Genomic DNA, 72,089 nt, shown 5'->3' with positions numbered 1-72,089 from the left:
CAGAGCTCGCGGACCGGCAGCCAATCAGGAGCCGCGGCTGCCGGTCCGCGAGCTCTGATTGGCTCTCGAACCGGCGGCTGATTTTAAATACAACACGCCGCCGCTTTCACCCGACAGCCGCGCTCTCATCCGTCCACGGTAAGCAGCACGGAGGGGAGAGGGGAGGGGGGAGGGCATCTGTATACCTGGCACTGTGGGGGAATCTGTATACCTGGCACTGTGGGGGAATCTGTATACCTGGCACTGTGGGGGCATCTGTATATCTGGCACTGTGGGGGAATCTGTATACCTGGCACTGTGGGGGCATCTGTATATCTGGCACTGTGGGGGCATCTGTATACCTGGCACTGTGAGGGGCATTTGTATACCTGGCACTGTGGGGGCATCTGTATACCTGGCACTGTGGGGGCATCTGTATACCTTGAACTGTGGGGGCATCTGTATACCTGGCACTGTGGGGGGCATCTGTATACCTGGCACTGTGAGGGGCATTTGTATACCTGGCACTGTGGGGGCATCTGTATACCTGGCACTGTGGGGGTATCTGTATACCTGGCACTGTGAGGGGCATATGTATACCTGGCACTGTGGGGGCATCTGTATACCTGGCACTGTGGGGGCATCTGTATACCTGGCACTGTGAGGGGCATTTGTATACCTGGCACTGTGGGGGCATCTGTATACCTGGCACTGTGGGGGGCATTTGTATACCTGGCACTGTGGGGGCATCTGTATACCTGGCACTGTGGGGGCATCTGTATACCTGGCACTGTGAGGGGCATTTGTATACCTGGCACTGTGGGGACATCTGTATACCTGGCACTGTGGGGACATCTGTATACCGAACACTGTGGGGGGCATTTGTATACCTGGCACTGTGGGGGCATTTGTATACCTGGCACTGTGGGGGCAATTGTGGATCTGGCACCGCACTATTGGGGGCATATGTGTATCATGTCCCATTTTAACTGGCCACATCCATTTTTTTGGCGCGTGCGCGCCTCCGGCGCGCACACACAGTACCTCTAAGGTGCAGACCCACTGGGGGGCAGGGTCATTTTTTACGTTGAGAATTTTTGTATGGCCCCCGGAGGATTTTATAAATATCCAAATGGCCCTCGGTAGAAAAAAGGTTCCCCACCCCTGCTCTAGGACGTTAGAGAAATAATGCTTTTAAAAACTTCAAGGGCTGCAACGTGTAAAGTCACATAGACTTTCTTTGCTGCAACTTCATCACCCCCAGCGGCGCTGTATACTCCCGCGCCTTGGTTGCCGGGTAACTACAGCGGAGGCTCCGGTGTCTTTCCAATGTCAGTCACACACACGCCGCTGCCCTCCAGGATCGCCCGGATGCAGGTACAGAGGGAGGTAAGGGGTCTCTTTGGCCGCTCTTTATTGCGATTCGGCGCGGCCGTGGGAGGTGGGCCGTGTGCGCGCTGGCCTGGACACTGTTATTGGGCAGCCACTTCACTAGCAACCAGAGACATTGAGCACAGGTGTGTGGGTTTTTACTCTCTAAAAGCCCTGTTTTCAGAGCCCGCAGCGCCCGGTGGGGATGCCAGCAGCGGGAGAAGGCCTAACCTGTAGCCCCTCCCCCAGCCCCAGGGCACCATTTCTGTGAATGTTCCCGCCCTGGAGCTGCATATCTCTCCCTCACTCCCTGTCAGCAGCCTTCACACACGGAGCTGAGCTGTTCCTGGGACTGTTGGGGCAAATCCTCCTCTGTAAAGCCGCCTGATCGCCAGCGCTGTGCATTTTACAGGACACTTAAGTATTCTACCTGTCACTGGGACAGTGTTAGTTAAGAAAAAGTGTATACATTCAGGGTTGTGTGGTACAAACACCCTGTGATATACATCCAGTATCTACTGTGTTTTGTTATATCTATTGTTGACACATAAAGCCATACTGAGTATTACTTTGTATTGGTAGTCCAGTGCAGTTTTATGGTGCATAATTTCTGCATGGTACGCTTGTGACTATATATGGGTGTGTGCATGTAGCTGCTGCGTGACTGCCATATCGGGTATTTCACTCAGCTTGCTATTCCAATATTCCATAACCTGTGGGGGCTAAGTGTTTCAGGTTTTCTGTATAATATAGGATTTTTTTCACAAGATATACTTGCTGTGTATTTTTCCTTGTGATTTATAGTCACTCTATATATATCTCTTGGATTCCCGGTTTGTGCTGACACAGCCACACTTCACGGGGAGTTCTTGCTAGGTATATCGCTGCTAAGAATTGTACCAAGTTGCCCAATATTGTGCTTATTAATATGTCAGCTACAAGAGGCAACGGAGCTGGGGCTTCTCCCACATTGCGTGGTGGTGATGCCACAGACGTGCTGGAGCAAAATATGGCAGCAGAGAGTTCAGGTTCAGGGGGTTCCTTACCCCCCAGTGGGTTTGTAGCATAGGGGGCAACAAATTACCCACCTTGGGCTACCTTTTCCACGCTGTTAAACACGCTTGTAACTAAATTGGCACCCCCTTTGGGACCACCTGTGCCAATGCAGCAGTTTATGGTCCCTGCTATTAATCCGCCATGGGCAGATGAAATCTCCACTTAGTTACAGCAATTGAACCGGTCACTGACTAAATCTAAGTGTCACTCTCGCCCGCCTAAGACTAAGACATCTTCTAAACGGGCCATTACCTCCTCCCAATCCACTGCTGTCCCAGACACGTCCTCTGAGGAGAATGGTGCATATACTGATCCCACAGACACTGACTCAGATGTTTCTGATGGGGAAGGGAAGTCTTTGGTGGATGTCCCTGATCTGATTGAGGCAATTAGGCTCATTCTTCAGGTGTCTGATGATCCTGAGCCTGAGACTGTCTCTAAAAAGCCAGATAGATTTAAACGTAAGAAGGTGGTTAAACAAGTTTTACCTCATTCTCAACACCTGGCTGACATACGTCAGGAAACCTGGGAAAATCCGGGGACAAAATTCACACCAAATAAGCGGCTGTTGGCTCGCTATCCTCTCTCTGCGGAGCTATATAAAAATTGGGAAACTCCTCCGCCTGTCGATTCTCATGTGGCGCGCATGGTGGTTTCTTGTGCTCTGCCAGTAACTACCGTCACCTCTCTGAAAGAACCGACGGATAGACGTGAAGAGAGTTGTTTGAAAGTGATTTACACCCTAACGGGGGCTGTGCATAGGCCAACTATTGCAGTGACAGGGGCTGCTGAAGCTGTTGAGGCGTGGGCTCAGGAACTAGAGGCGGAGCTGCCCTCTAATGCTTCTGAGCATGCTCGACAATGTCTCTCATATATTACCACGGCTTCTCTATACCTTAAGGAGGCGGCCTCCGATGCAGGGGTGCTGGCGGCCAAGGCTGCTACTACGTCCGTCTTGGCCAGACGTATCCTTTGGTTTAGATCGTGGTCGGTGGATATGGATTCCAAGAAAACCCTGGAGGTGCTTCCTTTCAAGGGAGACATTTTCTTTGGAGAAGACCTCAAAAAGATTGTGGCTGATCTGGCTACTGCTAAAACAGCTTGCCTACCTAGTACGGTTCCTTCCACACAGAAGGCTAAAAGTACTTTCCCTCGGCCCTTTTCATCCTCCAGGTAAAGCAAAAGGTCAGGCGTACCCAAAGCAAGCTCGTGCTTCCAGACCTGCAAAGCCCAGACCGAAGTGAGCCTGGGCTGCCCGTCAGTCTGCTTCCAAAACTGACAAGCCTGCTGCATGATGGAGCGGGCCTCCCTCTGGGGGATCCCAGGGTGGGGGGCCGTCTCCTAGATTTTGCCCAGGAATGGTTGAAGACCACTTTAGATACCTGGGTAAGGGAAGTCGTCACTCGAGGTTACGCTGTACCCTTCAAGAATCATCTCCCTCATCGATTTTGCCTGGCAGATGTGCCTCTGGACCCGGCAAAAGCAAACACTCTGCACTCGGTGGCACATTCCCTCCTGACCACAGGAGTGGTAGTACAGGTGCCTCTGGCTCAGAGAGGCAAGGGGTTTTATTCACCGCTATTTCTAGTTCTGAAACCGAACGGGTCCTCGCGGCCCATTCTCAATCAGAAGTCCTTGAACAAGTATGTGCGGGTCATCAAGTTTCGTATGTAAACTCTGTGCTCTATTGTTCTGGCATTGGAGCCTGGGGACTATATGGTCTCCCTGGACATACAGGATGCCTACCTGCATATTCCCATTGCAGTGTCTCATCAGCAGTACCTGAGGTTTGCGGTGGTCAACCTTCATTACCAATTTCGGGTGTTACCCTTTGGTTTGACAATGGCTCCCCAAGTTTTCACCAAAGTCATGGTGGTCATGACGGCTTCACTTTGCCGTCAAGGGGTCAGGATCCTACCGTACCTAGACGATTTGCTGATCCTAGCAAATTCCCCAGAAGTTCTCCTGTGTCATCTAGATCTGACTGTCCAGGTCTTGGCAGCCCACGGGTGTCTTGTCAACTGGAAGAAATCACCCTGGTTCCTGCTCGGACCATGGTACACCTGGGAGCGTTATTGGACACTCACAACCAGCGGTTGTTCCTGTCTCAGGAGAAAAACCTGAAACTTTAGGACAGGATTCGATGCTTCCTATCTCATCCTCATCTGTCGATTCATTTGGCAATACAAGTGCTAGGTCTCATGGTGTCTGCTTTTGACATGGTGGAGTATGCTCAATTCCATTCTCGCCCTCTGCAGAAGTTGATTCTGTCCAAGTGGGATGGCCTGCCTCACCGGATCAGTTCTCACATGATCTCCTTGTCTCCGAAGGTCTGCCTGTCACTGAGCTGGTGGCTTCAGGACCAACGATTTGAGCGGGGGCCGTCCCTTCTGGATATCCAACTGGGTCCTGTTGATGACGGATGCCAGTCTGAGAGGTTGGGGCGCGGTGTTGGAACAACACTCTCTCCAGGGTCGGTGGACCGAGGAGGAGTCACTACTCCCGATAAACATTCTGGAATTGCGGGCAGTGTTCAATGCGTTGACAATGCCCCAGCATCTGATACAGAACAGACCTGTTCAAGTACAATTGGACAATGCCACCACCGTGGCATACATCAATCATCAAGGTGGCACTCGAAGCTGCATGGCAATGGGGGAAGTATTGCGGATTCTTCAATGGGCAGAGCGCCATCTGCCGCCCATATCAGCAGTGTTCATTCTGGGCGTTCTGAACTGGGAAGCGGACTATCTCCGTCATCAGGACGTACACGCCAGAGAGTGGAGCCTCCATCCAGAGGTGTTTCAACTTCTCGTGGACACGTGGGGCCTTCCAGATGTGGATCTGATGGCATCGAGACACAATCACAAGGTTTCGGTCTTCGGAGCAAGAACAAGGGATCCTCAAGCTGCATTCGTGGATGCTCTGGCAATTCCATGGAACTTTCAGCTGCCGTATGTGTTCCCTCCGGTGTCACTCCTGCCCAGATTAATACGGAAGTTCAAGCAAGAAGGAGGAAACCTGCTTCTGGTCGCTCCAGCGTGGCCCAGGTGGCACTGGTTCTCCAATCTACAGGACCTCTCGTTGGATTGTCCCCTTCTACTTCCACAGCGACCAGACCTCCTCATTCAGGGCCCTTGTGTTTACCAGGACTTGGCCCATCTGGCTTTAACGGCATGGCTCTAGAAACTTCTGTCCTGAGGGCCAAGGGTTTTTCTGAGGCGGTTGTTCAAACTATGTTGAAGACCTGTAAGCTGGCTTCTGCTCGGATCTACCATAGGGTCTGGAATGCTTACTTTACTTGGTGTGCGTCTCACAATCATGACGTTTTCAAGTTTAGTACGGCCAAACTATTGGCCTTTCTACAACAGGGCCTGGACTTAGGTCTGCGTATATGGCCTCCCATAAGGTTCACATCTCTGCCTTGTCGGTTTGGTTTCAGAGAAAGATTGCTGCCCTACTGATGTCCATACATTTACTCAGGGCATGTTGCGGATTCAGCCCCCTTATGTGCCACCTGTGGCCTCTTGGGATCTGTTGGTGGTTTTGGAGGCCCTGCAAGTGTCTCCGTTTGAGCCTCTTGCCTCTGTTGACCTTAAGTGGCTTTCCCTTAAGGTGCTGCTCTTGCTGGCTATTGCTTCAGCTAGAAGGGTCTCGGACTTGGGTGCCTTATCCTGTAAGTCTCCCCATCTGATTTTTCACCGTGACCGGGCGGTTCTTAGAATGTGGCCAGGTTATTTACCCAATGTGGTGCCTTCCTTCCACCTTAATCAGGAGATTGTGGTTCCGGCCTTTAATTCCCGAGTTGTCTACCAAAGAGCGGTCTTTGGGTGTAGTACGGGCTCTCCGTATCTATAGGAAGAGAACTTCCTCCATTTGGAAATCTGAATCTCTTTTCGTGCTGTTTGGTTTTCACAAACGTGGTTGGCCTGCTTCCAAGCAGACTCTGGCCAGATGGATTAGAATGGTGATTGCACATGCTTATGTACAGGCTGGTCATCCGGTTCCTGCCACCATCAAAGCCCATTCTACTCGGTCGGTTGGACCTTCTTGGGTGGCCCACCGTGGTGCGACTCTTGAACAATTGTGCAAGGCAGCTATGTGGTCCTCAGGGAACCCGTTCATTAGGTTCTATGCCTTCGATACTTCCGCCTCCCAGGATGCCTCCTTTGGACGCCGTGTTCTTGTGCCCGCTACGGTGCATCATCTCCCATAAGGAACTGCTTTAGGACATCCCCGATGTTAATCCTTGTGGAACCCAGTGTACCCGCAGCAGAAAACGAGATTTATGATAAGAACTTACCGTTGTTAAATCTTTCTGCGAGGTACACTGGGCTCCACAAGGCGCCCACCCTGACACACTTAGCTTCTTTGGGTTGGTATGGCATAGCCGCTGACACCCTGTCCTGTGGTGAGTGTGTGGTGTAATTGGCTACGAGTGATTGTCGTCTCTGGTACCTGCTACTACATTGGGCTGGTTAACGAAACTGAGCTCCTGTGCACGGAGGCGGGGGTTACAGAGGAGGCGGCGCTGTGCATCTTGGGAACAGTCAAAGCTTTGAGCCTGTTGGTGCCTCGGTGTCACGCTCGGTGTTAGTTGGGGTTCTGACAACTGACTTTTGGATGAAGGGACAGCTACCTGTGAAGAGAGTAAATGAGGTGGCTGAATGTAATTCCTCCTCATGGGGTGGAAGCCAAACTAAGTGTTAACGTTGGCCGGAGGGCATAAATAAAAGGAGGACTTTGTAGGAAGATAACTGTAGTTTTAATGAATAATCAGGCTGTACACAAATATTGCAGAAATTGAAGAAACTGGGAGAATTAGAGTCTATGGTTAAATGACTTGAAGAGTGAAGCTGAAGAACTCCGGTAAAGAAGAACTGAAGGCTGTGTTTTATGATTCAAAGACGAGGCTGAAGTACTTGGACTTTGAAGAAATGAAGACGTGGTTTGTGATTGAAATACGAGGCTGAAGAACTTGTACTTTGAAGAAATGAAGACGTCTGTGGGAACCGCCGTTAGCACCTGGAGCTCCTCTACGACCTGGGACCCCGTGAGCGCTTCCACGAGTGGCAACGGACTTAGACAGCAGGACTGCAGCAGCGCTTAGGTAACCGATGGATGAGAGCAACCAGGACCAGGGAACCAGAAGTAACCTTGGAGCACAGAGCTGGAGAACCTTTCACAAGGAGGTAACATGAAGCACTGGCACTCTCCCTCTGAGCCAGCCCCCTTTTGTAAGGGGAGAATACGCAGGATTGGCTGGACACAGATTGGGAACTTCATTGGTAATACTCTGGTCTCCAACATGGCTGCCCCCAGCACAGGAGACACACTTAGCTGTTAACACACAGCTTTAGCCAGCTTCGGTCTCTGACACACTATACTGTGTCACCACCAGAGGACCTCACCGCAGCGATCCCCGCTGCAGCGCCGGCTCTCCAGACCCTCGACCCCCAGCCCTTGGTAGCTGTACATCCATTTAGAAGGACCCGCCGCCAGCAGCTCCTTGCTGCTGCAGCCGCGCCAACCAGCGGGACGGTAACCCACGGGAGCATCCGCTGGAGGTAAGGCTCCGGAGCCTGACAGTACCCCCCCTTTTTAGTGTGGGCTCCGAACACCCTTGTGCTTTCATCGGATTCTTGGTATGAAAGGCCCGGACTAATCTTGGAGCGTGGACGTCCTCTTCAGAAACCGAGGACCTTTCCTCCGGTCCATATCCCTTCCAATCAATAAGATATTGGAGACGACCATATCTTTTAAGACAGTCAAGGATCCTATGCACTTCAAATTCTTCTCCCTGAGCAGCTTGCACCTTGTGAGGTCTAGGGAGCGCAACCCGAAAATGGTTAAGTATGAGAGGTTTCAGTAAGGAGATGTGAAATGCATTTGGGATCTTCAAGTACGGAGGCAACGTCACTTTGTATTAGAGATGAGCGCCTGAAATTTTTCGGGTTTTGTGTTTTGGTTTTGGGTTCGGTTCCGCGGCCGTGTTTTGGGTTCGACCGCGTTTTGGCAAAACCTCACCGAATTTTTTTTGTCGGTTTCGGGTGTGTTTTGGATTCGGGTGTTTTTTTCAAAAAACCCTAAAAAACAGCTTAAATCATAGAATTTGGGGGTCATTTTGATCCCATATTATTATTAACCTCAAAAACCATAATTTCCACTCATTTTCAGTCTATTCTGAATACCTCACACCTCACAATATTATTTTTAGTCCTAAAATTTGCACCGAGGTCGCTGGATGACTAAGCTAAGCGACCCTAGTGGCCGACACAAACACCTGGCCCATCTAGGAGTGGCACTGCAGTGTCACGCAGGATGTCCCTTCCAAAAAACCCTCCCCAAACAGCACATGACGCAAAGAAAAAAAGAGGCGCAATGAGGTAGCTGACTGTGTGAGTAAGATAAGCGACCCTAGTGGCCGACACAAACACCGGGCCCATTTAGGAGTGGCACTGCAGTGTCACGCAGGATGTCCCTTCCAAAAAACCCTCCCCAAACAGCACATGACGCAAAGAAAAAAAGAGGCGCAATGAGGTAGCTGACTGTGTGAGTAAGATAAGCGACCCTAGTGGCCGACACAAACACCGGGCCCATTTAGGAGTGGCACTGCAGTGTCACGCAGGATGTCCCTTCCAAAAAACCCTCCCCAAACAGCACATGACGCAAAGAAAAAAAGAGGCGCAATGAGGTAGCTGACTGTGTGAGTAAGATAAGCGACCCTAGTGGCCGACACAAACACCGGGCCCATTTAGGAGTGGCACTGCAGTGTCACGCAGGATGTCCCTTCCAAAAAACCCTCCCCAATCAGCACATGACGCAAAGAAAAAAAGAGGCGCAATGAGGTAGCTGTGTGAGTAAGATTAGCGACCCTAGTGGCCGACACAAACACCGGGCCCATTTAGGAGTGGCACTGCAGTGTCACGCAGGATGTCCCTTCCAAAAAACCCTCCCCAATCAGCACATGACGCAAAGAAAAATAAAAGAAAAAAGAGGTGCAAGATGGAATTGTCCTTGGGCCCTCCCACCCACCCTTATGTTGTATAAACAGGACATGCACACTTTAACCAACCCATCATTTCAGTGACAGGGTCTGCCACACGACTGTGACTGAAATGACGGGATGGTTTGGACCCCCACCAAAAAAGAAGCAATTAATCTCTCCTTGCACAAACTGGCTCTACAGAGGCAAGATGTCCACCTCATCATCATCCTCCGATATATCACCGTGTACATCCCCCTCCTCACAGATTATCAATTCGTCCCCACTGGAATCCACCATCTCAGCTCCCTGTGTACTTTGTGGAGGCAATTGCTGCTGGTCAATGTCTCCGCGGAGGAATTGATTATAATTCATTTTAATGAACATCATCTTCTCCACATTTTCTGGATGTAACCTCGTACGCCGATTGCTGACAAGGTGAGCGGCGGCACTAAACACTCTTTCGGAGTACACACTTGTGGGAGAGCAACTTAGGTAGAATAAAGCCAGTTTGTGCAAGGGCCTCCAAATTGCCTCTTTTTCCTGCCAGTATAAGTACGGACTGTGTGACGTGCCTACTTGGATGCGGTCACTCATATAATACTCCACCATTCTTTCAATGGGGAGAGAATCATATGCAGTGCCAGTAGACGACATGTCCGTATCCGTAATCGTTGTCAGGTCCTTCAGTCCGGACCAGATGTCAGCATCAGCAGTCGCTCCAGACTGCCCTGCATCACCGCCAGCGGGTGGGCTCGGAATTCTGAGCCTTTTCCTCGCACCCCCAGTTGCGGGAGAATGTGAAGGAGGAGATGTTGACAGGTCGCGTTCCGCTTGACTTGACAATTTTCTCACCAGCAGGTCTTTCAACCCCAGCAGACTTGTGTCTGCCGGAAAAAGAGATCCAAGGTAGGCTTTAAATCTAGGATCGAGCACGGTGGCCAAAATGTAGTGCTCTGATTTCAACAGATTGACCACCCGTGAATCCTTGTTAAGCGAATTAAGGGCTCCATCCACAAGTCCCACATGCCTAGCGGAATCGCTCCGTGTTAGCTCCTCCTTCAATGTCTCCAGCTTCTTCTGCAAAAGCCTGATGAGGGGAATGACCTGACTCAGGCTGGCAGTGTCTGAACTGACTTCACGTGTGGCAAGTTCAAAGGGCATCAGAACCTTGCACAACGTTGAAATCATTCTCCACTGCGCTTGAGACAGGTGCATTCCACCTCCTATATCGTGCTCAATTGTATAGGCTTGAATGGCCTTTTGCTGCTCCTCCAACCTCTGAAGCATATAGAGGGTTGAATTCCACCTCGTTACCACTTCTTGCTTCAGATGATGGCAGGGCAGGTTCAGTAGTTTTTGGTGGTGCTCCAGTCTTCTGTACGTGGTGCCTGTACGCCGAAAGTGTCCCGCAATTCTTCTGGCCACCGACAGCATCTCTTGCACGCCCCTGTCGTTTTTTAAAAAATTCTGCACCACCAAATTCAAGGTATGTGCAAAACATGGGACGTGCTGGAATTTGCCCATATTTAATGCACACACAATATTGCTGGCGTTGTCCGATGCCACAAATCCACAGGAGAGTCCAATTGGGGTAAGCCATTCCGCGATGATCTTCCTCAGTTGCCGTAAGAGGTTTTCAGCTGTGTGCGTATTCTGGAAAGCGGTGATACAAAGCGTAGCCTGCCTAGGAAAGAGTTGGCGTTTGCGAGATGCTGCTACTGGTGCCGCCGCTGCTGTTCTTGCGGCGGGAGTCCATACATCTACCCAGTGGGCTGTCACAGTCATATAGTCCTGACCCTGCCCTGCTCCACTTGTCCACATGTCCGTGGTTAAGTGGACATTGGGTCCAGCTGCATTTTTTAGGACACTGGTGAGTCTTTTTCTGAGGTCCGTGTACATTTTCGGTATCGCCTGCCTAGAGAAGTGGAACCTAGATGGTATTTGGTAACGGGGGCACACTGCCTCAATAAATTGTCTAGTTCCCTGTGAACTAACGGCGGATACCGGACGCACGTCTAACACCAACATAGTTGTCAAGGCCTCAGTTATCCGCTTTGCAGCAGGATGACTGCTGTGATATTTCATCTTCCTCGCAAAGGACTGTTGAACAGTCAATTGCTTACTGGAATTAGTACAAGTGGGATTACGACTTCCCCTCTGGGATGACCATCGACTCCCAGCAGCAACAACAGCAGCGCCAGCAGCAGTAGGCGTTACACGCAAGGATGCATCGGAGGAATCCCAGGCAGGAGAGGACTCGTCAGAATTGCCAGTGACATGGCCTGCAGGACTATTGGCATTCCTGGGGAAGGAGGAAATTGACACTGAGGGAGTTGGTGGGGTGGGTTGCGTGAGCTTGGTTACAAGAGGAAGGGATTTACTGGTCAGTGGACTGCTTCCGCTGTCACCCAAAGTTTTTGAACTTGTCACTGACTTATTATGAATGCGCTGCAGGTGACGTATAAGGGAGGATGTTCCGAGGTGGTTAACGTCCTTACCCCTACTTATTACAGCTTGACAAAGGGAACACACGGCTTGACACCTGTTGTCCGCATTTCTGTTGAAATACCTCCACACCGAAGAGCTGATTTTTTTGGTATTTTCACCTGGCATGTCAACGGCCATATTCCTCCCACGGACAACAGGTGTCTCCCCGGGTGCCTGACTTAAACAAACCACCTCACCATCAGAATCCTCCTGGTCAATTTCCTCCCCAGCGCCAGCAACACCCATATCCTCCTCATCCTGGTGTACTTCAACACTGACATCTTCAATCTGACTATCAGGAACTGGACTGCGGGTGCTCCTTCCAGCACTTGCAGGGGGCGTGCAAATGGTGGAAGGCGCATGCTCTTCACGTCCAGTGTTGGGAAGGTCAGGCATTGCAACCGACACAATTGGACTCTCCTTGTGGATTTGGGATTTCGAAGAATGCACAGTTCTTTGCTGTGCTTTTGCCAGCTTGAGTCTTTTCATTTTTCTAGCGAGAGGCTGATTGCTTCCATCCTCATGTGAAGCTGAACCACTAGCCATGAACATAGGCCAGGGCCTCAGCCGTTCCTTGCCACTCCGTGTGGTAAATGGCATATTGGCAAGTTTACGCTTCTCCTCCGACAATTTTATTTTAGGTTTTGGAGTCCTTTTTTTACTGATATTTGGTGTTTTGGATTTGACATGCTCTGTACTATGACATTGGGCATCGGCCTTGGCAGACGACGTTGCTGGCATTTCATCGTCTCGGCCATGACTAGTGGCAGCAGCTTCAGCACGAGGTGGAAGTGGATCTTGATCTTTCCCTAATTTTGGAACCTCAACATTTTTGTTCTCCATATTTTAATAGGCACAACTAAAAGGCACCTCAGGTAAACAATGGAGATGGATGGATACTAGTATACAATTATGGACGGACTGCCGAGTGCCGACACAGAGGTAGCCACAGCCGTGAACTACCGTACTGTACTGTGTCTGCTGCTAATATAGACTGGTTGATAAAGAGATGTCGTAGTATGTATGTATAAAGAAGAAAGAAAAAAAACCACGGTTAGGTGGTATACAATTATGGACGGACTGCCGAGTGCCGACACAGAGGTAGCCACAGCCGTGAACTACCGTACTGTACTGTGTCTGCTGCTAATATAGACTGGTTGATAAAGAGATGTCGTAGTATGTATGTATAAAGAAGAAAGAAAAAAAAACCACGGTTAGGTGGTATACAATTATGGACGGACTGCCGAGTGCCGACACAGAGGTAGCCACAGCCGTGAACTACCGTACTGTACTGTGTCTGCTGCTAATATAGACTGGTTGATAAAGAGATGTCGTAGTATGTATGTATAAAGAAGAAAGAAAAAAAAAACCACGGTTAGGTGGTATACAATTATGGACGGACTGCCGAGTGCCGACACAGAGGTAGCTACATCCGTGAACTACCGTACTGTGTCTGCTGCGACTGGATGATAAATAATGATATAAAAAATATATATATATCACTACTGCAGCCGGACAGGTATATATATTATATAATGACGGACCTGCTGGACACTGTCTGTCAGCAGAATGAGTTTTTTATAGAATAAAAAAAAAACACCACACAAGTGAAGTCACACGACGAGTGTTTAACTTTTTCAGGCAATCACAATATAGTATACTACTAACTATACTGGTGGTCAGTGTGGTCAGGTCACTGGTCAGTCACACTGGCAGTGGCACTCCTGCAGCAAAAGTGTGCACTGTTTAATTTTAATATAATATGTACTCCTGGCTCCTGCTATAACCTATAACTGGCACTGCAGTGCTCCCCAGTCTCCCCCACAATTATAAGCTGTGTGAGCTGAGCACAGTCAGATATATAATATATACATAGATGATGCAGCACACTGGGCTGAGCAGTGCACACAGATATGGTATGTGACTGTCTTGTACTCCTGGCTCCTGCTATAACCTATAACTGGCACTGCAGTGCTCCCCAGTCTCCCCCACAATTATAAGCTGTGTGAGCTGAGCACAGTCAGATATATAATATATACATAGATGATGCAGCACACTGGGCTGAGCAGTGCACACAGATATGGTATGTGACTGAGTCACTGTGTGTATCGTTTTTTTCAGGCAGAGAACGGATATATTAAATAAAACTGCACTGTCTGGTGGTCACTGTGGTCAGTCACTAGTAAACTCTGCACTCTCTTCTACAGTACTCCTAAGCTCCAGTAAATCAGGTCAATCTCTCTCTCTCTCTCCTAATCTAAATCACTGTACTCCCTAACAGCTGCTCCCCGTCCCCAATCCTCCCCACAATTATAACTAAGTCACTCAGTCTTTACTCTTTTCTACTATAACGGAGAGGACGCCAGCCACGTCCTCTCCCTATCAATCTCAATGCACGTGTGAAAATGGCGGCGACGCGCGGCTCCTTATATAGAATCCGAGTCTCGCGAGAATCCGACAGCGTCATGATGACGTTCGGGCGCGCTCGGGTTAACCGAGCAAGGCGGGAAGATCCGAGTCGCTCGGACCCGTGAAAAAAAACATGAAGTTCGTGCGGGTTCGGATTCAGAGAAACCGAACCCGCTCATCTCTACTTTGTATGCTACTGGATTCAATACTTTTTCAACAGGATATGGTCCAATGAATCTGGGGGTAAATTTCTTGGAAGGGACCTTGAGTCTTAAGTTTCGAGTAGAAATCCAGACTTGATTACCCACTTTGAGACTAGGGACAGCCTTCCGTTTCCGATCTGCAATTTTTTTTAATTTTATTGGATGTTTTAAGCAGAGCCTCATTAACTTGTTTCCACATCTTAGTGAATTGCTGAAGGGCTAACTCTGCGGCAGGTACGTTGAGAGCTGGAAGAGATTGGAAAGCAGGAACACGTGGATGAAGTCCATAATTCACATAAAAGGGTGTGGAATGGGTAGCGGAATGGTAGAGATTATTATGAGCAAATTCAGCAAATGGAAGATAGTCCAGCCAATCGTTCTTAGAAGAAGACATGAAGAGTCGTAGGAATGTCTCTAAGTCTTGGTTCACTCTCTGTCTGGCCATCCGTTTGGGGATGGTATGCAGAGAAGAAACTTAATTCCATTCCCAGATCTGAACTCAGTGCTGTAATGGACCCAGTCCCAGCTGGATGATGAGGAGTACTTTTTGCCAGCCTGTTTCTGGATTCAGTGCGTAAGTGTAAAGAGGCAGGACAGAACTGTGTTATCACCTATACAGCAGGCTGCCTGGACATCACATATTATTGTGAAACATAATGCCTCTCTTTATATGTGTTTGTGCTTATTCGGGAATAATATCTCTAGCCTGATGTTTTGTACAGAATGCATATGATGATGTATATATATATGAATGTATTGGTTATTGTGTTATAGTTTGTAAAATAATGTTCCCCCCAGGTGACTGCTGAGATAACCTGTGTGTTTGCTGTTGGGTAGATACAGCCAATCTCAGATGTCAGGCCATACAACCCCCTCATTCTTCCCCACACAATGGATTACAGGCCACACAATCAGATTAATTCAGTAAGGTTAATTGAAGTGCAGACACTAACTAGGCATTGCGGTGCCGTCAGTGGCGAGAATCCATGGCGCAGGACGCTGTGTGAGCTGGTATCGCAGGCCAGGGGGACACAGGAATACTGTAACATCGATAGACCGCAGGCATCTGTAATCACATACTACTGTGGGGACTTAGTAAGTAAGATACCATCCTGGCTTGCAATTGTTAATGTTATTGTATACTGTGTGTGTATAGTTACAATAAAGGGCATTTGCCACTTTACTAAACTGTTTACCTGAGTGATCAGAGAATCCATATCCTCAAGTGCTCTCCAGAATCTAGCCTCAAACTGAGGCCCTCAATCGGAAACTATCTCTTGTGGAAGTCCATGTAACTGGAAGATGTCTGATATGAACATTTTTGATAGTTGTGGAGTGGTTGGAAGACCTGTGAGTAGGACAAAGTGCGCCATTTTGGAAAATCGGTCCACAATGACCTAAATGGTGTTTCGTCCTCTGGAGACAGGTAGGTCAGTTATAAAATCCATGAAGATGTGTGTCCAGGGTTTTTGTGGAACCGATAGCGGATGAAGAAGAACCGATGGTGATCCTCTTGGACTTTTATGTTGGGTGACTTTGGGCATGCAGCTATGAATTCCAAAACATCTGTCTTCAGATGGGGCCACCAATAGGAGCATTGGATGAACTTAAGAGTCTTGAGGCTACCTGCGTGTCCCATACATGGTGAGGTATGAGCCCACGTGAGCAGTCTTTTTCGGAGTTCTGGTGCAACAAAGGTTTTTCCCGGTGGAAGAAGCGGAGTAGTACGAGTTGCAGCAAAGGAGGCAGGATCTAGGATGAATTGTCTGTCCGGAAGATCTGTGGACTCATCTGAACTCAATGAACGAAAGAGCGCATCTGCCTTCCGATTAAGAGACTCTGGACGATAACTGAGCTTGAAAGAAAAATGTGAGAAGAACAGTGCCCACCTGGCTTGCCGTGGGTTCAAACATGGGCGGTCTGAAGATATAAAAGATTTTTGATCTGTGGTTACTGAGATTGGGTGCTGAGTTCCTTCCAGCAAGTACCTCCACTCTTCAAAAGCAAGTTTAATGGCAAGCAATTCTTGTTCTCCAATGGCGTAGTTTTGTTCTGCCAGAGAGAATCTTCAGGAAAAATAAGCACAAGGATGAGCTTTCTGATCCTTGAAGTACTGGGATAAGATGGCCCCCACTCCTACTGAAGAAGCATCCACCTCCACCTGAAAAGGATATCTGAGATCAAGTTGATGAAGGATAGGAGCAGACATGAAGGCCTCTTTTAGAAACGAAAAGGCTTTTAGTGCGTCAGGTGGCCAAGCTGCAGAATTAGACCCTTTTCTTGTTAGTGCTAATCGGGGCAATGATGGAGGAATAATCTTTAATAAACTTCCTATAGAAATTAGCGAAGCCTAAAAAACGCTGGATTCCCTTCAGAGTGGTAGGAAGGGTCCAATCTCTGATTGCTTGGACTTTGTCAGGATCCATCTGTAATTCCCTCCCAGAAATGATGTAACCTAAAAAAGGGATGGAGGGAACCTCAAACGTGCACTTCTCCAGTTTACAAAAGAGTCAATTTTCCCTTAGACGTCTCAAGACTTCTCTGACTTGTTCCCGGTCTTTCAGATCTTTGGAAAATATTAGAATATCGTCCAGATACACAACCAGGCACTTATAGAGGAGGTCTCAGAATAATTTGTTGACATAATTCTGGAAGACTGCTGGAGCATTGCATAAGCCAAAGGGCATCACCAAATATTCGTAATGCCCATCGCGAATATTGAACGCAGTCTTCCACTCGTCTCCTGTGCGATTGCGCATAAGGTTAAAAGCTCCATGCAAGTCCAATTTGGTGAAAATGGTAGCCCCCTTTTACTCGGTCAAATAGTTTGGGAATCAAGGGTAAGGGGTATCTGTTCTTAACTGTAACTTCGTTGAGGCCCCGGTAGTCAATACAAGGCCGTAGGCCCCCATCCTTCTTCTTAACAAAAAAAAAAACCCTGCCCCGGCTGGAGAAGAGGAAGGGCGAAGGAACCCTTGGGCCAAATTCTCCTGTATATACTCAGACATTGCTTGGGTTTCTGTGAGCGATAAAGGGTACGTTCAGCCCCTGGGAGGTGTTTTACCAGGCAGTAAATCAATAGGGCAGTCCCAACATCGGTGGGGAGGCAAGGTATCCGCCCCTTGCTTACTGAACATGCCCAGAAATGGCTGATAGGCATCTGGGAGATCAGTGGAGTGTAGGGTAAAGAGTGGCTTGACGGTGGATAAACAGATTTGAGAACACGACTCCCCCCAGGCGAGTACATCCATAGTTTGCCAATCCAAGCGGGGGTTGTGCTCCTGCAACCACGGGAAAACTAGGATTATTTTTTGAGAGGCTTTGGGAATTACCAGGAAAGAGAGAACTTCAGAATGGAGAATACCAACTTTCATCTTCAGAGGAACTGTACGGCTGGTAATGATCCCTTCAGGGATATAACTTCCGTCAACCACGGTGATAGAGATAGCTCACTCCAAATGAGTGGTTGGTATTTCAGACTGTCGGACTAAGGCGAAAGTAATTAAACTTTCTGCAGTTCCAGAATCCAAAAGTGCTGTAACATGAAGGGAGGTAGAGGAAAGTTCCAGACATACAGCCAACAGTGATTCATTCCTGGTAAATTGGTTGGGGAATGCTCCTAGCTTAACCTCCCCTGCGTAAGCTAGGAGTGGGAGTTTCCCGGTCGTTGAAAACCAGACTTAACAAAGTGGTCAGCCGCCCCACAAGACATGCCCTGTCTGCATCTTTGACGTTCCTCAATGGTGAGACGAGATCGGTTGACCTGCATGGGTTCTTCAGTAGACGGTGAGGATGGTCTAGGAGTGTGACAGGCCCGAGGTTTGGGTCGCTCGAACCTTGTTCTCTCAAGACAGCGCTCCTTGTATCATACATCAATCTTGTTACATAAAGAAATAAGCTGATCGAGCTTAACTGGCACATCCTGAGTGACCAGGTCATCTTTAATTTTGTCGGAGAGACCGTTCCAAAAGGCGGCAATGAGAGCCTCTTCATTCCAGCCCACTTTGGAAGACAGAGTATGGAATTGGATCACATACTGGGTGACGGAACGGGTTCCCTGACACAGATGCAGTATCTCCAAAGAGGCAGAGGTGGTCCGGCCTGGCTCATCAAAGATTTTACGAAAAGTTGCCATGAATTCTGGGTAATTCGAGAGTATGGGATCAGTTCTCTCCCATAAGGGTGAAGCCCAATCCAGAGCTGGTCCGGTCAGAAGTGAAATGATGTATGCGATTTTGGTCCAATCAGATGGAAAGTTAGCTGACTGAAGCTCAAACTGGATCTCGCATTGATTGAAAAACCCTCGGCATTGCTTTGGACTACTGTCTAATTTACTGGGTGGCGGTAGTTGTAAACGAGGAACTGGAATCAACACTGGAAATGGCCTGTGTGAAGAGAATCCTAACGAGTGGAGATATTCTGCATGAACTGTACAATCTGTGTCTGCATGGCCTCCTGTTTAGACGAGACAGAATATCAACAGACGCATCGCCCCCGGTAGCCTGCTCACTTGCTGGATCCAGTGGGCAAGTGCTTACTGTCACACTCGGCGTAAGTTGGGGTTCCGACAACGAAGTTTTGGCTGAAGGGACAGCTACCTGTAAGGAGAGTAAATGAGGTGACTGAATGTAATTCCTCCTCATGGGGTGGAAGCCAAACTAAGTGTTAACGTTGGCCGGAGGGCGTAAAGAAAAGGAGGACTTCGTAGGAAGATAACTGTAGTTTTAATGAATAATCAGGTTGTACACGAATACTGGAGAAATTAAAGAAACTGGAGGAATTAGAGTCTATGGTTAAATGACTTGAAGAGTGTAGCTGAAGAGCTCCGGTAAAGAGGAACTAAAGGCTGTGTTTTATGATTCAAAGACTAGGCTGAAGTACTTGGACTTTAAAGAAATTAAGATGTGGTTTGTGATTGAAAGACGAGGCTGAAGAACTTGGACTTTGAAGAAATGAAGACTGTTGTTTGTGATTGAAAAATGAGGCTGAAGAACTTGGACTTTGAGAAATGAAGACTGTGGATTGTGATTGAAAGACGAGGGTGAAGAACTTGGACTCTGAAGAAATGAAGACTATGGTTTGTGATTGAAAGACGAGGCTGAAGAACTTGGACTTTGAAGAAATGAAGACGTCTGCGGGAACCGCCATTAGCACCTGGAGCTCCTCTATGACCAGGAACCCCGTGAGCGCTTCCACGAGTGGCAACGGACTTAGACAGCAGGACTGCAGCAGCGCTTAGGTAATTGATGGATGAGAGCAACCAGGACCAGGGAACCAGAAGTAACCTGGGAGCACAGAGCTGGAGAACCTTTCACAAGGAGGTAACATGAAGCACTGGAACTCTCCCTCTGAGCTAGCCCCCTTTTGTAAGGGGAGAACACGCAGGATTGGCTGGACACAGATTGGGTACTTCATTGGTAATACTCTGGTCTCCAACATGGCTGCCCCCAGCACAGGAGACACACTTAGCTGTTAGAACACAGCTTTAGCCAGCTTCGGTCTCTGACACACTATACTGTGTCACCACGAGAGGACCTTACCGCAGCGATCCCCGCTGCAGCGCCCGGATCTCCAGACCCTCAGCCCCCAGCCCTTGGCAGCCGCACATCTGTCCATGAGGACCCACCGCCAGCAGCTCCCTGCAGCCACGCCAACCAGCAGGACGGTAACTCACGGGAGCACCCGCCGGAGGTAAGGCTCCGGAGCCTGACACTCGGATCAAGATCCTACTCTACACCCTGATGTTAATCCTTGTGGAGACCAGTGTACCTCGCAGAAAGAGATTTAACAACGGTAAGTTCTTATCATAAATCTCATTTTTCTCTAGCATCCATAAGGGATATTGAGGGAATCTAGTACAATGGGGACATCCCAAAGCTTCCAGAATGGGCGGGAATGTGCGGAGACTTCTGCAGCACCGGTAATGAAGTTGCAATGATACTGTTTTCGTGCGCACAAATAGGCAGCTCCAATGAACCAAGAGATATGGGATCACACCTCAGACCCCCAGCAATAGTACACAAAAGGACAAATTATCTCTGGCTCATATGTGCTCCCAAATAATAAACAAAAAATGTAGAAGGTAATGTAAAAGAATAAATGTACTCCCCTGGTTTAATACAGAGGTGCCGTCACCATGAATTTCAGGGGATGCCCCCTTCAATAAAAAACTCACAAGTTATAACTTGCATGTAGACATATAGAATAACTCAATCTCATAGTTCCATCAAAGGAGAAGAAATCAGGGGATGCCCCTTTCAACAAGACACTCACAAACTGAACCTTGTGTATAATACAGGGTAGGTGGGTCTTTGCTCTTCTTTATCGTTGTTATTAATCCACATTCATCTCTTAGGATAAATCCCCAAAGTAAAGTGAAGTAATATACCGGTTTTGGACAGTATAAAAACACTTTATTTTAAAACAACAATACTTTTAAAAAAACTCTAGGGAGCAGTTGTCCACCCCCGGGATGAATACTGCTGATAGGGCGCTTACATGGCCTTCCGCCCAGCGAAGAATCCTGGTCGCTTCTGCCTTGGCTACTCTGCTCCTTGTGCCGCCTTGGCGGTTTACATGAGCCACTGCCGTGACATTGTCTGACTGAATCAGAACCGGTTTGTCCCGAAGCAATGCCTCCGCTTGGCATAGGGTGTTGTATATGGCCCTCAACTCCAGGACGTTGATGTGGAGACCAGTCTCCAGATTTGACCAGAGACCTTGGAAATTTCTTCCCAGTGTGACCGCTCCCCAACCTCGGAAGCTTGCGTCCGTTGTCACCAGGATCCAGTCCTGAATTCCGAACCTGCGGCCTTCTAGGAGGTGAGCACTGTGCAGCCACCAGAGGAGAGATACCCTGGCTCTGGGAGACAGGGTGATCCTTTGATGCATTTGTAAATGGGACCCGGACCATTTGTCCAGTAGATCCAATTGAAAGGTCCTCGAATGGAACCTGCTGAAGGGGATGGCCTCGTACGATGCCACCATCTTCCCCAGGACACGTGTGCAATGATGCACTGAAACCGTTTTTAGCTTTAATAGGTTCCTGACCAGGGCCATGAGCTCCTGAGCCTTTTCCATCGGAAGAAAAACCTATTTCTGGTCTGTGTCTAGAATCAGACCAATAAAGGTCAGGTGCGTTGTAGGGACTAGCTGGGACTTCGGTAAATTGAGAATCCAGCCGTGCCCCGGCAACATCCTCACCAACAGCGCCACGCTGTCCAGCAACTTCTCCCGAGATCTCGCCTTTATGAGGAGATCGTCCAAGTATGGGATAATTGTAACCCCCTGCTTGCGCAGGAGCACCATCATTTCCACCATTACCTTGGTGAAAATTCTCGGGGCTGTGGAAAGCCCAAACGGCAACGCCTGAAATTGGTAATGACAGTACTGTACTGCAAATCTCAGGAACGCCTGATGAGGAGGGAAAATCGGAACATGAAGGTATGCATCCTTTATGTCCAGGGACACCATCCAATCCCCCCCCCCCCTCCAGGCTGGCGATGACCGCTCTGAGCGATTCCATCTTGAACTTGAACTTTTTCAAGTACAAGTTCAGAGATTTTAGATTCAAAATGGGCCTGACCAAACCGTCCGGTTTCGGGACCACAAACAGGGTTGAGTAATACCCCTTTCCTTGCTGGAGAAGAGGAACTTTGACTATCACCTGTTGAAGATACAATTTTTGAATCGCAGTCAACACTAACTCCCTCTCTGACGGGGAAGCTGGCAGAGCCGATTTGAAAACCGGCGAGGAGGCACGTCTTCGAATTCCAGCCTGTATCCCTGAGAAACAATCTCTATAGCGCAGGGATCCTGCGAGTGAACCCAGACTTGGCTAAAAAATCGAATACGCGCCCCCACTTGAGCTGACTTCCCCCGGGAAGCCCCAGCGTCATCCGGTGGACTTTGCAGATGTAGGGGAGGACTTCTGCTCCTGGGAACTAGCTGCATGCAGCTTTTTTCCCTTGCCTTTTCCTCTGGTAAGGAAGGACGATCCCCGTACCTTCTTGCTTCTATTGGAACAAAAAGGACTGCATTTGATAATGAGGTGCCTTTTTAGTATGCTGCGGGGGGACATAAGGTAAGAAATTCGATTTACCGGCCGTAGCAGTAGAGACAAGGTCCGAGAGGCCTTCTCCAAACAACTCCTCCCCCTTGTAAGGCAGCGACTCCATATGCCGCTTTGAGTCGGCATCCCCCATCCACTGTCGGGTCCACAGGAGTCGCCTAGCAGAAATAGACATAGCATTAATTCTGGAGTTTAGTAAACAAATGTGTCTTTGAGCATCCCTCATATACAAAGCAGCATCTTTGATATGCTCTAGGGCACAGGTTCTCAAACTCGGTCCTCAGGACCCCACACAGTGCATGTTTTGCAGGTAACCAGGCAGGTGCACAGGTGTATTAATTACTCACTGACACATTTTAAAAGGTCCACAGGTGGAGCTAATTATTTCACTTGTGATCTGTGAGGAGACCTGCAAAATATGCACCGTGTGGGGTCCTGAGGACCGAGTTTGAGAACCTATGCTCTAGGGTCATTAGAATGGAATCCTTAACTAGGGTTTCAAGTTCCATAGATAAGGAATCTGTCCATGCTGCAATAGCACTACACACCCAGGCCGATGCCATAGCCGGTCTAATGATAGTACCGTAATGTGTGTAAATGTGTTTCATGGTAACCTCCTGCTTACGATCAGCAGGATCCTTGAGGGAAGCTGTATCCTGAGAAGGCAGTGCCACCTTCTTGGATAAGCGTGTCAGCGCCTTGTCTACCTTCGGCGAAGATTCCCATCGTATCCTGTCCTTTTATGGAAAGGGATACGTCATAAGAATCCTTTTGGGACCTTGTAGTCTCCTATCTGGGGATTCCCGAGCCTTTTCGCACAAGTCGCTTAGTTCAAATGAGGATGGAAAAGTGACCTCAGGCTTTTTCCCTTTATACATGTGTACCCTCGTGTCAGGGACAGGGGGTTCCTCAGTGATATGCAAAGCCTCTTTAATGGCCATAATCATGTAACGAATACCTTTCGCCACCTTTGGCTGTAATTTTGCATCCTCATAGTCGACACTAGAGTCAGTCTCTGTGTCGGTATCTGTGTCAGTGATCTGGGATATGGTGCGTTTTTGAGACCCCGAAGGTCCTGGTGCCACAGGGACAGGCATGGTCTGACTACCTAACTGATCCCTAGCTTCAGCCTTGTCTAATCGTTTATGCAGTAAATTTATATTTGCATTCAAGACATTCCACATATCCACCCAGTCCGGTGTCGGCGTTGCCGATGGCGACCTGACCATCATGCACTCCAGGGACGTGCAGTCAGGGGAGGCAGTGCCTCCCCTGTCATTAATGAGTAAAATAATACAAAGAAGATACTAATGACACATAAGTATCTTCTTTATTATTTTACCTATCATTATATATGTTAAAATCACTTTGGGAGGCACCGATCGTGGTGCCTCCCGTAGTGATTAGGAAAAGTATGGGGAGCGGGGGGCGGGCACAGGCGGGCCCTAGCAATGGGCTGGAAAAGCCCATTGAAATAACATGGGAAAGCGGCACCATTAGTGGTGCCGCTTTCCTACAGGGACGTGCTTTCAACCTATGAAAGCACGTCCCTGTGAGTGAGGCCACAGTGATTGGCCAGCGGATCCGTCACTGGATCCGCTGTCAATCACTGTATGGGGCGGCATCGTTACCTGCGGAGGTGCGGCGGCGGAGGTACGGGAAGCGGCGGGCCGGGCGGCGGAGGTACGGGATGCGGAGGTACGGGATGCGGAGAGGCGGGCGGCGGTAGCAGAGTTTTGGCAGCGGAAGCGGTACCCATTTCAAAAATGGCGCCTCAGCGTCATTTTTGAAATTCAAGATGGCCGCCGCGAGCCAATCATGGCTCGCCGCGTCATCACCCCGCCCCCTCCCTCTGACTTATATAAGTCAGCGCGAGGCAGCGGCTGTCAGTCCGACGGCGGAGGAGGAGCGGAGAAGAGCTCCTGAAGACGCCGTGGAAGTCCTGGATGGGCGGCGGCTATGCAAAAGAGCTTAGCAGCCGCCGCCCACCAAGTGAAGATGCTGGAAGTCCTGGGAAGGCGGCGGCCATGCAAAAGAGCTTAAAGGCCGCCGCCTCCCAGGTGAAGACGTCGTGGAAGTCCTGGATGGGCGGCGGCTATGCAAAAGAGCTTAGCAGCCGCCGCCCACCAGGTGAAGACGCCGGAGGAAGACCACAGAAGCCCTGGGGAGGTGGTGCCCTCCCAGGTGAAGACGCCGGAAGCCCTGGGAAGGCGGCGGCCATGCAAAAGAGCTTAAAGGCCGCTGCCCCCAGGTGAAGACCCAGTTTAATAAAGGATTTTTTAAAGAATGTGTTGTGTTTTTTTTTTTATATTTTCTTTACAGGTGGACTACAGGTGCCAGCGGGCCCTTTATGTCCGGGCATGCTGGCACTTGTGGTTCTCCAAGTGCCAGCATGCTGGGGCAGGCTTGCTGGGACCTGTAGGCCACCTGTAAAGAACAATATTACTATTCTTTGCAGGTGGACTACAGGTGCCAGCGGGCCCTATATGTTCGGGCATGCTGGCACTTGTGGTTCTCCAAGTGACAGCATGCTGGGGCAGGCTTGCTGGGATCTGTAGGCCACCTGTAAAGAACAGAACATACAATGAACCCCGCACCCACCGCCACCAGGGGTGCGGGGCATAGCACTGGGCTATCAGCCCAGTGCTGGTTGTTGCTCGGGAGGGGGGACCCCATTTTGATTTTTTGGGGACCCCACTTTCCGAGGAATTCCAGCCCTGGGCTGACTGGTTTGGGGGGTGTTTAATGGCAGGGGGACCCCACACTGAGTATCTCCCCTGCTATGGCATTATCCCCCCTGGCTGGTTCTGCCTGGTGCTGGTTTTAGTGGTGTGGGGGGACTGCACTTTTTTTTTTTGGGGGGGGGGGGGGGCGAGTTTAGCTGCAGTGCATCCCCAGGCCCTGACCTCACCGCACGTCACTGATGCACTCCCACTCTTCCTTAGGTGAGCCTTCCTCATCTAACATGTTGACACACACGTACAGACACACTTCACACACACAGGGAATCTCTTTTCTGAAGACAGGTTACCCCTGAGGCCCTTTGGAGAGACAGAGAGAGAGAGTATGCCAGCACACACCCCAGCGCTATATGTCCCTGGAGAAAAACACAGAATGTTTACCCAGTAGCGCTGCTGTAGTGTATAAACGCCAATAATGTGCCCCACCTCTACTTTAAAACCCCCTTTCACCATGTGTCAAGCAGGGGAGAGTCCGGGGAGCTTCCTCTCAGCGGTGCTGTGTAGAGAAAATGGCGCTGGTGAGTGCTGAGGGTGAAGCCCCGCCCCCTCGGCGGCGGGCTTCTATCCCGCTCAAACTTATTAAAAAATGTTGGGGGCTCTTTTATATACATGTACAGTTCCCACCTGTACATGTATATACACTTTTGCCATAGGAGAGGTGTTTTATTGCTGCCCAAGGCACCCCCCCTGCGCCCTGCATTCTTACAGTGACCGGAGTGTGTGAGGTGTAGCGGAGCAATGACGCACAGCTGCAGTGCTGTGCGTTACCTCTGTGAAGCACCGAAGGCTTCTGCCGCCTGAGACGTCTTCTGTCTTCGTTTCTACTGGCTCTGTGAGGAGAACGGCGGCGCGGCTCTGGGGTGAACGCCCAGGATGAACCTGTGTTCATTCTCTCTGGAGCTAATGGTGTCCAGTAGCCGAGGAAGCAGAGCCTAACATTTAAGTAGGTCTGCTCCTCTCTCCTCAGTCCCTCAATGCAGGGAGCCTGTTGCCAGCAGTGCTCCCTGAAAAAGAGAAAAAATCCTAACAAAAAAGCTTTCTAAGCAGGAAACTCAGGAGAGCTCCCTGCAGTGCACCCATTCTACTCTGGGCACAGTCTAAAACTGAGGTCTGGAGGAGGGGCATAGAGGAAGGAGCTAGTGCACACCCAGAATCCTAAAGTCTTTCTTAAAGTGCACTATCTCCTGCGGAGCCCGTCGTTTCTCCATGGTCCTTACGGAGTCCCCAGCATCCTCTAGGACAGGGGTGGGGAACCTCCGGCCCGCCAGCTTGTGTCAGTGAGACACGCTGCCGCTCAGTCCGGCTGTCAGAACAGGGAGACGGAGGAGAGCGCGGCTGTCGAGTGGGAGCGGCGGCGTGTAGTACATCAAACCAGCCGCCGGTCCGTGAGCCAATCAGAGCTCGCAGACCGGCAGCCAATCAGGAGCCGCGGCTGCCGGTCCGCGAGCTCTCGAACCGACGGCTGATTTGAAGTACTACACGCCGCCGCTTTCACCCGACAGCCGCGCTCTCCTCCGTCCACGGTAAGCAGCACGGAGGGGAGAGGGGAGGGGGTAGGGCATCTGTATACCTGGCACTGTGGGGGAATCTGTATACCTGGCACTGTGGGGGAATCTGTATACCTGGCACTGTGGGGGCATCTGTATATCTGGCACTATGGAGGAATCTGTATACCTGGCACTGTGGGGGCATCTGTATATCTGGCACTGTGGGGGCATCTGTATACCTGGCACTGTGAGGGGCATTTGTATACCTGGCACTGTGGGGGCATCTGTATACCTGGCACTGTGGGGGCATCTGTATACCTGGCACTGTGGGGGCATCTGTATACCTGGCACTGTGGGGGGCATCTGTATACCTGGCACTGTGAGGGGCATTTGTATACCTGGCACTGTGGGGGCATCTGTATACCTGGCACTGCGGGGGTATCTGTATACCTGGCACTGTGAGGGGCATATGTATACCTGGCACTGTGGGGGCATCTGTATACCTGGCACTGAGGGGGCATCTGTATACCTGGCACTGTGAGGGGCATTTGTATACCTGGCACTGTAGGGGCATCTGTATACCTGGCACTGTGGGGACATCTGTATACCTGGCACTGTGGGGGGCATTTGTATACCTGGCACTGTGGGGGCATCTGTATACCTGGCACTGTGGGGGCATCTGTATACCTGGCACTGTGAGGGGCATTTGTATACCTGGCACTGTGGGGGCATCTGTATACCTGGCACTGTGGGGGCATCTGTATACCTGGCACTGTGAGGGGCATTTGTATACCTGGCACTGTGGGGGCATCTGTATACCTGGCACTGTGAGGGGCATTTGTATACCTGGCACTGTGGGGGCATCTGTATACCTGGCACTGTGGGGACATCTGTATACCTAACACTGTGGGGGGCATTTGTATACCTGGCACTGTGGGGGCATTTGTATACCTGGCACTGTGGGGGCAATTGTGGATCTGGCACCGCACTATTGGGGGCATATGTGTATCATGTCCCATTTTATCCTCCGGCGCGCACACACACTACCTCTAAGGTGCAGACCCACTGGGGGGCAGGGTCATTTTTTATGTTGAGAATTTTTGTATGGCCCCCGAAGGATTTTATAAATATCCAAATGGCCCTCGGTAGAAAAAAGGTTCCCCACCCCTGCTCTAGGACGTTAGAGAAATAATGCTTTTAAAAACTTCAAGGGCTGCAACGTGTAAAGTCACATAGACTTTCTTTGCTGCAACTTCGTCACCCCCAGCGGCGCTGTATACTCCCGCGCCTTGGTTGCCGGGTAACTACAGCGGAGGCTCCGGTGTCTTTCCAATGTCAGTCACACACACGCCGCTGCCCTCCAGGATCGCCCGGATGCAGGTACAGAGGGAGGTAAGGGGTCTCTTTGGCCGCTCTTTATTGCGATTCGGCGCGGCCGTGGGAGGTGGGCCGTGTGCGCGCTGGCCTGGACACTGTTATTGGGCAGCCACTTCACTAGCAACCAGGGACATTGAGCACAGGTGTGTGGGTTTTTACTCTCTAAAAGCCCTGTTTTCAGAGCCCGCAGCGCCCGGTGGGGATGCCAGCAGCGGGAGAAGGCCTAACCTGTAGCCCCTCCCCCAGCCCCAGGGCGCCATTTCTGTGAATGTTCCCGCCCTGGAGCTGCATATCTCTCCCTCACTCCCTGTCAGCAGCCTTCACACACGGAGCTGAGCTGTTCCTGGGACTGTTGTGGCAAATCCTCCTCTGTAAAGCCGCCTGATCGCCAGCGCTGTGCATTTTACAGGACACTTAAGTATTCTACCTGTCACTGGGACAGTGTTAGTTAAGAAAAAGAGTATACATTCAGGGTTGTGTGGTACAAACACCCTGTGATATACATCCAGTATCTACTGTGTTTTGTTATATCTATTGTTGACACATAAAGCCATACTGAGTATTACTTTGTATTGGTAGTCCAGTGCAGTTTTATGGTGCATAATTTCTGCATGGTACGCTTGTGACTATATATGGGTGTGTGCATGTAGCTGCTGTGTGGCTGCCATATCGGGTATTTCACTCAGCTTGCTATTCCAATATTCCATAACCTGTGGGGGCTAAGTGTTTCAGGTTTTCTGTATAATATAGGATTTTTTTCACAAGATATACTTGCTGTGTATTTTTCCTTGTGATTTATAGTCACTCTATATATATCTCTTGGATTCCCGGTTTGTGCTGACACAGTCACACTTCACGGGGAGTTCTTGCTAGGTATATCGCTGCTAAGAATTGTACCAAGTTGCCCAATATTGTGCTTATTAATATGTCAGCTACAAGAGGCAACGGAGCTGGGGCTTCTCCCACATTGCGTGGTGGTGATGCCACAGACGTGCTGGAGCAAAATATGGCAGCAGAGAGTTCAGGTTCAGGGGGTTCCTTACCCCCCAGTGGGTTTGTAGCATAGGGGGCAACAAATTACCCACCTTGGGCTACCTTTTCCACGCTGTTAAACACGCTTGTAACTAAATTGGCACCCCCTTTGGGACCACCTGTGCCAATGCAGCAGTTTATGGTCCCTGCTATTAATCCGCCATGGGCAGATGAAATCTCCACTTAGTTACAGCAATTGAACCGGTCACTGACTAAATCTAAGTGTCACTCTCGCCCGCCTAAGACTAAGACATCTTCTAAACGGGCCATTACCTCCTCCCAATCCACTGCTGTCCCAGACACGTCCTCTGAGGAGAATGGTGCATATACTGATCCCACAGACACTGACTCAGATGTTTCTGATGGGGAAGGGAAGTCTTTGGTGGATGTCCCTGATCTGATTGAGGCAATTAGGCTCATTCTTCAGGTGTCTGATGATCCTGAGCCTGAGACTGTCTCTAAAAAGCCAGATAGATTTAAACGTAAGAAGGTGGTTAAACAAGTTTTACCTCATTCTCAACACCTGGCTGACATACGTCAGGAAACCTGGGAAAATCCGGGGACAAAATTCACACCAAATAAGCGGCTGTTGGCTCGCTATCCTCTCTCTGCGGAGCTATATAAAAATTGGGAAACTCCTCCACCTGTCGATTCTCATGTGGCGCGCATGGTAGTTTCTTGTGCTCTGCCAGTAACTACCGTCACCTCTCTGAAAGAACCGACGGATAGACGTGAAGAGGGTTGTTTGAAAGTGATTTACACCCTAACGGGGGCTGTGCATAGGCCAACTATTGCAGTGACAGGGGCTGCTGAAGCTGTTGAGGCGTGGGCTCAGGAACTAGAGGCGGAGCTGCCCTCTAATGCTTCTGAGCATGCTCGGCAATGTCTCTCATATATTACCACGGCTTCTCTATACCTTAAGGAGGCGGCCTCCGATGCAGGGGTGCTGGCGGCCAAGGCTGCTACTACGTCCGTCTTGGCCAGATGTATCCTTTGGTTTAGATTGTGGTCGGTGGATATGGATTCCAAGAAAACCCTGGAGGTGCTTCCTTTCAAGGGAGACATTTTCTTTGGAGAAGACCTCAAAAAGATTGTGGCTGATCTGGCTACTGCTAAAACAGCTTGCCTACCAAGTACGGTTCCTTCCGCACAGAAGGCTAAAAGTACTTTCCCTCGGCCCTTTTCATCCTCCAGGTAAAGCAAAAGGTCAGGCGTACCCAAAGCAAGCTCGTGCTTCCAGACCTGCAAAGCCCAGACCGAAGCGAGCCTGGGCTGCCCGTCAGTCTGCTTCCAAAACTGACAAGCCTGCTGCATGATGGAGCTGGCCTCCCTCTGGGGGATCCCAGGGTGGGGGGCCGTCTCCTAGATTTTGCCCAGGAATGGTTGAAGACCACTTCAGATACCTGGGTAAGGGAAGTCGTCACTCGAGGTTACGCTGTACCCTTCAAGAATCATCTCCCTCATCGATTTTGCCTGACAGATGTGCCTCTGGACCCGGCAAAAGCAAACACTCTGCACTCGGTGGCACATTCCCTCCTGACCACAGGAGTGGTAGTACAGGTGCCTCTGGCTCAGAGAGGCAAGGGGTTCTATTCACCGCTATTTCTAGTTCCGAAACCGAATGGGTCCTCGCGGCCCATTCTCAATCAGAAGTCCTTGAACAAGTATGTGCGGGTCATCAAGTTTCGTATGTAAACTCTGTGCTCTATTGTTCTGGCATTGGAGCCTGGGGACTATATGGTCTCCCTGGACATACAGGATGCCTACCTGCATATTCCCATTGCAGTGTCTCATCAGCAGTACCTGAGGTTTGCGGTGGTCAACCTTCATTACCAATTTCGGGTGTTACCCTTTGGTTTGACAATGGCTCCCCAAGTTTTCACCAAAGTCATGGTGGTCATGACGGCTTCACTTTGCCGTCAAGGGGTCAGGATCCTACCGTACCTAGACGATTTGCTGATCCTAGCAAATTCCCCAGAAGTTCTCCTGTGTCATCTAGATCTGACTGTCCAGGTCTTGGCAGCCCACGGGTGTCTTGTCAACTGGAAGAAATCACCCTGGTTCCTGCTCGGACCTGGGAGCGTTATTGGACACTCACAACCAGCGGTTGTTCCTGTCTCAGGAGAAAAACCTGAAACTTTAGGACAGGATTTGATGCTTCCTATCTCATCCTCATCTGTCGATTCATGTGGCAATACAAGTGCTAGGTCTCATGGTGTCTGCTTTTGACATGGTGGAGTATGCTCAATTCCATTCTCGCCCTCTGCAGAAGTTGATTCTGTCCAAGTGGGATGGCCTGCCTCACCGGATCAGTTCTCACATGATCTCCTTGTCTCCGAAGGTCTGCCTGTCACTGAGCTGGTGGCTTCAGGACCAACGATTTGAGCGGGGGCCGTCCCTTCTGGATATCCAACTGTTGGAACAACACTCTCTCCAGGGTCGGTGGACCGAGGAGGAGTCACTACTCCCGATAAACATTCTGGAATTGCGGGCAGTGTTCAATGCGTTGACAATGCCCCAGCATCTGATACAGAACAGACCTGTTCAAGTACAATTGGACAATGCCACCACCGTGGCATACATCAATCATCAAGGTGGCACTCGAAGCTGCATGGCAATGGGGGAAGTATTGCGGATTCTTCAATGGGCAGAGCATCATCTGCCGCCCATATCAGCAGTGTTCATTCCGGGTGTTCTGAACTGGGAAGCGGACTATCTCCGTCATCAGGACGTACACGCCAGAGAGTGGAGCCTCCATCCAGAGGTGTTTCAACTTCTCGTGGACACGTGGGGCCTTCCAGATGTGGATCTGATGGCATCGAGACACAATCACAAGGTTTCGGTCTTCGGAGCAAGGACAAGGGATCCTCAAGCTGCATTCGTGGATGCTCTGGCAATTCCATGGAACTTTCAGCTGCCGTATGTGTTCCCTCCGGTGTCACTCCTGCCCAGATTAATACGGAAGTTCAAGCAAGAAGGAGGAAACCTGCTTCTGGTCGCTCCAGCGTGGCCCAGGTGGCACTGGTTCTCCAATCTACAGGACCTCTCGTTGGATCGTCCCCTTCTACTTCCACAACGACCAGACCTCCTCATTCAGGACCCTTGTGTTTACCAGGACTTGGCCCATCTGGCTTTAACGGCATGGCTCTAGAAACTTCTGTCCTGAGGGCCAAGGGTTTTCTGAGGCGGTTGTTCAAACTATGTTGAAGACCTGTAAGCTGGCTTCTGCTCGGATCTACCATAGGGTCTGGAATGCTTACTTTACTTGGTGTGCGTCTCACAATCATGACGTTTTCAAGTTTAGTACGGCCACACTATTGGCCTTTCTACAACAGGGCCTGGACTTAGGTCTGCGTATATGGCCTCCCATAAGGTTCACATCTCTGCCTTGTCGGTTTGGTTTCAGAGAAAGATTGCTGCCCTACTGATGTCCATACATTTACTCAGGGCATGTTGCGGATTCAGCCCCCTTATGTGCCACCTGTGGCCTCTTGGGATCTGTTGGTGGTTTTGGAGGCCCTGCAAGTGTCTCCGTTTGAGCCTCTTGCCTCTGCTGACCTTAAGTGGCTTTCCCTTAAGGTGCTGCTCTTGCTGGCTATTGCTTCAGCTAGAAGGGTCTCGGACTTGGGTGCCTTATCCTGTAAGTCTCCCCATCTGATTTTTCACCGTGACCGGGCGGTTCTTAGAACGTGGCCAGGTTATTTACCCAATGTGGTGCCTTCCTTCCACCTTAATCAGGAGATTGTGGTTCCGGCCTTTAATTCCCGAGTTGTCTACCAAAGAGCGGTCTTTGGGTGTAGTACGGGCTCTCCGTATCTATAGGAAGAGAACTTCCTCCATTTGGAAATCTGAATCTCTTTTCGTGCTGTTTGGTTTTCACAAACGTGGCTGGCCTGCTTCCAAGCAGACTCTGGCCAGATGGATTAGAATGGTGATTGCACATGCTTATGTACAGGCTGGTCATCCGGTTCCTGCCACCATCAAAGCCCATTCTACTCGGTCGGTTGGACCTTCTTGGGTGGCCCACCGTGGTGCGACTCTTGAACAATTGTGCAAGGCAGCTATGTGGTCCTCAGGGAACCCGTTCATTAGGTTCTATGCCTTCGATACTTCCGCCTCCCAGGATGCCTCCTTTGGACGCCGTGTTCTTGTGCCCGCTACGGTGCATCATCTCCCATAAGGAACTGCTTTAGGACATCCCCGATGTTAATCCTTGTGGAACCCAGTGTACCCGCAGCAGAAAACGAGATTTATGATAAGAACTTATCGTTGTTAAATCTTTCTGCGAGGTACACTGGGCTCCACAAGGCGCCCACCCTGACACATTTAGCTTCTTTGGGTTGGTATGGCATAGCCGCTGACACCCTGTCCTGTGGTGAGTGTGTGGTGTAATTGGCTACGAGTGATTGTCGTCTCTGGTACCTGCTACTACATTGGGCTGGTTAACGAAACTGAGCTCCTGTGCACGGAGGCGGGGGTTACAGAGGAGGCGGCGCTGTGCATCTTGGGAACAGTCAAAGCTTTGAGCCTGTTGGTGCCTCGGTGTCACGCTCGGTGTTAGTTGGGGTTCTGACAACTGAGTTTTGGATGAAGGGACAGCTACCTGTGAAGAGAGTAAATGAGGTGGCTGAATGTAATTCCTCCTCATGGGGTGGAAGCCAAACTAAGTGTTAACGTTGGCCGGAGGGCATAAATAAAAGGAGGACTTTGTAGGAAGATAACTGTAGTTTTAATGAATAATCAGGTTGTACACAAATATTGCAGAAATTGAAGAAACTGGGAGAATTAGAGTCTATGGTTAAATGACTTGAAGAGTGAAGCTGAAGAACTCCGGTAAAGAAGAACTGAAGGCTGTGTTTTATGATTCAAAGACGAGGCTGAAGTACTTGGACTTTGAAGAAATGAAGACGTGGTTTGTGATTGAAATACGAGGCTGAAGAACTTGTACTTTGAAGAAATGAAGACATCTGTGGGAACCGCCGTTAGCACCTGGAGCTCCTCTACGACATGGGACCCCGTGAGCGCTTCCACGAGTGGCAACGGACTTAGACAGCAGGACTGCAGCAGCGCTTAGGTAACCGATGGATGAGAGCAACCAGTACCAGGGAACCAGAAGTAACCTGGGAGCACAGAGCTGGAGAACCTTTCACAAGGAGGTAACATGAAGCACTGGCACTCTCCCTCTGAGCCAGCCCCCTTTTGTAAGGGGAGAATACGCAGGATTGGCTGGACACAGATTGGGAACTTCATTGGTAATACTCTGGTCTCCAACATGGCTGCCCCCAGCACAGGAGACATACTTAGCTGTTAACACACAGCTTTAGCCAGCTTCGGTCTCTGACACACTATACTGTGTCACCACCAGAGGACCTCACCGCAGCGATCCCCGCAGCAGCGCCGGCTCTCCAGACCCTCGGCCCCCGGCCCTTGGTAGCTGTACATCCATTTAGGAGGACCCGCCGCCAGCAGCTCCTTGCTGCTGCAGCCGCGCCAACCAGCGGGACGGTAACCAACGGGAGCATCCGCTGGAGGTAAGGCTCCGGAGCCTGACAGTACCCCCCCTTTTTAGTGTGGGCTCCGAACACCCTTGTGCTTTCATCGGATTCTTGGTATGAAAGGCCCGGACTAATCTTGGAGCGTGGACGTCCTCTTCAGAAACCGAGGACCTTTCCTCCGGTCCATATCCCTTCCAATCAATAAGATATTGGAGACGACCATATTTTTTAAGACAGTCAAGGATCCTATGCACTTCAAATTCTTTTCCCTGAGCAGCTTGCACCTTGCGAGGTCTAGGGAGCGCAACCCGAAAATGGTTAAGTATGAGAGGTTTCAGTAAGGAGATGTGAAATGCATTTGGGATCTTCAAGTACGGAGGCAACGTCACTTTGTATGCTACTGGATTCAATACTTTTTTAACAGGATATGGTCCAATGAATCTGGGGGCAAATTTCTTGGAAGGGACCTTGAGTCTTAAGTTTCGAGTAGAAATCCAGACTTGATTACCCACTTTGAGACTAGGGACAGCCTTCCGTTTCCGATCTGCAATTTTTTTTAATTTATTGGATGTTTTAAGCAGAGCCTCATTAACTTGTTTCCACATCTTAGTGAATTGCTGAAGGGCTAACTCTGCGGCAGGTACGTTGAGAGCTGGAAGAGATTGGAAAGCAGGAACACGTGGATGAAGTCCATAATTCACATAAAAGGGTGTGGAATGGGTAGCGGAATGGTAGAGATTATTATGAGCAAATTCAGCAAATGGAAGATAGTCCAGCCAATCGTTCTTAGAAGAAGACATGAAGAGTCGTAGGAATGTCTCTAAATCTTGGTTCACTCTCTGTCTGGCCATCCGTTTGGGGATGGTATGCAGAGGAGAAACTTAATTCCATTCCAAGAGCTGAACTCAGTGCTGTAATGGACCCAGTCCCAGCTGGATGATGAGGAGTACTTTTTGCCAGCCTGTTTCTGGATTCAGTGCGTAAGTGTAAAGAGGCAGGACAGAACTGTGTTATCACCTATACAGCAGGCTGCCTGGACATCACATATTATTGTGAAACATAATGCCTCTCTTTATATGTGTTTGTGCTTATTCGGGAATAATATCTCTAGCCTGATGTTTTGTACAGAATGCATATGATGATGTATATATATGAATGTATTGGTTATTGTGTTATAGTTTGTAAAATAATGTTCCCCCCAGGTGACTGCTGAGATAACCTGTGTGTTTGCTGTTGGGTAGATACAGCCAATCTCAGATGTCAGGCCATACAACCCCCTCATTCTTCCCCACACAATGGATTACAGGCCACACAATCAGATTAATTCAGTAAGGTTAATTGAAGTGCAGACACTAACTAGGCATTGCGGTGCCGTCAGTGGCGAGAATCCATGGCGCAGGACGCTGTGTGAGCTGGTATCGCAGGCCAGGGGGACACAGGAATACTGTAACATCGATAGACCGCAGGCATCTGTAATCACATACTACTGTGGGGACTTAGTAAGTAAGATACCATCATGGCTTGCAATTGTTAATGTTATTGTGTACTGTGTGTGTATATTTACAATAAAGGGCATTTGCCACTTTACTAAACTGTTTACCTGAGTGATCAGAGAATCCATATCCTCAAGTGCTCTCCAGAATTTAGCCTCAAACTGAGGCCCTCAATCGGAAACTATCTCTTGTGGAAGTCCATGTAACTTTAAGATGTCTGATATGAACATTTTTGATAGTTGTGGAGTGGTTGGAAGACCTGTGAGTAGGACAAAGTGCGCCATTTTGGAAAATCGGTCCACAATGACCCAAATGGTGTTTCGTCCTCTGGAGACAGGTAGGTCAGTTATAAAATCCATGAAGATGTGTGTCCAGGGTTTTTGTGGAACCGATAGCGGATGAAGAAGAACCGATGGTGATCCTCTTGGACTTTTATGTTGGGTGCACTTTGGGCATGCAGCTATGAATTCCAAAACATCTGTCTTCAGATGGGGCCACCAATAGGAGCATTGGATGAACTTAAGAGTCTTGAGGCTACCTGCGTGTCCCATACATGGTGAGGTATGAGCCCACGTGAGCAGTCTTTTTTGGAGTTCTGGTGCAACAAAGGTTTTTCCCGGTGGAAGAAGCGGAGTAGTATGAGTTGCTGCAAAGGAGGCAGGATCTAGGATGAATTGTCTGTCCGGAAGATCTGTGGACTCATCTGAACTCAATGAACGAAAGAGCGCATCTGCCTTCCGATTAAGAGACTCTGGACGATAACTGAGCTTGAAAGAAAAATGTGAGAAGAACAGTGCCCACCTGGCTTGCCGTGGGTTCAAACATGGGAGGTCTGAAGATATAAAAGATTTTTGATCTGTGGTTACTGAGATTGGGTGCTGAGTTCCTTCCAGCAAGTACCTCCACTCTTCAAAAGCAAGTTTAATGGCAAGCAATTCTTGTTCTCCAATGGCGTAGTTTTGTTCTGCCAGAGAGAATCTTCAGGAAAAATAAGCACAAGGATGAGCTTTCTGATCCTTGAAGTACTGGGATAAGATGGCCCCCACTCCTACTGAAGAAGCATCCACCTCCACCTGAAAAGGATATCTGAGATCAAGTTGATGAAGGATAGGAGCAGACATGAAGGCCTCTTTTAGAAACGAAAAGGCTTTTAGTGCGTCAGGTGGCCAAGCTGCAGAATTAGACCATTTTCTTTTTAGTGCTAATCGGGGCAATGATGGAGGAATAATCTTTAATAAACTTCCTATAGAAATTGGCGAAGCCTAAAAAACGCTGGATTCCCTTCAGAGTGGTAGGAAGGGTCCAATCTCTGATTGCTTGGACTTTGTCAGGATCCATCTGTAATTCCCTCCCAGAAATGATGTAACCTAAAAAAGGGATGGAGGGAACCTCAAACGTGCACTTCTCCAGTTTACAAAAGAGTCAATTTTCCCGAAGACGTCTCAAGACTTCTCTGACTTGTTCCTGGTCTTTCAGATCTTTGGAAAATATTAGAATATCGTCCAGATACACAACCAGGCACTTATAGAGGAGGTCTCAGAATAATTTGTTGACATAATTCTGGAAGACTGCTGGAGCATTGCATAAGCCAAAGGGCATCACCAAATATTCGTAATGCCCATCGCGAATATTGAACGCAGTCTTCCACTCGTCTCCTGTGCGATTGCGCATAAGGTTATAAGTTCCATGCAAGTCCAATTTGGTGAAAATGGTAGCCCCCTTTTACTCGGTCAAATAGTTTGGGAATCAAGGGTAAGGGGTATCTGTTCTTAACTGTAACTTCGTTGAGGCCCCGGTAGTCGATACAAGGCCGTAGGCCCCCATCCTTCTTCTTAACAAAAAAAAAAACCCTGCCCTGGCTGGAGAAGAGGAAGGGCGAAGGAACCCTTGGGCCAAATTCTCCTGTATATACTCAGACATTGCTTGGGTTTCTGTGAGCGATAAAGGGTACGTTCAGCCCCTGGGAGGTGTTTTACCAGGCAGTAAATCAATAGGGCAGTCCCAACATCGGTGGGGAGGCAAGGTATCCGCCCCTTGCTTACTGAACATGTCCAGAAAGGGCTGATAGGCATCTGGGAGATCAGTGGAGTGTAGGGTATAAAGAGTGGCTTGACGGTGGATAAACAGATTTGAGAACACGACTCCCCCCAGGCGAGTACATCCATAGTTTGCCAATCCAAGCGGGGTTTGTGCTCCTGCAGCCACGGGAAAACTAGGATTATTTTTTGAGAGGCTTTGGGAATTACCAGGAAAGAGAGAACTTCAGAATGGAGAATACCAACTTTCATCTTCAGAGGAACTGTACGGCTGGTAATGATCCCTTCAGGGATATAACTTCCGTCAACCACGGTGATAGAGATAGCTCACTCCAAATGAGTGGTTGGTATTTCAGACTGTCGGACTAAGGCGAAAGTAATTAAACTTTCTGCAGTTCCAGGATCCAAAAGTGCTGTAACATGAAGGGAGGTAGAGGAAAGTTCCAGACATACAGCCAACAGTGATTCATTCCTGGTAAATTGGTTGGGGAATGCTCCTAGCTTAACCTCCCCTGCGTAAGCTAGGAGTGGGAGTTTCCCGGTCGTTGAAAACCAGACTTAACAAAGTGGTCAGCCGCCCCACAAGACATGCCCTGTCTGCATCTTTGACGTTCCTCAATGGTGAGACGAGATCGGTAGACCTGCATGGGTTCTTCAGTAGACAGTGAGGATGGTCTAGGAGTGTGACAGGCCCGAGGTTTGGGTCGCTCGAACCTTGTTCTCTCAAGACAGCGCTCCTTGTATCATACATCAATCTTGTTACATAAAGAAATAAGCTGATCGAGCTTAACTGGCACATCCTGAGTGACCAGGTCATCTTTAATTTTGTCGGAGAGACCGTTCCAAAAGGCGGCGATGAGAGCCTCTTCATTCCAGCCCACTTTGGAAGACAGAGTATGGAATTGGTTCACGTACTGGGTGACGGAACGGGTTCCCTGACACAGATGCAGTATCTCCAAAGAGGCAGAGGTGGTCCGGCCTGGCTCATCAAAGATTTTACGAAAAGTTGCCATGAATTCTGGGTAATTCGAGAGTATGGGATCAGTTCTCTCCCATAAGGGTGAAGCCCAATCCAGAGCTGGTCCGGTCAGAAGTCAAATGATGTATGCGATTTTGGTCCAATCAGACGGAAAGTTAGCTGACTGAAGCTCAAACTGGATCTCGCATTGATTGAAAAACCCTCGGCATTGCTTTGGACTACTGTCTAATTTACTGGGTGGCGGTAGTTGTAAATGAGGAACTGGAATCAACACTGGAAATGGCTGTGTGAAGAGAATCCTAACGAGTGGAGATATTCTGCATGAACTGTACAATCTGTGTCTGCATGGCCTCCTGTTTAGACGAGACAGAATATCAACAGACGCATCGCCCCCGGTAGCCTGCTCACTTGCTGGATCCAGTGGGCAAGTGCTTACTGTCACACTCGGCATAAGTTGGGGTTCCGACAACGAAGTTTTGGCTGAAGGGACAGCTACCTGTAAGGAGAGTAAATGAGGTGACTGAATGTAATTCCTCCTCATGGGGTGGAAGCCAAACTAAGTGTTAACGTTGGCCGGAGGGCGTAAAGAAAAGGAGGACTTCGTAGGAAGAGAACTGTAGTTTTAATGAATAATCAGGTTGTACACGAATACTGGAGAAATTAAAGAAACTGGAGGAATTAGAGTCTATGGTTAAATGACTTGAAGAGTGTAGCTGAAGAACTCCGGTAAAGAGGAACTAAAGGCTGTGTTTTATGATTCAAAGACTAGGCTGAAGTACTTGGACTTTGAAGAAATGAAGACTGTGGATTGTGATTGAAAGACGAGGGTGAAGAACTTGGACTCTGAAGAAATGAAGACTATGGTTTGTGATTGAAAGACGAGGCTGAAGAACTTGGACTTTGAAGAAATTAAGACATCTGCGGGAACCGCCATTAGCACCTGGAGCTCCTCTATGACCTGGGACCCCGTGAGCGCTTCCACGAGTGGCAACGGACTTAGACAGCAGGACTGCAGCAGCGCTTAGGTAATTGATGGATGAGAGCAACCAGGACCAGGGAACCAGAAGTAACCTGGGAGCACAGAGCTGGAGAACCTTTCACAAGGAGGTAACATGAAGCACTGGAACTCTCCCTCTGAGCTAGCCCCCTTTTGTAAGGGGAGAACACGCAGGATTGGCTGGACACAGATTGGGAACTTCATTGTTAATACTCTGGTCTCCAACATGGCTGCCCCCAGCACAGGAGACATACTTAGCTGTTAGAACACAGCTTTAGCCAGCTTCGGTCTCTGACACACTATACTGTGTCACCACGAGAGGACCTTACCGCAGCGATCCCCGCTGCAGCGCCCGGCTCTCCAGACCCTCAGCCCCCGGCCCTTGGCAGCCGCACATCTGTCCAGGAGGACCCACCGCCAGCAGCTCCCTGCAGCCACGCCAACCAGCAGGACGGTAACTCACGGGAGCACCCGCCGGAGGTAAGGCTCCGGAGCCTGACACTCGGATCAAGATCCTACTCTACACCCTGATGTTAATCCTTGTGGAGACCAGTGTACCTCGCAGAAAGAGATTTAACAACGGTAAGTTCTTATCATAAATCTCATTTTTCTCTAGCATCCATAAGGGATATTGAGGGAATCTAGTACAATGGGGACATCCCAAAGCTTCCAGAATGGGCGGGAATGTGCGGAGACTTCTGCAGCACCGGTAATGAAGTTGCAATGATACTGTTTTTGTGCGCACAAATAGGCAGCTCCAATGAACCAAGAGATATGGGATCACACCTCAGACCCCCAGCAATAGTACACAAAAGGACAAATTATCTCTGGCTCATATGTGCTCCCAAATAATAAACAAAAAATGTAGAAGGTAATGTAAAAGAATAAATGTACTCCCCTGGTTTAATACAGTTCTCTTTGGAGTTCCACTTGTCTTTAAAAGCAATGTTTAACATAAAAGAAAGCACAAAACACAAAGATCCTTGTGTAATACTGTTAGGTAAAACTGCACATTCAAATAAAATTGTGTCACCCCACTGATAGTGATTTGTGAATTATGTTGGGGTTTTAACCCCTAAATCCAACCACTCACAACAGTGAATAAAAAGAAAGGCTTAGCATTTATTCTTCATCAACAGAGGTGCCGTCACCATGAATTTCAGGGGATGCCCCTTTCAATAAAAAACTCACAAGTTATAACTTGCATGTAGACATATAGAATAACTCAATCTTTTAGTTCCATCAAAGGAGAAGAAATCAGGGGATGCCCCTTTCAACAAGACACTCACAAACTGAACCTTGTGTATAATACAGGGTAGGTGGGTCTTTGCTCTTCTTTATCGTTGTTATTAATCCACATTCATCTCTTAGGATAAATCCTCAAAGTAAAGTGAAGTAATATGCTGGTTTTGGACAGTATAAAAACACTTTATTTTAAAACAACAATACTTTTAAAAAAACTCTAGGGAGCATACCTGGATTGGAGATTGTTCAGGGATTGGATGGTAAATGCAAAGAACGGGGCCCCGTTTAAGCGATCCCATAGTCCTCTCCTCAAGGGATAATGTCCCTTCCATGGCACAGGTTCCCCCACCTATGCGTTTCGATCCTCTAGGGATCTTTGTCAAGGTGTATGGGGTAACCTGTGTTGTGTGCAATTTATACTCAGTATAATGAGTGATATGATTCAGGTGTACATAATTAGCAATATCACCCTTCCCTCTGTATACCCAAGAAAGGTATTTCTTTAGTTGATTACAGTCTTTTAGAAAAAAAACATGGTCCGGGTCATGAATCAACTCTTATCCCATCCTAATATGGCCGCTGGCTCACTTACGTCCTTTTCTAATATGGCGTCCGCCACACTTCCGCCAGGGACACGTCTCGCGATCTCCTTCCTCTTTCATTATATTCCTCCAGTCTTTATCTAAAACGACATTCGCCCCACTTCCACCTGAAGTGCGTCCCGCGATCTCCTCTCCCCTCTGTTATGGTGCTTCAATATTAGTTCTGTTCGGCATGCATGTTCCTATGTCCGTTTCTTATCGTGGGAACTTCCTGTTAAATGTTACCATAGTAACCTCCACGACGAGTACCTATAGAAATATCTTTAGGGCATCCATATAAAATGAGAAAAATACATACATGTAACCTTTGTTGAATCCTAATAAAAACAATACATGACATAACACTGTATGATCTCTATTATTTAATATGACCAACTCGTAATTTAATAACTGATAAATTGGACTTGTATAAAAAAAATTTAAAAGGAATTATATAAATCCTCACTATAAGACATTCCATTCAGATAAAATATAAATTGTGATATCTTATATTTTCAAGTCTCTAGTTTAACGCTTATTATAAAAACCATTGTAACTCAAAGTCACTATTGAGACCCAAAGGCAGCAAATTTTATAGTTGTCTATATAAGTAATTTCCATTTTGGCAAGAATGCTTAAAATATCTTTTGATCTCTCCATTGTTTAACTAATTTTAAACCATAAAAAATTTTCACCTCATGCAAGGAACATTTATGTTTTTCCTTAAAATGACTCGATAATGCATGGGTGTCAAGACCTTTTTTGATGTTTCTACAATGTTCGGCTATTCGTACCTTTTTAAAGGTCTTGTCGTACGGCCAATGTCAAGTTTGTTGCATATGCATTCCACTGCATAAATCACATTGGCCGTATTACAAGTTATAAATTCCTCTACTTTATGTTCAAATCCATTAATGACAATTAATCCATTGATATTTCTGCAGCCAATACAGGAACTGCACCTATAAAAACCCTTCAATCTATTGTAGCTGATTCGTTCCTCTTTTTTTTGGATGCATACTTCTCACTAACTGATTCTTAATATTTTTTGCTTTCCAGTATATATGTATAGGTCTATCAGGTAGCAACTTCCTTATTACTGGATCCCTTTGTAGGATACACCAATTTTTTCTACAGACTTTCTCTATATCCTTATGCTGTGAGTTAAAATCAGTGATAAATGCCCACTGATATTTGTCATCCTCATTTCTATTTCCTTTATTCTGCAGTAGATCCTTTCTGTCCATCCTCTGTGCTTTTATGAGGCTATCTTCTATTTTACCCTGACCATATCCACAAGCCAAAAATTACTGTTTTATGTTTTGTGTTTGTTCTTCAAATGTAGGGTCATTTGTGCAGTTCCATCTCAGGCGCTTAAATTGCCCACCTGGGATGGAATCAAGCCAACTCTTATGGTGACAACTATCCATATGGATGTTCGTAGCTGAATCAGTAGGTTTATGGTATGTTTTAGTTTCCAGTTTGCCTTCTTTGATATATATGGTGATATCCAAAAAATGTAAACAAGAATCACTAATCTCAAAAGTAAGCTTAATATTCTGAGTGTTACTATAAAGATAAGAACAAAAGGTCTCCAAACTTTCCCTATTTCCTCTCCAAATAAACAATATATCATCTATATATCGTAACCACAAAACCAGGTTCGCCCCCAGACTCTTATTCTGCCAAACATGTATCTTCCCAGAGTCCCATAAATATGTTTGCGTAACTGGGGGTGAACCTGGTTCCCATGGCCATGCTCTGAATATAAGGCTCCCTTGAAGAGGAAATAATTATGTTCTAAAATTAACATTATTTCTTCAATTAAGAATTCTTGTAAAGTTTGATCTATTCTAGATCTGGACAAAAAAGTTTTACTGCCTCAATCCCATAAGTATGTGATAATAGTATAAAGCAAACTAATGTCTGCACTCACCACAAAATTTCCTTCTTCCCATATAGTAGAACTGAGTAAATTTAGAACGTCTCTTGTGTCCTTCAAATGGGACCTATTAGTAAGCACTAAAGGTTGAAGGTGATAGTCAATTAGCTGGAACAGATTGGCAGTTATAGAATCCACTCCGGATACTATCGGTCTTCCGGGTGGACATTTGGCTGTCTCATTACTTCCTGTTCATATAGAGTTAAAAAAGAACAGTACCATCATTATAAAACCCACAGATAAGGGAGGAGGTGTTGTGCTCATGGATGTGGAGAAATATGAACAGGAAATAATGAGACGGCTAAATGATATGACGGTATATAGCAAATTAAAGAAGGATCCTACAGATACTTTCCAATTACATCTTAGAACAATTATAGACATGTATCGTTCAAATGGGACTATAAGTGAGGAGGCTAAATTTATTATTATTGAAAACCCCCAGATCCCGGTAATATACGTTTTGCCCAAAGTTCATAAGGACCCTGTATGTCCACCCAGAAGACCGATAGTATCCGGAGTGGATTCTATAACTGCCAATCTGTCCCAGCTAATTGACTATCACCTTCAACCTTTAGTACTTACTAACAGGTCCCATTTGAAGCACACGAGAGACATTCTAAATTTACTCAATTCTACTATATGGGAAGAAGGACATTTTTTTGTGAGTGCAGACATTAGTTCACGTTATACTATTATTTCACATACCTATGGGATTGAGGCAGTAAACACTTTTTTGTCCAGATCTAGAATAGATCAAACTTTACAAGAATTCTTCATTGAAGAAATAATGTTAATTTTAGAACATAATTATTTCCTCTTCAAGGGAGCCTTATATTCAGAGCATGGCCATGGGTACCAGGTTCACCCCCAGTTACGCAAACATATTTATGGGACTCTGGGAAGAGACATATGTTTGGCAGAATGAGAGTCTGGGGGCGAACCTGGTATCGTGTCACGATATATAGATGATATATTGTTTATTTGGAGAGGAAATAGGGAAAGTTTGGAGACCTCTTGTTGTTATCTAAATAGTAACACTCAGAATATTAAGCTTACTTTTGAGATTAGTGATTCTTGTTTACATTTTTTGGATATCACCATATATATCAAAGAAGGCAAACTGGAAACTAAAACATACCATAAACCTACTGATTCAGCTACGTACATCCATATGGATAGTTGTCACCATAAGAGTTGGCTTGATTCCATCCCAGGCGGGCAATTTAAGCGCCTGAGACAGAACTGCACAAATGACCCTACATTTGAAGAACATTTTTGGCTTGTGGATATGATCAGAGTAAAATAGAAGATAGCCTCATAAAAGCACAAAGGATGGACAGAAAAAATCTACTGCAGAATAAAGGAAATAGAAATGAGGATGACAAATATCAGTGGGCATTTATCATTGATTTTAACGCACAGCATAAGGATATAGAGAAAGTCTTTAGAAAAAATTGGTGTATCCTACAAAGGGATCCGGTAATAGGGAAGTTGCTACCTGATAGACCTATACATATATACAGGAAAGCAGAGGCATCACCGGGTGTATTGACACCCGGTGCGCACCCTTAATATGCCAGCACGCCGGAGGCACGGTTGCGTCAAATAGGGGGTGTGGCTGCAAAATAAAGGGGGCGTGACCTTGTGGGTCATCATTCTGGGGGCGTGCCCAGCATCTCCGGAGATGCAGGGTTTTACTGGGTTGCCCCCGGAGACTGTTTGCAGTGCTGTCGGCTCCTCTTCCATGACAGGTACCCGGGTGCTGCAGCAGAATTTCACACTGCAGCACCTGGCTCCTGTCACTGCGGAGGAGCCCACAGATTGGCGTCACCCCTTCTAGGCGTCACACCCGGGTGCGGGACGCACCCCCCGCACCCGGCTTGTGACGCCATTGCAGGAAAGCAAAAAATCTTAAGAATCAGTTAGTGAGAAGTATGCATCCAAAAAAAGAGGAATGAATCAGCTACAATAGATTGAAGGGTTTTTATAGGTGCAGTTCCTGTATTGGCTGCAGAAATATCAATGGATTAGCCACCTCTAAAGTAGATAAAATTGTCATTCATGGATTTGAACATAAAGTAGAGGAATTTATAACTTGTAACATGGCCAATGTGATTTATGCAGTGTAATGTATATGCGACAAATTTTACATTGGCTGTATGCAAGACCTTCAAAGGTACAAATAGCCGAACATTGTAGAAACATCAAAAAAGGTCTTGACACCCATGCATTATCGAGTCATTTTAAGGAAAAACATAAATGTTTTTTGCATGAGGTGAAACATTTTTATGGTTTAAAATTAGTTAAAACAATGGAGAGATCAAAAGATATTTTAAGCATTCTTGCCAAAATGGAAATGACTTATATTGACAAATATAAAACTTTGCTGCCTTTGGGTCTCAATAGTGACTTTGAGTTACAATGGTTTTTATAATAGGAGTTAAACTAGAGACTTGAAAATATAAGATATCACAATTTTATTTATTATCTGTATGGAATGTCTTAGTGAGGATTTATATAATTCCTTTTATATATTGTTTATACAAGTCCCATTTATCAGTTATTAAATTACGAGTTGGTCATTTTAAATAATAGAGATAATACAGTGTTTTATCATGTATTGTTTTTATTAGGATTCAACAAAAGGTTATATGTATGTATTTTTCTCTTTTTATATGGATGCCCTAAAGATATTTCTATAGGTACTCATCGTGGAAGTTACTATGGTAACATTTAACAGGAAGTTCCCACGATAAGAAACGGACATAGGAACATGCACGCCGAACAGAACTACTATTGAAGGACCATAACAGAGGGGAGAGGAGATCGCGGGACGCACTTCCGGTGGAAGTGGGGCGAACGTCGTTTTGGATAAAGACTGGAGGAATATAATGAAAGAGGAAGGAGATCGCGAGACGTATCCCCGGCGGAAGTGTGTCAGACGCCATATTAGAAAAGGACGTAAGTGAGCCAGCGGCCATATTGGGATGGGATAAGAGCTGGTTCATGACCCGGACGATGTTTTTTCTAAATGACTGTAATCTACTAAAGAAATACCTTTCTTGGGTATACAGAGGGAGGGATGATATTGCTAATTATGTACACCTGAATCATATCACTCATTATACTGGGTATAAGGGCCAGTGTGAAGGTGCAGACCAATGTCCAAGCAGAGATGCTGAGGGCGAGACATCACTAGCACTCTGCGAGCCTGGTACAAAGTGCAGAAATTGCTTTTTAATGAACTTAAATGCTGTAGCAACACTTTGAAGATTATAGCAAAAGCAGGAGCTGGAAGCCGAGTGAAAACGAGGTGCAGTGAGCTGGAACAACTGCAACTGCTAAGTGGAGTATCGGTGCCGCAGGAGAGGTCCCACTCAGATAGGGCACTGGAGTACTACGGCTGCATAAAAGTGAAGGACCAAGAACCGCATAAAGATAGATAAGTATAAGCCAGCTTAATTATTGTATAAGTGAGATTGTTTGTCTTCTACTCTTTCTTTTTTCTTTTTTTTCTTTGAGAGTAACAGGGAGTTAGACCTTACAAACAATATGGGAGGGGCTGTGATTGGGGACCTCACTCAGTGCATTTCGTGCAAGATGTATGCACACCTGGAGCTACCGGCCCAGTGTGATTACATCTGCATGAGGTGTGTGCGAATGGTTACCCTGGAAGCCCAGGTAACTGGTCTAGAGCAAGTAACGCGACTGAGGGAGATTCACAATCTCGAGCGAAGTTTAGACAGAACGGTGGAGGAGTTGCGGGAGGGTTCACTGGTAGAAGAGGATAATGATCAGGTAGTCAGCTGGGTCACAGTTAGAAGGAAGAAAAAGAGGGGGAGGCTTGACATCTCTCAACTATCAAACCCGAACAAATTTGCCCGACTGGACGAGGAATCGGAGGATGATAGTGAAGAAATGACGGTGCCGGAGGAGACTGCTCCCTCTAGCATCCAGAGGAGCGGTCCCTCTGGCGCAGTTCGGATAAAAGATAGTGAGGTACCTAGTCAGATGGAGGTGGTAGGGGATTCTATCATCAGGAAGGCAGATAGGGCAATCTGCTACCGGGACCATGATCGCCGTACAGTCTGTTGTCTCCCGGGTGCTCGGGTACGGCACATCGTGGACCAGGTAGATAGATTGTTGGGAGGGGCTGGGAAAGACCCGGCAGTCTTGGTGCACATTTTGTGGAAGGTGGGATGTCCTTAAGAAAGACTATAGGGAATTAGGAAAGAAACTTAAGGCAAGGACATCTAAGGTAATATTCTCCTAAATATTACACGTGCCACACGCTAGTCCAGGGAGGCAGAGGGAGATTAGGGAGGTAAATGTGTGGCTTAGGGATTGGTGCAGGAGAGAGGGGTTTGTGTTCCTGGAACACTGGGCGGACATCTAAGTCAGGCACCATCTCTTTTGTTGTGACAGATTGCACCTGACTGAGGAGGGGGCAGCGGTGCTGGGGGGAAGGATGGTTAGAAGGTTGGAGGAGATTTTAAACTAGGAGCCTGGGGGGAGGGTTTAGCTAGAAACTATGGGTCATGCAGTGAGAATAGTGGGGTGGCGGTAGTAAACAAAATGGGGGAGAAGTTGGGGGGAGGGTAAGAGAAGGCAGTAAGGTTACTAACATGGGTACTAAAAGAGATTTCACCAAAGCACTAACCAATGATGATTACAGGTCATCATTGCTACACAAGGTGAAAGATGTCCTTAACGCAAGGGAAAATACTTATCTTAGTTGTATGTATGTAAACGCTAGAAGCTTTACTGGTAAAAAGGGCGAACTAAAAATACTTGCAGCAAGCAAACAGTATGATATTATAGGCATTACTGTAACTTGATGGGATGAATCTCATGATTGGACAGTCAATCTAGAGGGCTATACACTGTTTAGGAGAGACAGTCTAAATAAAAAGGGTGGAGGGGTGTGTCTTTACGTAAAGCCGTTTTTAAAATCTGATCTACGGGAAGATATTCAGGAGGGGACTGTAGACACTGTCGAGACATTATGGGTAGAAATTGCATGCAGGGAAAAAGGAATAAAAAAGTTAGTATTGGGTGTATGCTATAGGCCGCCTGGTATCAACGTATCTGATGAGGAATTGTTACTAAAGCAAATTGAAAGAGCAGCAGGAGTAGGAGACATAGTAGTGATGAGAGATTTTAACTATCCAGAGATAAACTGGAAAAACGATTCATGCGATACTGCTAGGGGCAATATGTTTTTAAACACACTTAATGATAACTACATAGTTCAACTAATTGAGGAACCAACTAGGTACAATGCAATCTTAGACCTGGTATTAACAAACAATGGGGATTTGGTATCAGGTATTATAGTAGGGGAACCCATAGGAAACAGCGACCACAATATGGTCACATTCAATATCAGTTTTCATAAACAGCCCTATACTGGCTCAACTAGGACTCTAAACTTTAGCAAAGCGAATTTTAAAAAGATGAGGGTATTTTTCAGGGATATTGAATGGGAAGGTTTGTTTTTAGGAAAAAATACTATGGAGAAATGGGAGGTACTAAAATTGCTGCTAGCTAAAAATACACTCATATTTATTTCTATGAGCAGCAAAAAAAGGAATAAAAATCATAAACCGATGTGGCTTAACAAAAAGATAAAGGAATTTATGGGCAAGAAAAGTCGATCATTTAAAACATACAAATCTGACAGGGAAACAGAGTCATTTCAGCACTATAAGGAATATAACAAAATATGCAAAAAGGAAATAAGAGCGGCTAAAGTAGAAACTGAAAAACTAGTAGCAAAGCGAATCCCAAAAAATTCTTTAAATACATTAATAGCAAGAGATTAAAGAAGGAGAGTATAGGCCCTTTAAAAGACAAGTTGGGAGTCTTAAGCAAAAATGATAATGACATAGCGGACACACTAAATGAGTTTTTTTCAACAGTATTTACTAGAGAGAACCCAATTCAGGGACTAACACATAATCTCAATAATGAGAATATCCCACTGATAGGTACTTATTTAAGTGAGAAAGTAGTCTGTGACCGATTAAAACATTTAAAGATTAATAAGTCACCAGGTCCCGATGGTATTCCCCCAAGGCTTCTAACGGAGCTTCACTCTGAACTTGCAAAACCGCTATTTTTGATCTTTAAGGATTCAGTAATATCAGGTATGGTTCCCAAAGACTGGCGTATAGCGGAAGTAGTGCCTATATTCAAAAAGGGAACTAAAGCTGAACCAGGTAATTATAGATCAGTTAGTCTTGCATCTATAGTGGGGAAAGTATTGGGAGGTATTCTAAGAGATAGTATTCAGAAGTTCCTTGAAGTCCATAAGGTCATTAAAAGGAATCAACATGGGTTTATGAAGGACAGATCCTGTCAAACCAACTTACTTGGCTTTTATGAAACAGTAAGCGCAAACCTAGATCAGGGTAAAGAGGTGGATGTAATCTTTTTAGATTTTGCCAAAGCATTCGACACTGTATCACACATGAGACTTATCTACAAGCTACAAGAATCAGGGCTAGGAAGCACAATATGCACTTGGGTCAAAAACTGGTTAGATAATAGGGAGCAGCGCGTTGTGGTTAATGGATCTTTTTCAACTTGGACTGAAGTGCTAAGTGGTGTGCCGCAAGGGTCAGTATTAGGACCGCTATTGTTCAATATTTTCATTAACGACCTAACAGAAGGTCTACAGAGCATGGTGTAAATTTTTGCAGATGATACCACATTGTGTAAAGTTATAAATGCGGAGGGGGATGCTGAGTCGCTTCAGAACGACTTAGTTAAATTAGAAGCTTGGGTAGCGAAATGGAGAATGCGCTTCAATATAGACAAGTGTAAGGTAATGCACTGTGGTAACAAGAACAAAAAGAACACCTACCTACTAAATGGGGTAAAATTAGGGGATTCTGTACTGGAAAAGGACTTAGGTGTCCTCATAGATAGCAAACTAAGCAGGAGTATCCAAAGTAGGACTGCAGCAAAGAAGGCTAATAAGATATTAGCATGCATAAAACGGGGAATTGATGCTAGGGACGAGAGTATTATACTCCCGTTATACAAATCACTTGTGAGGCCACACCTTGAATACTGTGTACATTTTTGGGCACCTTACTACAAAAAGGATATCCTGGAGCTAGAAAAGGTTCAAAGGCGGGCGACCAAACTAATTAAGGGTATGGAGAAGCTGGAATACGAGGAAAGGCTTGCAAGACTAGGCATGTTTACACTGGAAAAGAGGAGATTAAGAGGGGACATGATCAACATTTACAAATATATAAGGGGACAATATACAGATCTTGCGCAGGCCCTGTTTTTGGTTAGAGGAGAGGAGATTCCACACAATACGACGTAAAGGCTTTTTTACAGTAAGGACGATACGTGTTTGAATTACCTGCCTGAGGGAGTTGTAATGGCCGACTCAGTCAACACCTTTAAGAATGGGTTAGATAAATTCCTAATGGATAAGGATATCCAGGGTTACGGGGCATAGTCACGCACTATGGTTATAAAAAAGAGGGGTAAAACGTAACGGCAGTCATCAACTTCAGTCAAAATTTTATACAAAATAATCGTGCATAGGAGACCACAAATAGGTTGAACTCGATGGACAATTGTCTTTTTTCAACCTTAGATACTATGTTACTATGTATAAATTGCACACGACATAGGTTACCCCATACACCTTGACAAAGATCCTTAGAGGATCAAAACACATAGGTGGGGGTACCTGTGCCATGGAAGGGACATTATCCGGCGAGGAGAGGACTCTGGGATCGCTTAAACGGGGCCCCGTTCTTTGCATTTGCCATCCAATCCCTGGACAATCTCCAATCCGGGTAAGCGACCTAAAGTTTTTTTTTTAAAGTATTGTTGTTTTAAAATAAAGTGTTTTTATGCTGTCCAAAACTGGTATATTATTTCACTTTACTTCAGTGGTTCTCAAACATTTTTGAATCATGGCGCCCTAGAGTATCATCATTTTTTTTCACGGCACTCCTAAGCCAAATTTTCTTATTGAGAGATTTAGAAAGAAATATTAAATGAAGTAAATTGTGTTTATATGTCATCCTTATGGTCAGTTATGTGGTGTGAGGGACAGGATATGCTTGGTTTGTCCAGATATTCTATGATTGACAGCCACCAGCACTGGTTTTGCCTATTACATTAATCATAAATAATTTGAATTGGTCCTGGAACACTAATACAAGGCACCCTTGCAAGCGCCCTGAGGCATCCCAGGGTGCCTAGGCACACAGTTTGGGAACCCCTGCTTTACTTTGAGGATTTATCATAAGAGATGAATGTGGATTAATAACAATGATAAAGAAGAGCAAAGACCCACCTACCCTGTATTATACACAAGGTTCAGTTTGTGAGTGTCTTGTTGAAGGGGGCATCCCCTGATTTCTTCTCCTTTGACGGAACTATGAGATTGAGTTATTCTATATGCCTGCATGCAAGTTATAACTTGTGAGTTTTTTTATTGAAGGGGGCATCCCCTGAAATTCATGGTGACTGCACCACTGTTGATGAAGGATAAATGCTAAGCCTTTCTCTTTATTCACTATTGTGAGTGGTTGGATTTAGGGGTTAAAACCCCAACATAGTTCACAAATCACTATCAGTGGGGTGACACAATTTTATTTGAATGTGCAATTTTACCTAACAGTATTACACAAGGAATTTTGTGTTTTGTGCTTTCATTTATGTTAAACATCACTTTTACAGACAAGTGGAACTCCAAAGAGAACTATATTAAACCAGGGGAGTACATTTATTCTTTTACATTACCTTCTACATTTTTTGTTTATTATTTGGGCGCACATATGAGCCAAAGATAATTTGTCCTTTGATGTACTTCTGCAGCACCGCCTGCCCAAACGGGGTATCCTCTTTAGCCAGGGTATCAAACTAGTAGAACAACAAAAGTGTTCTTCCCCGACCAGGTAGCAGCTCGGAATAGTTGCAAGGCCAAGACTCCATGGACAGCCACCCAGGAAGACCCAAACGATCTTGTAGAGTGGGCCTTCAGAGACTTAGGAACAGGCAAGGCTGCTGACACATAGGCCTGTTGGATAGTAAGTCTAAGCCAATGAGCAATGGACTGCTCCAAAGCAGGACAACCCTTTTTCTGCGCATCATAGAGCACGAACAAAAGATCCATCTTTCTGATCCAAGCTGTTTGCTTGACAGGGATCTTCAAGGCCCATGGAGCATCCAATGCCTCCGGAGGAGCAGAAGATTTAGAACTGGACGGAACCACAATATGTTGATTCAGGTGAAATGCAGAGACAACCTTCAGCAGGAACTACTGTCTAGCCAGAGCTCCGCTCTGTCCTCGTAAAAGGCCAAGTATGGACTTTTATATGATAAGACCCCCAATTCTGAGACACATCGAGCAGAAGCCAGGGCCAGTAACATCACCATCTTCCACATCATCAGAGGTTCAAACCAGGAGGACTGTAGAAAGTCCAACACCACATTCAAATCCCAGGGTGCCGTAGGCGGCTCAAGAGGAGGTTGTATGAGGAGTACCCCTTTGAAGAAGGTCTGTACTTCTGGCAACACCATCAATTTCTTCTGGAAGAAAATGGAGAGAGCTGAAATTTGGACCATAATGGAACCCAGATGCAAGCCCTTTTCCACACCAGCCTGCAAGAAACGTAGGAAACATCCCTAGTGGAATTCTGCAGGCAGATACGTGTTACGTGCGTTCCTCGCACCAAGAGACATATCTCCTCCAGATATGATTATAGTGTTTTGACGTCACAGGTTTCCTGGCCTGAACAATAGTAGCAATAACGTTGTTGAAAAGGCCCTTATGAGCTGGGATGTTCCGCTCAACCTCCATGCCGTCAAACAAAGTCGCCGTAAGCCTGGGTATATGAACAGTCCTTGTTGAAGAAGCTCTCTTCTTAGTGGTAGAGGCCAAGGGTCTTCGACGGACATGTCTAGAAGATTTCGTACCACGCCCTCCGAGGCCAATCAGAATTGCCTGGACTCCTTGATTCCTTGATTCCTGATTCGCTTGAGCACTCTTAGGAGCAACGGAATCGGCAGAAACAGGTAGACCAGCCAGTAAAGACAAGGCGAAGTCAGTGCCTGAGGGTCCCTGGTTCGTGAGCAATACCAATGAAGCTTCTTGTTGAGCCAAGAAGCCATCATGTCTATTTGTGGGCAGCCCCACCAGTGGATGATCTGTAGGAATACCTGATGGTGGAGTCCCAACCCCCGGGGTGGAGATTAGAGATGAGCGGGTTCGGTTCCTCTGGATCCGAACCCGCCCGAACTTCAGTTTTTTTTTACACGGGTCCGAGCAGGCTCGGATCTTCCCGCCTTGCTCGGCTAACCCGAGCGCGCCCGAACGTCATCATCACGCTGTCGGATTCTCGCGAGGCTCGGATTCTATCGCGAGACTCGGATTCTATATAAGGAGCCGCGCGTCGCCGCCATTTTCACACGTGCATTGAGAGTCATAGGGAGAGGACGTGGCTGGCGTCCTCTCCGTTTAGAGAAGAGAGAGACACAGTATTTTGGGGAGCATTATTAGGAGGAGTACTACTATACTGTATACTACTATACTACTTGCTGAAGTGATATTTATAGATTAGATAGTGTGACTGTAAGTGTATTATCTGACTTGTGGGGGAGACACTGACAGTGGGGAGCAGTTAGAGTCTGAGAGCAGGACTCAGGAGTACATATAACGTACAGTGCACACTTTTGCTGCCAGAGTCAGTGCCACACTGCCATTGTTGTGACCACACTGACCACCAGTATAATAATATATTTTGTGATTGTCTGCTTAGGCCTCGGAGTACTAGTTGCAAGTTGCAACGTGACCTGAAGTGACCACCAGTTTAATAATCAATCACCACCAGTTTAATATATATATATATATATATATATATATATATAATTGTATAATATATATATATATATAATATTGTATACCACCTACCCGTGGTTTTTTTTTTTTTTCATTCTTCTTTATACATACTACTATAGTAGCTTACTGTAGCAGTCTGCGGTGCTGTGCTGACCTGACAGTGTCCAGCAGGTCCGTCATCAGTCATTACATAATAAATATATATAGTACCTGTCCGGCTGCAGTACTAGTGATATTATATTGATTTCATCTCATTATCAATAATTTATCATCCAGTCTAGACTCTATATTAGCAGCAGACACAGTACGTTAGTCCACGGCTGTAGCTACCTCTGTGTCGGCACTCGGCAGTCCATCCATAATTGTATACCACCTACCCGTGTTTTTTTTTTTTCTTTCTTCTTTGTACATACTACTATAGTATAGTAGCTTACTGTAGCAGTCTGCGGTGCTGCTGAGCTGACAGTGTCCAGCAGGTCCGTCATCAGTCATCATTACCTAATAAATATATTATCTACCTGTCCGGCTGCAGTACTAGTGATATTATATATACATACATATATATATTGATTTCATCTCATTATCAATCATCCAGTCTATATTAGCAGCAGACACAGTACGTTAGTCCACGGCTGTAGCTACCTCTGTGTCGGCACTCGGCAGTCCATCCATAATTGTATACCACCTACACGTGGTTTTTTTTTTTCTTTCTTCTTTGTACATACTACTATAGTATAGTAGCTTACTGTAGCAGTCTGCGGTGCTGCTGAGCTGACAGTGTCCAGCAGGTCCGTCATCAGTCATCATTACCTAATAAATATATTATCTACCTGTCCGGCTGCAGTACTAGTGATATTATATATACATACATATATATATTGATTTCATCTCATTATCAATCATCCAGTCTATATTAGCAGCAGACACAGTACGTTAGTCCACGGCTGTAGCTACCTCTGTGTCGGCACTCGGCAGTCCATCCATAATTGTATACCACCTACCCGTGGTTTTTTTTTTCTTTCTTCTTTGTACATACTACTATAGTATAGTAGCTTACTGTAGCAGTCTGCGGTGCTGCTGAGCTGACAGTGTCCAGCAGGTCCGTCATCAGTCATCATTACCTAATAAATATATTATCTACCTGTCCGGCTGCAGTACTAGTGATATTATATATACATACATATATATATATTGATTTCATCTCATTATCATCCAGTCTATATTAGCAGCAGACACAGTACGGTAGTCCACGGCTGTAGCTACCTCTGTGTCGGCACTCGGCAGTCCATCCATAATTGTATACCACCTACCCGTGGTTTTTTTTTTTTCTTTCTTCTTTGTACATACTACTATAGAGTATAGTAGCTTACTGTAGCAGTCTGCGGTGCTGCTGAGCTGACAGTGTCCAGCAGGTCCGTCATCAGTCATCATTACCTAATAAATATATTATCTACCTGTCCGGCTGCAGTACTAGTGATATTATATATACATACATATATATATATTGATTTCATCTCATTATCATCCAGTCTATATTAGCAGCAGACACAGTACGGTAGTCCACGGCTGTAGCTACCTCTGTGTCGGCACTCGGCAGTCCATCCATAAGTATACTAGTATCCATCCATCTCCATTGTTTACCTGAGGTGCCTTTTAGTTGTGCCTATTAAAATATGGAGAACAAAAATGTTGAGGTTCCAAAATTAGGGAAAGATCAAGATCCACTTCCACCTCGTGCTGAAGCTGCTGCCACTAGTCATGGCCGAGACGATGAAATGCCAGCAACGTCGTCTGCCAAGGCCGATGCCCAATGTCATAGTACAGAGCATGTCAAATCCAAAACACCAAATATCAGTAAAAAAAGGACTCCAAAACCTAAAATAAAATTGTCGGAGGAGAAGCGTAAACTTGCCAATATGCCATTTACCACACGGAGTGGCAAGGAACGGCTGAGGCCCTGGCCTATGTTCATGGCTAGTGGTTCAGCTTCACATGAGGATGGAAGCACTCAGCCTCTCGCTAGAAAACTGAAAAGACTCAAGCTGGCAAAAGCACCGCAAAGAACTGTGCGTTCTTCGAAATCCCAAATCCACAAGGAGAGTCCAATTGTGTCGGTTGCGATGCCTGACCTTCCCAACACTGGACGTGAAGAGCATGCGCCTTCCACCATTTGCACGCCCCCTGCAAGTGCTGGAAGGAGCACCCGCAGTCCAGTTCCTGATAGTCAGATTGAAGATGTCAGTGTTGAAGTACACCAGGATGAGGAGGATATGGGTGTTGCTGGCGCTGGGGAGGAAATTGACCAGGAGGATTCTGATGGTGAGGTGGTTTGTTTAAGTCAGGCACCCGGGGAGACACCTGTTGTCCGTGGGAGGAATATGGCCGTTGACATGCCTGGTGAAAATACCAAAAAAATCAGCTCTTCAGTGTGGAGGTATTTCAACAGAAAAGCGGACAACAGGTGTCAAGCCGTGTGTTGCCTTTGTCAAGCTGTAATAAGTAGGGGTAAGGACGTTAACCACCTCGGAACATCCTCCCTTATACGTCACCTGCAGCGCATTCATAATAAGTCAGTGACAAGTTCAAAAACTTTGGGTGACAGCGGAAGCAGTCCACTGACCAGTAAATCCCTTCCTCTTGTAACCAAGCTCACGCAAACCACCCCACCAACTCCCTCAGTGTCAATTTCCTCCTTCCCCAGGAATGCCAATAGTCCTGCAGGCCATGTCACTGGCAATTCTGACGATTCCTCTCCTGCCTGGGATTCCTCCGATGCATCCTTGCGTGTAACGCCTACTGCTGCTGGCGCTGCTGTTGTTGCTGCTGGGAGTCGATGGTCATCCCAGAGGGGAAGTCGGAAGACCACTTGTACTACTTCCAGTAAGCAATTGACTGTCCAACAGTCCTTTGCGAGAAAGATGAAATATCACAGCAGTCATCCTGCTGCAAAGCGGATAACTGAGGCCTTGACAACTATGTTGGTGTTAGACGTGCGTCCGGTATCCGCCGTTAGTTCACAGGGAACTACACAATTTCTTGAGGTAGTGTGCCCCCGTTACCAAATACCATCTAGGTTCCACTTCTCTAGGCAGGCGATACCGAAAATGTACACAGACCTCAGAAAAAGACTCACCAGTGTCCTAAAAAATGCAGCTGTACCCAATGTCCACTTAACCACGGACATGTGGACAAGTGGAGCAGGGCAGGGTCAGGACTATATGACTGTGACAGCCCACTGGGTAGATGTATGGACTCCCGCCGCAAGAACAGCAGCGGCGGCACCAGTAGCAGCATCTCGCAAACGCCAACTCTTTCCTAGGCAGGCTACGCTTTGTATCACCGGTTTCCAGAATACGCACACAGCTGAAAACCTCTTACGGCAACTGAGGAAGATCATCGCGGAATGGCTTACCCCAATTGGACTCTCCTGTGGATTTGTGGCATCGGACAACGCCAGCAATATTGTGTGTGCATTAAATATGGGCAAATTCCAGCACGTCCCATGTTTTGCACATACCTTGAATTTGGTGGTGCAGAATTTTTTTAAAAACGACAGGGGCGTGCAAGAGATGCTGTCGGTGGCCAGAAGAATTGCGGGACACTTTCGGCGTACAGGCACCACGTACAGAAGACTGGAGCACCACCAAAAACTACTGAACCTGCCCTGCCATCATCTGAAGCAAGAAGTGGTAACGAGGTGGAATTCAACCCTCTATATGCTTCAGAGGTTGGAGGAGCAGCAAAAGGCCATTCAAGCCTATACAATTGAGCACGATATAGGAGGTGGAATGCACCTGTCTCAAGCGCAGTGGAGAATGATTTCAACGTTGTGCAAGGTTCTGATGCCCTTTGAACTTGCCACACGTGAAGTCAGTTCAGACACTGCCAGCCTGAGTCAGGTCATTCCCCTCATCAGGCTTTTGCAGAAGAAGCTGGAGACATTGAAGGAGGAGCTAACACGGAGCGATTCCGCTAGGCATGTGGGACTTGTGGATGGAGCCCTTAATTCGCTTAACAAGGATTCACGGGTGGTCAATCTGTTGAAATCAGAGCACTACATTTTGGCCACCGTGCTCGATCCTAGATTTAAAGCCTACCTTGGATCTCTCTTTCCGGCAGACACAAGTCTGCTGGGGTTGAAAGACCTGCTGGTGAGAAAATTGTCAAGTCAAGCGGAACGCGACCTGTCAACATCTCCTCCTTCACATTCTCCCGCAACTGGGGGTGCGAGGAAAAGGCTCAGAATTCCGAGCCCACCCGCTGGCGGTGATGCAGGGCAGTCTGGAGCTACTGCTGATGCTGACATCTGGTCCGGACTGAAGGACCTGACAACGATTACGGACATGTCGTCTACTGTCACTGCATATGATTCTCTCACCATTGAAAGAATGGTGGAGGATTATATGAGTGACCGCATCCAAGTAGGCACGTCACACAGTCCGTACTTATACTGGCAGGAAAAAGAGGCAATTTGGAGGCCCTTGCACAAACTGGCTTTATTCTACCTAAGTTGCCCTCCCACAAGTGTGTACTCCGAAAGAGTGTTTAGTGCCGCCGCTCACCTTGTCAGCAATCGGCGTACGAGGTTATATCCAGAAAATGTGGAGAAGATGATGTTCATTAAAATGAATTATAATCAATTCCTCCGTGGAGACATTGACCAGCAGCAATTGCCTCCACAAAGTACACAGGGAGCTGAGATGGTGGATTCCAGTGGGGACGAATTGATAATCTGTGAGGAGGGGGATGTACACGGTGATATATCGGAGGATGATGATGAGGTGGACATCTTGCCTCTGTAGAGCCAGTTTGTGCAAGGAGAGATTAATTGCTTCTTTTTTGGGGGGGGTCCAAACCAACCCGTCATATCAGTCACAGTCGTGTGGCAGACCCTGTCACTGAAATGATGGGTTGGTTAAAGTGTGCATGTCCTGTTTATACAACATAAGGGTGGGTGGGAGGGCCCAAGGACAATTCCATCTTGCACCTCTTTTTTCTTTAATTTTTCTTTGCGTCATGTGCTGTTTGTGGAATGTTTTTTGGAAGGGCCATCCTGCGTGACACTGCAGTGCCACTCCTAGATGGGCCCGGTGTTTGTGTCGGCCACTAGGGTCGCTTATCTTACTCACACAGCTACCTCATTGCGCCTCTTTTTTTCTTTGCGTCATGTGCTGTTTGGGGAGGGTTTTTTGGAAGGGCCATCCTGCGTGACACTGCAGTGCCACTCCTAGATGGGCCCGGTGTTTGTGTCGGCCACTAGGGTCGCTTATCTTACTCACACAGCTACCTCATTGCGCCTCTTTTTTTCTTTGCGTCATGTGCTGTTTGGGGAGGGTTTTTTGAAGGGCCATCCTGCGTGACACTGCAGTGCCACTCCTAGATGGGCCCGGTGTTTGTGTCGGCCACTAGGGTCGCTTATCTTACTCACACAGCTACCTCATTGCGCCTCTTTTTTTCTTTGCGTCATGTGCTGTTTGGGGAGTGTTTTTTGGAAGGGCCATCCTGCGTGACACTGCAGTGCCACTCCTAGATGGGCCAGGTGTTTGTGTCGGCCACTAGGGTCGCTTAGCTTAGTCATCCAGCGACCTAGGTGCAAATTTTAGGACTAAAAATAATATTGTGAGGTGTGAGGTATTCAGAATAGACTGAAAATGAGTGGAAATTATGGTTTTTGAGGTTAATAATAATACTTTGGGATCAAAATGACCCCCAAATTCTATGATTTAAGCTGTTTTTTAGTGTTTTTAAAAAAAAACACCCGAATCCAAAACACACCCGAATCCGACAAAAAGAATTCGGTGAGGTTTTGCCAAAACGCGGTCGAACCCAAAACACGGCCGCGGAACCGAACCCAAAACCAAAACACAAAACCCGAAAAATTTCAAGTGCACATCTCTAGTGGAGATCGTGACGATTTAGAAAGTCCTCTTCCCAGTTGTCCACACCCGGAATGAAGATTGCTGACATGGCTCTAGCATTTCTTTCCGCCCAGAGGAGTATCTTTGACACCTCTCGCATGCAGGATCTGTGTTTTGTCCCTCCTTGTCGATTGATATACGCCACTGCAGTGGCGTTGTCCGACTGTACCTGGATCGCGTGATCCTTGAGCAGAGGAGAGGCCTGAAGCAGAGCATTGTAGATAGCCCAAAGTTCCAGAACATTGATCGGAAGGAGGGCTTCATGGGCTGACCACCTGCCCTGGAACTGCACCCCCTGGGTGACAGCTCCCCATCCTCTCAGACTCGCATCCGTCATGAGGATGGTCCAATCCTGAATCCCGAAACTCTGGCCTTCCAGGAGATTGGAGGACTGTAACCACCACAGGAGGGAAATCCTGGCCTGAGGGGACAGCCGGATTAGCCGGTGCATCTGTAGATGTGAGCCAGACCACTTGCTCAGGAAATCAAAATGAAATGTTCTGGCATGGAACTTCCCATATTGGATTGCCTCGTATGAGGCGACCATCTTTCCCAGCAATCGTATGCAAAGATGGATGGACATTCAAGTAGGCTGGAGCACCATTCGGACCATCTCCTGAAGTGTTCTCGTCTTGTCCTCTGGTAGGAACACCTTCTGTACCACAGTATCCAGCAACATCCCCAGGATCAGGAGCCGCTGAGTTGGCTCCAGGTGGGACTTCCGTTAATTGATGATCCACCCATGGTGTGACAGAAGATGGATATTGCAGACGATATGGAGCAATAAAAGCTCCCCTCCCTGGATCTTGCTTTTTTCAGAAGATTGTCCAGGTAAGTTGGAACATCATCTCCGCCATCACCTTTGTGAAAACCCTCGGAGCTGTGGACAGGTCGAAGAGAAGGGCCTGGAACTGGTAGTGATCGTCCATCAGGGCAAACCTCAGGTACGCTTGATGAGGTGGCCAAATTAGAATATGAAGGTAGGCATCCATGATATCCATGGAGACCATGAATTCCTGTTACTCCAGGCCCACAATCACTGCTTGCAAGGATTCCATTTTGAACTTGAAAACCTTCATGTAAGGGTTCAAGGACTCAAGATTCAAAATGGGCCTTACCGAAACATCCAGTTTCGGTACAACAAACAGGTCGGAGTAGCAACCTTTTCCCTGTTGTTGTAGTGGCACTGGAACAATAACTTGGGACTGGACCAATTTTAGGATGGCCTGTTATAGTGTAACTCGCGTATCCTCCAAAACTGGTAAGCTTGTTTGAAAAATCGGTGGGGAGGAGCACTGTCGAACTGCAGCTTGTAGCGCTGAGAAATTAGCTCCTTTACCCAAGCATCCTGGCAGGAGCCTTCCCAGATGCGGCTGAATTGACCCAACCCAGCTCCCACCTCGAGATTCTCTCGGGGTGGGGGAACACAGTCATGCCGAGGCCTTGGTGGAAACAGAGCTTGTGCTTTGTTCCTGAGAACCAGCAGCGGCCGCTGGCTTTCTTGCCTTGCACCTGGTTCGTCTTGCATCGTTTGAGGCGCTTCTGGTTCTTGACCTAAATCTACTGGTTGAAAGGACTGTGTAGATGGCCATGGGTAGGAGAGTCTGGCCGGAGGGGTCCCAGATGGGATAAATGTGTATTTCCCTGCAGTAGCTTTTGAAATCCACGTATCCAACTCAACCCCAAATAGCCACTCTCCTATGAAAGGAAGAGACTCCACACTGCGCTTGGAATCTGCATCCACTGACACAGCCATAAAGCTCTGCGCGCAGACACTGCAGTGGCAGTAGTCCTAGCATTATTAGCGCCTATCTCCTTGATAGAATCACAGTTTTGTCAGTGCAACCATATTCACCAGAGACATATCCCCCGCAAGGCCCCCCTGAATCTGGCCTGCCCACATGTGAATGGCATGTGTTATCCAGCAACCCGCTATCAGAGGCCTTTGTGATACACCAGCTGCTGTGTAAATAGACTTTAATGTAGTTTCTATTTTCCTATCCCCAGGGTCCTTTAAGGCAGAGGCGCCCGGGACTGGTAAGACCACCTTTTTTAGATAGGCGTGAGACTGACACGTTCACAGCCGTGGGATCTTCCCAAATTTTCCTGCCATCCGGAGGAAATGGTAAAGTACTCAGAAAGCGCTTTGTCACCTTGTCTGTTACTATATTACTATTAACAAAATAATGTTACTATTAACAAAATATGCAAAAATAGGATTTTAATTACCTACCGGCAAATCCTTTTCTCGTAGTCCGTAGAGGATGCTGGGGTCCACATTAGTACCATGGGGTATAGAAGGGTCCCTTGGGAGCCATGGTCACTTTAAGAGATTAATAGTGTGGGCTGGCTCCTCCCTGTATGCCCCTCCTACCAGACTCAGTCTAGAAACTGTGCCCGAGGAGACGGACATACTACGAGAGAAGGAAATACAGAGATAGTGGTGAGATTCACACCAGCTCACACATAACAACAGAAAGCCAAGCTAACCAGTTTGAAACAATTCAGCAACGTCTGAACAACAGTACTTAACCAAGTAACAATGCAGTAGTTAACCAAGTAATCAAGCAGTACTTAACTAAGTAACAAATGCAGGAAAACGAAGCGCTGGGCGGGCGCCCAACATCCTCTACGGACTACGAGAAAAGGATTTACCGGTAGGTAATTAAAATCCTATTTTCTCTTACGTCCTAGAGGATGCTGGGGTCCACATTAGTACCATGGGGATGTTCCAAAGCTCCCAGTACGGGAGGGAGAGCGCGGAGGCTCCTGCAGAACCGATTGACCAAACTTTAGGTCCTCAGAGGCCAAAGTATCGAACTTGTAGAGCTTAGCGAACGTGTTCGATCCTGACCAAGTAGCCGCTCTGCAAAGTTGTAAAGCCAAGACACCCCTGGCAGCCGCCAAGGAAGAACCCACTTTACGAATAGAGTGGGCCTTAACAGATTTTGGACACGGCAAGCCTACCATAGAATAAGCACACTGGATAGTAAACCTGATCCAGCGAGAAATCGTCTGCTTAGAAGCAGGACACCCAACGGTGTTGGGATCATAAAGGACAAACAGAGCGTCCAACTTTCTGTGACGAGACGTTCTCTTCACATAAATCTTCAAAGCCCTTACAACATCCAAGGCCTTTGAAGGAATTGAGGATTAAGTAGCCACTGGCACCACAATAGGTTGGTTGATATGAAAAGCCGACACAACCTTCGGAAGAAATTGTTGGCGCGTCCTGAGCTCAGCTCTATCTTCATGGAAAATCAAAAAATGCAGGACAAGGCCCCCAATTCCGACACACATCTAGCAGATGCCAATATCAATAGTATGACCGCCTTCCAAGTAAGAAACTTGACATCAACCTCCTGTAAAGGTTCGAACCAATCTGACTGTAGGAACCGCAGCCCCACATTAAGATCCCAAAGTGCTGTAGGAGGCACAAAGGGAGGCAGGATGTGCAGAACCCCTTTCAAGAAAGTCTGAATCTCAGGGAAGACAGCCAATTGTTTCTGGAAGGAAATGGACAAGGCCGAAATCTGGACTTTTATGGAGCCCAAACGCAGGCCCACATTCACACCTGCTTGCAGAAAGAGGAGATACCGCCCTAGTTGAAACTTCACAGTAGGAAACTTCGTGGATTCACACCAAGACACATACCTTTTCAAAATTCGATGGTAGTGTTTAGATGTTACGCTTTTCCTAGCCTGTATCAGGGTAGGAAACACCTTGTTCGGAATGCCCTTCTGAGCGAAGATCTGGCGTTCAACCTCCATGCCGTCAAACGTAGCCTCTGTAAGTCTTGATAAGCGAGCGGCCCCTGTTGCAGAAGGTCCTCGCGAAGAGGAAGAGGCCTCGGATCTTCCAGCAATATCTCCAGAAGATCCGCGTACCAAGCCCGTCTTGGCCAGTCCAGAGCAATGAGAATCACCTGAACTCTTGTTCTTTTTATTAGTTTTAGAATACTTGGGATGAGTGGAAGTGGAGGGAACACATACACTGACTGGAACACCCACGGAATTACCAGGGTATCCACTGCCACTGCCTGTGGGTCTCTCGACCTGGAACAGTACCTCCAAAGCTTTTGTTGAGGTGGGATCCCATCATGTCTATTTGAGGTACGCCCCAAAGACTTGTCATCTCCTCGAACACCTCTGGGTGGAGGCTGAATCCCGAACCTGCGTCCCTCTAGCAGGTGAGAAGTTTGCAGCCACCAGAGTAGTGATATTCTGGCATTCAGTGACAGACATATCCTCTGGTGCATGTGAAGATGAGATCCCGATCATTTGTCCAGAAGATTCAGTTGGAAAGACCGTGCATGAAATCTTCCGTATTATAGAGCCTCGTAGGAGGCAACCATCTTTCCCAGACGACGAATGCACTGATGAACCGATATCCGGTTTGGCTTCAAGACATCCCGGACCATTGCTTGAATCACCAACGCTTTCTCCACCGGCAGAAACACCCTCTATACTTCAGTGTCAAGGATCATCCCCAGGAAGGACAGTCGGCTCCAAATGCGACTTTGTAAGATTCAGGATCCACCCGTGATCCCGGAGTAGTTGAGTTGAGAGAGCAATGCTCTATATCAGCTTCTCCCTGGAAGACGCTTTTATCAGCAGATCGTCCAGATAAGGAATTATGTTCACCCCTTGCTTGCGGAGGAGTAGCATCATCTCCCCCATGACCTTGGTGATCACCCTCGGTGCCGTGGAGTGGCCAAACGGCAGTGCCTGGAACTGATAGTGACAGTCCAGCAGCGCAAATCTGAGATAAGTCTGCTGAGGCGGCCAGATCGGAAAGTGAAGGTATTCATCCTTGATATCCAGGGATACTAAAAATTCCCCCTCCTCCAGACCTACGATCACCGCTCTTAGAGACTCCATCTTGAATTTGAATTCCCTCAAATAAGGGTTCAACGACTTTAGATTCAATATTGCCCTGACCAAACCATCCGGTTTCGGTACCACAAACAGGTTTGAGTAATTACCCTTGTTTGCTAAATAAGGTGGAACTGGAACAATAACATTTGACTTTAGCAATTTTTGAATGGCTTCCTGTAGGATAGCATTTTCTGTCAGCAAAGCTGGTAAGCCTGATTTGAAGAATCTGTGAGGTGGGAGTTCTTGAAACTCCAGTCTGTACCCCTGGGCAACAATTGGGGTCATTCCGACACGATTGCTCGCTGCAGTTTATTGCAAAGCAGCGATCGGGTCAGAACTGCTCTTGCGCCGCAGTGCGCCGGCGCATGCCGGACGGCCGAAAGCCATCGTTCCCTAGCGATCGCCTCAGGCAGAGGCGGTCGCTGGGTGGCACGGCGGCATTTGAGCGCCGTTATGGCGGAGTGGTCCGGCCAATGAACCCGTGGCTGGACCGTGCGAGGGGCAGGATGCAGCCACTGCGACGATCAACTACCGGCTGTCACAACTGAGGGCCTGAGCTGACAGGAGGCAGCCTCAGTTGTAGGGGCTGAGATGTAACGGAACCTGGGAGGTTGTATCAGACCCCTAGACATGTAAGTAACATGTAGAAGAACTGCCCGAAGGCGTGACCACGACAACCAGGGTAAAAGTCAATGATGTTTATTTATGACAAACTCCGTAACACAGCAGCAGTAAAAAGAAAACATAAAAATCAGCAGAGGATAAATACAGTTCCTGGGTACTACAGGGTGACAAGGGCCACAGGGCTCTGGTAGTGTGAGATAGTTCTTATAATCTTCTAGTTGGAAAGTCCTTACCAGGCCCGACTGTAGCAATGGAGATAGCCCAGGATCGTACCAGCTGGTGTTCCAGGAAAAGCTGGGCTGCTGTGGATAAAACGGCTGCTGTGGGTACTGGCTGGAACAAGACTGATGTTGGCACGGAGTGGATACTGGCTGGAACCAGTTAAATAATAAATGTAGTTTGAGAGCGATGAAATATGAAGTGATGTTTGGAGCTTGAGAGCGGTGAAATTATAATGCCGGTGATAAATGATAATCTGCAGAAAAGGGTACCGGCACTTTAAGAAGAGCTGACCTCTGCTGGAAGCTGGATGCTGAAAGCAGGTGGATCTGTAGCTGGAAGCAGATGAATCCAAATGGATAGGAGAGTCAGGCTACACCGCAGGTGGAATGCTGGTGCGGGTCTCTTTAGTGGAAGTGTGGAGATAGGAGCTGGAACCTGGAAAACAACCACAGGAGAGAGACAAACTGGAACTAGGTTTGACAACCAAAGCACTGACGCCTTCCTTGCTCAGGCACAGATTACTTATACCTGCAGCAAGGAAGGGATTGGCTAGGCAATTATGCAGATTAACAATGCAGACAGCAGATTGGTGGAAATGAACAGATGACAGAATCCAAGATGGCTGCGCCCATGCAGACACTTGGAGGGAAGTTTGGTTTGTAATCCATGTGAGAATCAAAACAGTAATGGCGGCGCCGGCCACAGGAGATAGGAGACGCCAGACTGACAAGCGCACATTTAACCACGCGGGCACAGCGGAGGCCGCGGCTGATGAAATCACCACTCTGACATTCTGCATGTAGAAACTCAGGAACAGCGGCGGAGGCCGCGGGAGACGCCATTCCGGATGTAACAGGCGTTGCGGTGACCGCGTCTCAGAGTGACAGGAGAGGAGGCAGGAATGTGGACATCAGTATAACAGATGGGATCCGGTCCTGGAACGCTGAGCCAGCCTTAGGAGGCATCTGAAGGGTAAGTAATGGCGTCCAGATACCCGGATCGTGACACCGGCCAGCCGCAGGAGCTGCGCTGGCCGGGACTTACTCCACAAGCATCGCCGCTATGCAGTGCTTTTGTACTTTTTAGGGGGGTCGGACTGACATGCGGGGCAGACTAGCCCTGTGCTGGGCATCCCCCGCATGTCTGGGAACATGATCGTAGCTGTGCTAAATTTAGGACAGCTACGATCAACTCGGAATGACCGCCAATATCTTGTACCTTGGGTTCTAGGTGTCACAATCCTGACTGTAATTCTCATATTTGGTGACTTACCCCTGCTTTCTGTCCTGGATCCTGTGTCTTTTCACTCACGGAGTTAAACAGCTTGTCAGCACTGAGTTTCCTGAGTTCTCTGCCTGAGAGGTAATCAGCTCCACCTGTGGTGATCTCCTGTGTGAGGCTGAATTCAGTAATCTAAAAGCAAGCATCCTGTGTTTTGCAGAAGTCCAGGCTTCAGTGTTCTCTTGGCCTGCTAGGCCTCATTCTACATCACAGCCTTGGCTAGAGTAGTCACATGACAGTGACATCACCTAATCCTGCCCACCAATCATCAAGGACCAGGAAGTATAAATCAGGAGGCTGAGTTGGAATCTGGGCCAGTTCCTCGTGTCACATACAGCCTTGTGAGAGTCTTTATGCTGAGCTCCCTTAAGGTAACCATTGTACCTAAGTTCCTGTGGAAACTCTGTTCCCTTGTTCCTGTATGGTTACTTGTGTGTTGCCATTTGATTTCACCATTTCCCTGAGTCTCAATGTAAAGGCACAGCTGCAATGTTTCGTCTTAAAGGCACAGTACTGAATTCCATGTTCTCCACTGAAAACCACAGCTGTCGTGTTTCAGTTTTACTACTGTTGTAGTTGGGATCTCCAGAGCTCAGTACTTCCGTGCTTCCAACACCTCCGTGCCTCCGTGCTTCCAGCATCTCCGTGACTCAGCACCTCTGTGCCTCAGTACCTCCGTGCTTCCAGCACCTCCGTGCTTCCAGCAGCTCCGTGACTCAGCATCTCCGTGCCTCAGCACCTCCGTGCCTCAGTACCTCCGTGCTTCCAACACCTCCGTGCTTCCAGCACCTCCGTGACTCAGCATCTCCGTGCCTCAGCACCTCAGTACCTCCGTGCCTCAGGACCTCCGTGCCTCCGTGCCTCAGTACCTCCGTGCTTCCAGCACCTCCGTGCCTCCGTGCTTCCAGCACCTCCGTGACTCAGCATCTCCGTGCCTCAGCACCTCCGTGCCTCAGTACCTCCGTGCTTCCAGCACCTCCGTGCCTCCGTGCTTCCAGCATCTCCGTGACTCAGCATCTCCGTGCCTCAGCACCTCCGTGCCTCAGTACCTCCGTGCTTCCAGCACCTCCGTGCCTCCGTGCCTCAGCACCCCAGTGTCTCTACGCACCTCAGTGCCTCTACGCACCTCAGTGTCTCCAAGTACCTCAGTGTCTCCAAGCACCTCAGTGTCTCCAAGCACCTCAGTGTCTCCAAGCACCTCAGTGTCCCCAAGCACCCCGTGCCCTTTAGCACAGTTGTACCTGTTATTCTTCACTGATTCATCAGCGCCTTTCCAGTTCTGTCTTTCAGGAGACCTTCAGCGCCCACACGTGCTTCCTGTCTGCCGACCTCATCCTGCATAAGGAGAACCTGGATTCGGCCATCTCTGCCGCGGTTCCTCTTCCCAGTCACCGGAAGAGACCCCGAGTCCACAACACTTCCAAAACCAGGTCAGTGGTGGTATTCGTGTAGTCCTCCAGTCGCCCGCGCAGACTTCGCTAGCACCGGGTTCACAAAAACCTTAGTCATGACAGTAGGAACTGGCCCCATGGACCCGGCCGAAAGTGTTTGTCTGACGCAGGACCTCCTAAGCAATATTGCAGGACGCTTGGAAGGTCTGGAGTCGACTCAGCATCAATTGGCACAGTGTCTGCAGCGGAATTCTTTCTCCAGAGATTCTCTGACCTTCTGCTCTAAGACTCCTGACCAACTGCAGATATTCTACCAGATGTTATTACAGTTACAAGAACTTTTGCCTAGTATTCTCTCTGTAATGCCTGATCTCCTCAGGAATACTACCAACGTTGTTGATCCTGTTTTGTCCCAACCAGTTAATAGAGTCTCTTCCTCTGTGCAAGGAAAAGTTGTTCATCAGAGCTATCCACGGCCCAAGCTCTCTGAAGCTGAACGTCAGCGGCGTAGGGAGCTACACCTCTGTCTTTACTGTGGAAATTCCGGTCATTTTGTTAAAGACTGCATTCTTCGCAAGCCAGGGAATGGTGACAAATCGCAGTATCACAGTGCTCATGTCTACAAGTCATCCACAGTAGCCGATCCTGCTACTGCTGACGGGGGTATCAAGATGGCTACTCGGAAAGAGACTCAAATTTATGACTGGGGTCCGGTGATTAAAAGACCTTATCCCAAGTTGGGTGTCCAGAGAAGAATATTCAAGCCATTTAGAGTCACAGAGGAGTCAGAGTGTCCAGCCCCAGGGGGGGCGTCCGTGTCTTCAGCCCCAGGAGGGGCGTCTTCAGAGTGTCCAGCCCCAGGAGGGGCGTCTTCAGAGTGTCCAGCCCCAGGAGGGGCATCTTCAGAGTGTCCAGCCCCAGGAGGGGCGTCTTCAGAGTGTCCAGCCCCAGGAGGGGCGTCTTCAGAGTGTCCAGCCCCAGGAGGGGCGTCTTCAGAGTGTCCAGCCCCAGGAGGGGCGTCTTCAGAGTGTCCAGCCCCAGGAGGGGCGTCTTCAGAGTGTCTAGCCCCAGGAGGGGCGTCTTCAAAGTGTCCAGCCCCAGGAGGGGCGTCTTCAAAGTGTCTAGCCCTAGGAGGGGCGTCTTCAGAGTGTCCAGCCCCAGGGGGGGCGTCCGTGTCTTCAGCCCCAGGGGGGGCGTCTTCAGAGTGTCCAGCCCCAAGAAGGGGTTCTTCAGAGTGTCCAGCCCCAAGAAGGGGTTCTTCAGAGCGTCCAGCCCCAGTGAGGGGTTCAGAGCGTCCAGCCCCAGTGAGGGGTTCAGAGCGTCCAGCCCCAGTGAGGGGTTCAGAGCGTCCAGCCCCAGGAGGGGGTTCTTCAGAGGGTCCAGCCCCAGGAGGGGGTTCCGAGGGTACAGCCCCAGGAAGGGGATCCGAGGGTCCAGAGCCAGAGGGTCTACAGAGTGCTGCCCAGCCAGAGGGTCTACAGAGTGCTGCCCAGCCAGAGGGCCTACAGAGTGCTGCCCAGCCAGAGGGTCTACAGAGTGCTGCCCAGCCAGAGGGTCTACAGAGTGCTGCCCAGCCAGAGAGCCTTCAGAGCGCTGCCCAGCCAGAGAGCCTTCAGAGCGCTGCCCAGCCAGAGAGCCTTCAGAGCGCTGCCCAGCCAGAGAGCCTTCAGAGCGCTGCCCAGCCAGAGAGCCTTCAGAGCGCTGCCCAGCCAGAGAGCCTTCAGAGCGCTGCCCAGCCAGAGAGCCTTCAGAGCGCAGCCCAGCCCCGTGAAGAGAGGGCTCTTGCCTCAGCCCAGCCCCGTGAAGTGGGGGCTCTTGCCTCAGCCCAGCCCCTTGAAGTGGGGGCTCTTGCCTCAGCCCAGCCCCTTGAAGTGGGGGCTCTTGCCTCAGCCCAGCCCCGTGAAGTGGGGGCTCTTGCCTCAGCCCAGCCCCGTGAAGTGGGGCCTCTTGCCTCAGCCCAGCCCCGTGAAGTGGGGGCTCCTGCCTTGGTTCAGCCCCGTGAAGAAAGGACTCAGTCCGTCCCGGTTCCAGCCGGTCCAGCAATACTCCAGGCCCAGCCTGGTCAGTCCGTTCCGGTTCCAGCCGGTCCAGCAATACTCCAGGCCCAGCTTGGCCAGTCCGTTCCGGTTCCAGCCGGTCCAGCAATACTCCAGGCTCCGCCTGGTCAGTTCGTTCCGGTTCCAGACGGTCCAGTGTTACTCCAGGACCAGCCTGGTCAGTCTCCTTTGGTTCCAGCCAATTCAAGTATCCCCGGATCCAATCCAGTCCTACTCGTCCAGTCAAAGATTTCTCCAGTTTCAGCCTCTAAGCTTTCGTCTGATGGTTTACCACCTATTTACTTCGATGGAGATTTACTGCAATATGCCGCTTTGGTTGAACAATTTCTGTCTCGGATGGAGTCTGATCCTTCAGGTGCAGTAACTCCTTCCAACGTTACTCGATATCTGTTCCTGGCATTCAGAGGAAGAGCTTTGGAGTGGGCCAACATGCTTTTTGAGAGTAATGATCCTGTGTTCCATGACTTACAGAATTTTAGTAATGCTGTGGTTAAAGAATTTGGTCCTAAACCTATGGAATCTGACTCGGTAAAGAAATCAGGCTCTAAAGGGAATGCAGAAGGAAGTTTGTGCTGTCCTCCCAGGGATAATCTAAGAATCTCCTTCAGTAAGAATCCGACCATTAAAATTGCTCATGTTGGAGTCTCTCCTAGCCCAGAGAATTTAAATCTCCAGTGCACCTCATTTTCATCTGCAAACTGTGTATCTATGGGAGATTCATATCTTCCATTAGACTTGGACTCAGACTCTGAATTTGATCCAGTCCATGATGCTACTCCTTTCTTGGGAGCCCCCATGTTTTCTAAGGAAGGTTTTTCTTTACAGGAGATCCCGCGGTCCTTGGTCAAAACCAAACGTTCCCATAAGA

Source organism: Pseudophryne corroboree, chromosome 2, assembly GCF_028390025.1.
Source record: "Pseudophryne corroboree isolate aPseCor3 chromosome 2, aPseCor3.hap2, whole genome shotgun sequence".
Lineage (NCBI taxonomy): Eukaryota > Metazoa > Chordata > Amphibia > Anura > Myobatrachidae > Pseudophryne > Pseudophryne corroboree.
Note: the sequence above shows the minus strand (reverse complement) of the source record.